Source organism: Nomascus leucogenys, chromosome 15 (genome assembly GCF_006542625.1).
Source record: "Nomascus leucogenys isolate Asia chromosome 15, Asia_NLE_v1, whole genome shotgun sequence".
NCBI classification, from domain to species: Eukaryota; Metazoa; Chordata; class Mammalia; order Primates; family Hylobatidae; genus Nomascus; species Nomascus leucogenys.
In genome coordinates, this window is record NC_044395.1 from 104,081,403 (window position 1) to 104,151,608 (window position 70,206).

At 53.2% G+C, this 70,206-nt stretch overlaps 1 protein-coding gene across 1 annotated transcript; it reads right to left on the bottom strand.

Annotated features, from left to right (window-relative positions):
* Positions 1–355: 355 nt before the first annotated feature.
* Positions 356–49,847, bottom strand: ALX4 (ALX homeobox 4). The gene is made up of 4 exons (XM_030794665.1): positions 49,317–49,847; positions 15,269–15,579; positions 7,420–7,548; positions 356–5,098 (listed from the first exon to the last, which is right to left on the bottom strand). Exons 1-4 carry the CDS (start codon positions 49,774–49,776, stop codon positions 4,769–4,771), a joined length of 1,230 nt encoding a protein of 409 aa, XP_030650525.1. The 5' UTR covers positions 49,777–49,847; the 3' UTR covers positions 356–4,768.
* Positions 49,848–70,206: the final 20,359 nt, after the last annotated feature.

Genomic DNA, 70,206 nt, shown 5'->3' on the forward strand with positions numbered 1-70,206 from the left:
CCAGATGCCGGGGAGGCAAAGAGTTGCTGCTGCGACCCTTTGGGCTGCCTGAGAAGTGGGCTCTGGTATCCCCTGCCCCCTTCTAGCTTCCCTGCAGTGCAGACAGGTCCTCTGGGACAAGGGGGCTGGGTATGTCCCAGACCCTTCGCAGGCCACGCACCCCTTCTTTGTGCAGGAGCATCAGCCGGCCACCTGTTGTTCATCTAGCCCGGGTAATCCCTTCTGTACTGTGTCAGCAGTTCAAAAGGGCACTGTTAGTATTTTTTGCCGACTTCAATTAACGTGAGATTTCAGAGGCCCCTCTGATCACATTTCATCTGTCACAAGTCAGGAACAAAACAGACAGATTCCAGTTGAGAGGAGGAAGGAGAAGGAGTTTATTGCAAATAACAACAACCAAACAGTTCGGGCTGGGCCAGCAAAGGGTGTCCTGGGAGTGCCCGGCTGCCTCTGCACTCCATTTTGCCCCATGCCTGGGCCCCTACGTCTCCTTCCCATCCGTGTTCCTCCTCTCCCAAAAAAGATGTAAGTGCAATAACTTACTTTAAAAGGCAAGAACGTTTCTTTTAATATTTTGCTATAATGTAGTTACATGGTGGTATACGCAGTAAAACTTTATGGAACCGACCTCGTTTTTTTTTTTTTACATTTTTCTGGATTTTTACTGTATTTTTAATATATATTTTTAATATTCCACCCCAGGCCATTAAGCTAAAGGAAAAGTTGCATTTATACAGGGTTAAAATATCTTACAATGAGAACAATAAGTATCGGTTGAGGTTCATGTTCCTTCTAGCACTCAGCTCTCTTTTTCCAACCACTGCACACCCAAACAGATGATTAGACATTGAAAACTGTCCTTCAAAATCAGTAGTATAAAGGCCTAGCTCTATGTGTGTGAGTGAAGAGGGCAGAAAGGAGAGGCCGAGGTTAGGTCATGGAAGCACCTTTCCTCCCTACAGCATCCTGAAAGAAGTGAAGTGGGGTTGATGGGTCTTTGTCACCTTCTTATTTTTTAACTGGATAGTCACAGGGTATTATCCTGGGGGCCAGTTTACCAACCGTCCTCCCCCAGCTAGGCCTATTTGCCTTTGCACCGGACAGTCAGGGCCATGAAACAGACCAGGAACCCCCGCGTGTCTTTCAGGTTCTCAAAGATGGCCCCCCCACTGTCTAGCCCAGGGAGGGAATGACTGCATAAGCAGGGTACATAGTTTTCATGGAAGCGTCCCTCTTGTCTGCCCAGCCGAAATGACAGATGGGGCACGGAGCTGGGTCCAGTGTGATCACAGCTGTGTGTGCTGGGGACCCACCCCACACTTGCTGCACCCACCCCATCGCAGTGTCTTTGAGCTAACCTGGCCACCGTGCTTCCCGAAGCTGGAGGCACGGTAGTGAGCGCTGAGAATCAAGTATAGTTAAAAGAATTCAAGGAAAGTTCTAAAAGCCCATGTCCTCCAAGTGCTATTTCAGCCTTGGAGACAAGCCTCTCTGTGTGCCCCCCAGAGCCCTCGCTCCCATGCCCCAGGAGTAGTGCTGGCATCTGGAGGGCAGTAGCAGCACCTTAGTGTCAAGCCTTGCCATGCTGAGACCTGTGCCCAGCAGGGACTGGAGGCTGTCAGTGTGGGGAGGCTGCCCGTCCATCTGCCGGCTACCCATGACTTCATTTTTAAGTTGCCATCTCTGTTGAGATCTTAGGCAGATATCCAAAGGAAATCCTCACCTCTCAGCTTATTCGCATAGCAATGAACCACGTGGCAGGTAGATGCTTCTCTCCACCTGCCTTCATGAGCTTTAGCTCCGGATGGCTTTGGGCAGCTGCCCTGACTTGCTCAGTCATCCTAGGAGCTGACACGGCAGTGGGCCCCTGCTCTGCAGTGCAGAAGGCTGGGCCTAGCCACCTGTCTGGGAAGGGACTGGGCCCCAAGGTTCTCTTCTGGAGAACTGAGCTGCTGAGTGAATGCCCATGAGGCACTGGAGAGGGGAGCTCCATGCAGCACCGGCCGCCCCCGGTGCCACCGAGGCCCGGGCCCTCACACCCTGGGTGGCACGTCCCAGGCTCCTCTCTCAGCTTAGTCTCAGGGCAAATACAAGTCAGGGCAGTCACGTCTCCACTCTGGGCCAGGGTCTTCTCTGTTGTAAAGTGACTGGACTAACTAGAGGGTTTCTAAGCCTCCTCCCAACTCGGTGATCCTATCATACTTAATGTGGTTAGGTGGCCCCCAAGGGCTGGGGCCAAGCCATGGAGGACAGGCCTGGGGTACATGGCTGCCTTTGACGAGATGAACAGGAATGTTTCACATTTGGCATGTTGAATCCTAGACACTTTCTGGGTGTGTTGGGACAGGCAGCCATAGCCACAGAGCCTTCTAATAGACGCCTTTTCTTCACAAGCTTTTGGGTTGAAATTTGTCTGACTTGGGTCTAGCCCAGCCAGAGAGCAGACGCATGGAGGAACTGAGTGCCGGGGGCCCCTGCGGAAGAGCCCCCTTAAAGCTCTCACTCTCCCTCCCTGCCTGCTCTGGAGCTACCTGTCTGTCCTCCTCTTTGTCCTGATTCCCTCGCCCTCCCTCCTGGCCCACTCTGGAGCTACCTGGCTCTCCTCCTCTTTGTCCTGATTCTCTCATGGGTGAGAAAGACCCAAGGTGCAAGTTCCTTCCTCCCCCATCCTTCCTCAACCATGAGCATTTCAGAAGGAAATGGGGGAGAAATGGGGAAACTGTTCCCAGCCTTAAGTTCTTCCTTTCCCTGGCTAGATTTTGGGGGAGTCTGGGTCATTTCAGCGAACCTCAGAACTAGAAAAAACTTCCCAAAAGTCACTCCAAATCCTCAAATATTTGAAACACTTAAAGCCAAGCCTCCAAGAACATTTAATTCAATGTCCAAGACCCCTTCACCTCTGCAAGATCAATTTTAGAGCTACGGTTCACAAAGAGGTCTGACTCTTATTAAGGCAGGCCACAGCCAGACCCTTCCCCAGCCTGGTTTCTAGAGTGGATGAGAGCACCAGGCAGACGGGAGACTGTCAACCCCGACCCCAGAGACCCTCATTCAACAACACCAAGTTTACCCTCAGCCCAACCCAGGAGGCCTTTCTGTGTCCGCTACCCTGAGCCTCGTGGGCCTGGCCCTACTCCATGACAGGAATCAAGGGAGAAGGTAGAAAAGGCGAGCCCTTCAGCGTGGAGTGCTGCCTGCCGGAGGGACCCCCCCGGGGTCTGACAGGCCTGCCTCTGGACGGTTACTGTGTACTCCCAGCTGAGGTGAGGGCTGGGGCTCAGGGCCAGACCCAAGCTGCAGGGGTCAGGCAGGCAGGCACGGAGCCCCACTTCCTGGAGGCAGGAAGCCTGGTTTCAGGAGGGCATCCTGACACCCCCTTTGCAATAGCAAAGCCACGCCGAGGAGCCCAGGCCAGGAGCCCTTCCGCAGGCTGGAGAAAAGGCAGAGAGTCCTGGTCCCCATGGAAGAAGTGTAAGGACGGAGTGTGGAAAGCTGTGTGGAGAAGAGCAACACCCTCCTAGTGCCTGGAGGGACACAGAGCCCTCATCTGCCGTGGAAGGCTCTGGGCAGCGATGACACTGTGACAGATACGGCAGGGAGGACAGTCAGTTTGAGGCCATGGCAGGGCCTGGAGGCCGAGCATGGCCACACGTCCTCTAGCAAAGCCTGCGCACAGCTCATGACCCTCTGCCGCCCGGCCCCCAAGCCCTAGCTTATGTGTTCCGAGTTGTGAGTCCTTCCATGCCGGGACACTGCTGAGCAGCCCCGGGGGGGTCCAGGGTAGGGCAGGGAAGGGACGAGCCCCTCCGAATCCTCCTGGAGGGACCCTCCTGGGCTCTGGATGGAGAACAAAGATGCCCAGACCTCCCCACTGTACCGGATGCCAGGCAGGCGGGAGAGTGGGAGGACTGCCCGGGCCCCTGCCCCACCCGGAGCCTCCCCCTCTCCCAGGACCTTTCCTTCTTCTAGCACCGTGGGAGCCCTTGCGGCATCCGTGTTCTCAGCCTCCCTCAGGTCTGGCTCCTCCCCTATACTGTCCAGTGAGGGGCTGGCCCATGTCTCCCCTGGGGACTGGCATTGCTAGATGGCAGCAGGGGTCCTTGGCTCCAGCTCCTGTCATCCTCTGCCCACTCTCTCCAGGTGTATCCAGCCCAGGGGACAGCCAGGATGCAGTCAGCCAGGCTCTGTCAGACTCGTCGCTGTTTGGAGGGAGGTGGAGGCCGGTGCCTCGGCCCCAGCAGGTCGGATTCCATGTGCTTTCAGGGAGAGAAAGATGGGAGGGCAGGAGGCTGGCTCTGCAGGGCAGCCTGTGCTTCAGACACACAGCCACCGGCCTGGTGACCAGGAGACCCCACTAGGAGCGGGAAGGATGGACAAGGCTGGGCTGGTGAGGCTGCTGGGTCTGCATGGAAATCTAGCTTTGACTCATGGTCAACTAGGCAGGCCAGAGGAGCGGGCGGGAGAGAGAAAGCGCTTTCAGCTTATCATGGATGCAAAGCTGAAAAACGTGGCCACCTGGCTTTCTCCACTGCCTGTGGCCGGGAGCAGGGGTCAGGGCCTCAGTGCCAGGGAGGGGCCAGGGGCCTGCTGCCCCCTCCCTCCCAGCAGTCCACGGGGCCTCAGACTTGGGGTGGCTGAAAGTGCTGAGGGTCAGGCCCCTGGCCCAGGCCAGGTTCCTAAGAGGAAAGTCGAGTGGGAGGCTGGGGGCCTGGAAAACATGGGCGTGGCCCACGGTGTCCCGAGGTGGGGACGGGGCGGGGGTGCCCTGTCATGTGGCCCAGGAGATGGCCGCACTGTGCTCTTTGGCCTTCATGCGGAGGGCCGCGATGCTCGAGGTCTTGCGGTCCGGCTCGCCGTTGAGCTCGTAGCCATTGAGGCCTGGGCTGAGGCTGGCTGCTCCAAACAGGCTGCCCATGTGCGTCTGGCCCACGTGACTGCCAGCCCCAGACACACTCAGGAAGTCGGTGACGCTGCTGGCCCCAGAGCCAGGGGGGTGGGCATGAGGGGACATGCAGGCAGGCACCGGGTCACAGGGGACCACGCAGGCCGGCACTGGTGAGGCAGCCCCGTTGTTGCCGAGCCAGGACGGGTTCTGAATCTGGGAGAGGAAGGGAGAGATGTCACGGGCTGGCGGGCAGGCACGGTGTGGCAGGGGCTCACCCCTTCCCCCAGGGCACCTCTCCCGTCACTGTCCATCCTTCCCGTGAAGCCCCTCTTGAGTGTTTAGCCTTGATGGACGTCCAGATACCCCTGTGGGGGTGGCTTTTACACCTTGGCATCTCTGTTCCCAGGGCCAGGCTAGCAGCAGAGGGAAATTCAGTTCTAAGGAGTGACCTCAGGCTTCATTAAGGGCCCAGTGGCCAGTGGAAGGGTGACACCCCAGCACCCCCCAGCTGGCTTCCTATTTTTAGACTCAACTGTAGACTTGGCTTCCATCTGCGGATGGCAGCTGTGTCTCATTCACCTCCAGCTCCTCCCCAGGCCCCTCACATCCATAGGCACCTGAGCAAGGTGAGCGGACCCCAACTCGGACAGCTTTGGCCTTGCAGGTTCCCTTGGGCCCCCACCAGTAGCCGGGAAGATGGAGGGGTTGGGTGAGGTGGGCAGCAGGGGCCTAAACCTCTCAGAAACCAAAGGTCAGTGGCTGAGGTTCCAGGGCCTGAACTAGGAGGCTTCAGAACTAACTCAGGATGGAAGGAGCTGCCTCAAGGGTGGACAGCCAGAGCTGAGACCGGACCTCCTCATGCCAAGGGGGCGAGGGCATGCACAGGCATGAGCTGGCCATCTTGTCTTCCATCGGTGCCACTGGGCTTCCCTTCCCTCCCCAACATTCACCTGGGGCTCCCATCTTCCTCTGCCTTCGAGGCACGTATAAGGAGGTAGAATTAGGGTGTGGGGAAGACCCGGGAAACTCTCAGCTTATGCACACGGGATTCCTGGTAACCTCATGTAGGCTTCTGCTGGCCTGCCTTCCTGCATGTGTCTGGAGCACACTCAAGGGAGGCATTTTAAAGCAGGGAGAAGGAGCTCAGCCCCAATCCCGGAGGGAACCGCATTTCTCTCCGCGGTGCAGGGGAAGGGGGACGGGTTGGCCCCCATCACCCCCTCTCAGAAGAGGTCTGAGCGCACACTTTGTGGTGCTGTAGGTGAGGTGGGGGTAGGAGGGGTGAACAGGGCCCTGTGTTGGTTTCTGCCTCCAGCTGTGTGCTCAGGCAGCAGAGCTCAAAGCCAAGGAGGGAGCTAGAGTTCCATCCTGGGAGGACAGAGGGAGGCTGAGTTTAGGGAGGGAGAGGGGAGAAAGAGAATGGAAGAACACAGTGCGAGCTGATGTCGATGGTGCCTGTGTGAGACATCCCATATTCTTCAGCCTCACCTCCAGGCCTGTGCCCTGCCCTCCTGCCCTCCTGCCCCATGAATCCCGGGCTGGGGGAGAGGGAACGGAGGGCTGGTCTGGGTGGAGAGCCCAGAGACCATTTGCTCGCACAGAACCAGGTCAGGGGGAAGGAAAGGAGACAGGGGTGCCCGTGCTACTGGCTGCTGGGCAGGGCCGGGCTGGGAGCTGAGGCAGGGGCCATGCCAGAATGAGGCCTGAGCAGGGAGGGAGCAGCCACTTCTGCTGGGCAGGCTGAGGGGGGTCAGGAGTGGACTTGGACTTGGCCAAAAACACATCTCTGCAAGCATCCCAGGTGCCTGATGTGACTCAATACTTCTCGTCCCTTGCATCTCACACTAGAACAGGGGACTGGCTGACAGACACTCAGGGAAAATGCTCTGGGGGGAGGGGAGGACATGGCCCCAGAGGCTGAGCGCAGGCACACAAGCTTTTTGAAACTGTACAATTCACAAAATACTTTTGCACCATTGAATTTAGACCTTACGACTGCCTGACAACAGAGCTGAGCAGATGCTTTTACCACGTCCAAGGTACAGGTGAAAAAACTGAGGCTCAGAGACTTGAGACTTGCCTGAAGTGAGAAAGACCTGGAGCTGGAAAGATAACCTAAGTCCCCGGACTCGGAATCCCAAGCTCATTCCAACTTGGCCACAAGTCCTGGAGATTTCAGAGCTCGCTTTCTGAAGAGACCCTCCGAGCGGTATCTGAGGGCCTGGTGGCCTTCTGCCTGCCTTGGTTCCGATGCCCACAGCAAAAGTGGCCAAAGCTAGTGGAGGAAAGAGCCGTTCTCACTGCCCCAACCTTCCCTTCCCTAAAGTTCAGCCAAGCCTGGTTCAATGATTAGCTGGATAGAATAACCCTGGGCCTCCCACATTCTGGTATAAACAGGCACACCCCTGGAATGAGACGGAAGGGCAGCCTGGAGCCATAAGTCATCTCGGGGTACCTGGGCTCTCCTCCAAGGGGCTCATTCTCAGAGCACCAGGGGCTGGGGATCGGTGGCGGCAGCTCAGGGCGGGACTTACCTGGGCGTAGTTCTCAGCTCGGGTGAGGAGGGGCAGCTCATACGCAGTGGAGAAGTGGGTTCGAACCTGCTGCATCTGCCCAAAACGTTCCCGCTTCCTCCACTTGGCCCTTCGGTTCTGGAACCAGACCTACAAGACAAGAAAGCCATTGTCACCAGGGTGAGACACCCGCCTGGAGGCCTCACTTTCAGGCAGTGCGAACTGTTCCCTTGAGCCCCCCATCAGTTGCAGTGCGTTTGGGAAGCAGTGCGGCCACACATAAATATCAACCTTGGTCTTTGTCCTCAAGAGCTGACAATCTAGAATCATCCACTCTGAGCTGGGAAGGTATCTTACCCCCACTAGCCATGGGCGTGATCCTGAGCCAGAACTTCATTTTTCTAAGCTTCAGAATCTAGAGCAGCCAAGTGTCACCACCTATGAAACAAGTCACTGGTCATCTTAGCAGTCATCTAACCAGATTCCTGTGTAGAAGCTGATAAAAGCTACAAATGCTCCTCCAGATGTGTTCTCCTAGACAATTACACACAGTTTTGCCAGTTTTCTCAAAGGTTCATGGCTCTCTAAGGCTTATTGGTCCAGATTCAGAATGCCTTCCTTCCTGCATCCTGTCTGCAGCCTTCTTGTTGGAGACAGTCTCCCAGCTCAGAACTCCCCTGTGTTAAAGGGAATGAGACCCTGTGGGAGAACAGGGGCTCTGCTGGGCAACAGAGGCAGTCAGGGAAGACTTCCTGGAGGAGGGACAGGAGCTGGGCCTTGAATGGTTGGCTGAAAGGAGGAAAGCCAATGCCTGGGTTTAGAAACAGCAAGGCATGCTCCAAAAACCTAAAGAGGTCAATCTGAAGGAAGTGGTGGGAGAGAAAGAAACAGAGTCAGATCGCAGGGGGCCTTGAATGCCAAGTGAAGGGTTTTTCCCTTGGTGCTGTCCGTAGAGGCAGTCACTACAAAATCTCGTGTAGAAGAGTAGCCTGATGGTGAGAGGAAGTGGAGGCCCACCTGTCACTGAACACAAGTGGATGGGATGTTGGCCTGATTGGGAGCCCAACGGGGGAGGGGAGGTCTCTGAGTCAGCTGTGGGCACTGGGGTTTTTGGTGATGGGGAGTGTTGGGTCATTTTCCTTTGCACGAGCATTTCTGGAAGGCGGGGAACTGTCCCAAGGTTCAAGAGCAAGAGCTGCCCTACCCCTGGCCCATGACTTAGGAGCTGGAGAAGGGGTGATGGGGACGGGGTGGGTGAGAGAGGGAGAGTGAGGAGGGATCAGCTTCCAGGCCAGGATGGCCTTAGGCTGATTCAGAGATGGACCGTGGTGCTCCTCAGAGGGAGGCCGCTGCCAGCTTGATGTGCACCTGTCTGCTGGCTTTGCAGACTCAGATGCAAGTGGGCACATCTCAGACAGCACGCTGCAGACCGGTAGAACAGAGCCGTGACAACAGCCTCAGCTGCAGAGCCATAAGGAGCCGTGCCAGGCTCTCCCAGGCCCAGGCATCGAGAAAGTCAACTTTCCTGAGGTCCAGTCCCTGCCCTCCAGGTGGAAACATTTCTCCATCCATCACGGCCAACGTGGCTGCTGAGCTAAATACAGGAGTCAGCTCTCAAAATTCCTCTGCCTCAGAGCCTTTGAGCTTCCTAGGAACCACTGCGAGGAGGGGAGAAGGAGGTGTGGACATGCTTCCTCACAGATGCTGCCTGGCCTCTTTGGGCATCCAGTGCAGCGGCCAACGGACAGGCTCATAGAAGCACTGGCATTGCCAAGGGCCTCAGTTTCTGCATGGCGAAAGGTGCCTCATAGTTGCAGCAGGGGAGCTAGATGGGAAATGCAGTCCAAGAATGTTTAGAGTACTTCCCATTTGTTTCTTTACAGTTCCTGACCTTTCTCACTGTCTTTTGCTAGAGGAAAGAGGTCAAGGAAGATGGGGATGTATCTCATGTTACTGTGAGGAGGGTGGGGGTGAGCAGGGGTGCAGGGGTGCACATTAGTATGTTTCTCCACTCCTGTACCAACTCACTTTCCCCTTCCTAATCCTAAGCATGTGTGTGTGTGTGCACGAGTGTACCCACTAGTGTGGCTGCATGCACGTGCATGTGTGCACACACATTGACTGGGGGAGGAGAAGCCTCTTCCCTAAAAACGGACCCTCTCCCCAGTTTGGGGTCTCAGCCCCTGCCCTGGCCTCCCAGGGCCCCTTTTCCTCCAGGGATTCCTAGGGTCCAGGCCCTGGCCGCCCACTGGGAGCCAAGGACAGATGGGGTCTCCTCCCTGTGCTGCTGAAATGGGATCCCTCTTTATCAGTGGCCTGGGATGGGAGACTGGGGCCAGGATGAGAGAATGAATCAGAGGAGCTTGTTTTCATTTCATGTTTAATTTCCTGCAGGCTTAGCTCTGTCTTTCCGCTCCTTCCTCAGCCTCCCAGGGTTTTCTGTGGGGGAAGCTGGGGGGAGGGGAGAAGCCACTGGAGGCATGGAGAGAGATGGCTTCTCTTTTTCTTTTTGTCACTGTGACTGTTGGGGTTCCCCTTGTGTCTCTGTGGGTTCCAGGTCCCCGTGGTGGGACGGTGGAAGTGGAAGATGTCCCTGCAGGCTCTGGAACAGAGGATCCAGGGATGGGCAGGGAGGGACCCCGAAGAGGGAAGGAGGTGGCCAGCGCCTGGCAAAGGGGTCTAGAGTGGAGGGAGGAGCCGTGTAGGGGAGTGGAATGTGGGGCGTGGGCTCGCTGGAGCTGAGTGTGAGGGAGGAGATGTGGGTTATCTGGGGAAGACAGATGACCAGGCGGGGGAGAGGCCAGCAGAGCTAGCACCGTCTTTGGAACAGAAGTGGAAGAAGGTCAGGCTGAGGGATTTATTTGAGAGCTGAAGATGGAAATGGTGAGAGGCGGGTGAGCGGCCGGCAGGAGCAGGGCAGCCCACCTCCTCCCTCCTTCTTCTCCTGTTCCTTTGTCCTGGGGCCTTACCCTGTGCACCCAGTTCTGGCTTTTCTGCCCAGATCCAGACATGAGCTAGGTGAGCCTGGCTGGTCCTCAATATCCTCCCCAGTAAATTGGAGGCAGCAAGGGTATCCCCAGGACCCCTTCTATGCTCACATCTGCAGGTCCTGAGGCTTGGAGTGTCCTTCTATTTCTGACCCCTGGTGCCCCAGGGACTCCGAGACTCCCTTCCAGATGCCACACCAACCCCCAGGCCCGCTCCTGTGCCTCCAAGCTCTGCACCGCAGGCCTGTCTCCACTGTGCAGCCCTAGGAGGACAGCCAACCACAAGGTCCCCACTGTTCTCCCAGGCTGAATGTCATACCTCAGGACCACCCCAGCCTGGGCCCACTCAGCACAGGCCTCTCCCGAGGACCGGGCTGTGCAAGGAACCAACTGTCTTGGCAGAGGCCTCGCTAACCGCAGCCCATCTGGGGCCAGGGCGGGGTGGCCCAGGGCGGGGAGGCCTCTGTCTTATTGTCTTCAGACACCAGCTGCAGAGATTGGAATCCCAGACAGCAGAGAGAGGCCCCTGCAGCACCCTGGAGCAGGGCCAAACCCCAGGCTTCTTCCCAGGAAAAGTCCATCTTGGGGCCCCCATTGCCCCGTCCCTGTCCCCACCACCACTCTACGCCAGGCACCTGGCTTGCCACCAGCTGAGTATGGGCCTGGAACAAACACAGCAGAGGCAAGCAGGGGGTTCCATCGCCACCACCTTACCCCCCCAGGGCACTGCCAGGCTTAGGGCTCAACCCAGAGGTCTGACGCACATGAAGATCCCACCCACTCCGCTGCCTTTATACAAAGAAAAGCCTCTGAACAATCTGGCATGTGTCCTTGTACAGCAAACTAAAGTCAAAGAAGCACTAGGCTGCGACTCAGGAGTCCCGGATTCCAGTCGCAGTGCCGCTACTGAGTGGCTGCTGTTAACTTCAGGTTATGACTCCCCACCTATGGGCCTCTTCTTCCTCGTCTATCAAATGGGAAGATGGGGTGATCATTTCCAGCACTACCGTTCTATAATTCTATGGTCCTCCCACTAGGTGACAAGATATGCAGCACATCAGAGTTTCCCTTTCTGCCTTGGCTGCCAGGAAGCTCCAAGTTGAAGTTTGTGCTCAGTGGCAACCATGAACCTTAGCCTAAATTTTTTTTACCACATTACCTCCGCATTTCATGCCATTGTTCTTGTTTTTAGATTGGACAAATAAATCTTTAATTGTAAGCTACCTCAACTCCATTTTGGAAGTAGGTATGAGCATGTGTGTGTGTGTGCGCGCGCATGTGTGTGTGCAGAGAACACTCTGTTTTAGTTGTATGGTGGTAACTGAAAAATGCTCTGTGTGCCTTTGTTTTCATGTTTTGTACTCAAAGCGTCATTCTTCTTTCGGTACTTAGTGAATTCTACTCCCGGGCACTGCCATATGTTTGTTAGGAAGCGTGCATGCAACCCACATATGCAAACACAAATGTACACACATACTGCACAGAAAATGAACAGGTTTATCCCACACCAACACAGCACCTACAGGGCTGTCCCATAACCAGCCATGCCCCTTTCTCTACCTGCGCCTGTGGGTCCTCCCCAATCCATTTGCTGGAGATCAGGGTAGATGCTAGGATTCCTGTCCAAACTCAGGCATGTAAGGTCATGTGAGTGGCTGGTTGTCCAAATTCAAATGAGATCTGGGTGTGTGAGGGCTTCTGGATTCACAGGAAAGACCCGGCTGCCCTGTCGTCCTTCCTCAAACATTCATTAGGCACTGGAGGGGAATAAAATGGCAGTCTTGCCAGGTGCAGTGGCTCATGCCTGTAATCCCAGCACTTTGGGAGGCTGAGGTGGGTGGATCACCTGAGGTCAGGAGTTCAAGACCAGCCAACCAACATGGTGAAACCCCATCTCTACTAAATATACAAAAATTAGCCAGCTGTGGTGGTGCACACCTGTAATCCCAGCTACTTGGGAAGCTGAGGCAGGAGAATCGCTTGAACCCGGGAGGCAGAGGTTGCAGTGAGCCAAGATTGCATCACTGCGCTCCAGCCTGGGCGACAGAACAAGACTCTGTCTTAAAAAAAAAGGCAGCCTGGGCTGGGCATGGTGGCTCATGCCTGTAATCCCAGCACTTCGGGAGACCAAAGCAGCTGCATCACTTGAGGTCATGAGTTCAAGACCAGCCTGGCCAACATGGTGAAACCTCCATCTCTACCAAAAAATACAAAAAATTAGCTGTGTGTAGTGATGCATGCCTGTAGTCACAGCTACTTGGGAGGCTGAGGCATGAGAATCAGTTGAACCCAGGAGGTGGAGGCTGCAGTGAGCCAAGATCACACCACTGCACTCCAACTTGGGTGACACAGTGAGATCCTGTCTCAAAAAATAAAAAATAAAAAATAAATGGCAGGCTGCCCTCAGGGAACTTACAGCAACTCAGCCATGCAACTCTTCAGCATCACTTCTGATAGCTGCAGTTTCTGAACAGCTACATATTTACTGATAACCACTAGTCCTTTTCCACATTAGCCATTTTGGAAAAAAAGTTTGTAGACTCTATTAGAGATGCCTCTGCCTTCTTAAACAGAACATGGTTGTAACTGATGAACCTTTTACTGACGCCTTAGAACAATGCTGCTGAAGATGCTTTCGTGAATTAATGCAAGAGTCCCTGGGGCCTGCTGAGGATTGCAGGGTTGGGGCATCTCTGTCCTAACATTGAAGGGCCCAGCCCACTGAGCTGCATGGCGCTTTGCTGATAAAAAAAAAAAAAGTAGAAGATTTCTCTTTGTTCTAAAGCTATTGATTTTTCTGGCCCACTGGAGAGGGAAAAACTGCTATATGGCAACACTTTATTTGCTATTTCCAACATGCTTTGGTTTGGAAAAGCAGACTGATTATGACATTTATTTTGTGTTAAATTGAAACTTAAACTTGAGTGTGTGAATTTTGTCACCTGGGTTTTGGCTACTCATGGGTCTTTTCTTTCTTTCTGATCCTTTCTTTGCTGTGAATTCATGCTGTTCGGGGCAGACACAGCTCTCTGGACAAGGGTTGATTGATCCATGGATACTTATTTTTTAGCCTTGATGCTCTGCGTTTGGCTTTCTCTAAGTGGTGGGAATACAGTGATGAACAATCAGTGCTTGATCTCAAGGAAATCACAGTTTAGTGGGAGGGGACAAACAAGTAAAATAAGCCAGTCAACAATCCTGTAAAGAAGAAAAAATAGGAGTTGGGCACAGTGTCTCATGCCTATAGTCCCAGCACTATGGGAGGCTGAGGTGAGGGATTACTTGAGGCCAGGAGTTTGAGACACATGGGCAACAAAGCAAGACCCTATCTCTACAAAAAATTAAAAAACTTATCCCAGGCATGGTGGTGTATGCCTGTGGTCCCAGCTACTTAGGAAACTGAGGCGGGAGGATCCATTGAGCCCACGAAGTTAAGGCTACAGTGAGCCATGATCACACCACTGTACTCCACGCTGGGTGACAGAGAGAGACCCAGTCTCTTTAAAAAAATAAACATAAATACCGAAAAGATAAAATGGGCCCAGGCATGGTGGCTCATGCCTATAATTCTAGCACTTTGGGAGGTCGAGGTGGGAGGATTACTTTAGCCTAGGAGTTTGAGGCTGCAGTGAGCTATAATCGTCTTATTGCACTCCAGCTTGGGTGACAGAATGAGACCCTGTCTCTAAAAAGAAAACAAAAAAAAAATTTTTTTAATTGTTAAGAAGATAAAATAGGACAGTGTAGCAAAAGGTGAGCTGGTTTGGTTCCGTTGTATTGGGTTGGGTTGAGTTCTATTGGGTTGTGTTGAGTGGGTTGAGTGTGTCAGGTTCCATTGTGTTGTGTTGTGTTAGGTTGAGTTCTGTTGGAATGTGTTATATTGGGTTGTGTTGTGTTGGAAGGGGTTGTGTTAGGCTTAGTACGTTGAGTTCCATTGTGTTGTGTTGGGTTGAGTTGAGTTCTATTGGGTTGTGTTGCGTTGGGTTGGGTTGAGTTCTATTCGGTTGCACTGAGTTGAATTGAGTGTGTCAGGTTCCACTGTGTTGTGTTGTGTTAGGTTGAGTTCCATTGGAATGTGTTATATTGGGTTGTGTTGTGTTGGAATGGGTTGAGTTGGGTTGAGTGTGTTGAGTTCCATTCTGTTGTGCTGGGTTGAGTTGAGTTCTATCAGGTTGTGTTGTGTTGGGTTGCACTGAGTTGGGTTGAGCGTGTTGAGTTCTATTGTGTTGTGTTGTGTTGAGTTGAGTTCTATTGGGTTGCAATGAGTTGGGTTGAGTGTGTTGGGTTCCACTGTATTGTACTGGGTTGGGTGTTTTGGCTGTTGGCTGATAATAGGGGGGCTACTGCTTTGGCCACAGTGGTCAGGAAGACTTCTCAGAGGAGGTATGAGTTGGGACTTGAAAAATGGAGGGGGATGCAGCCATCTAGGCAGAAGGAAGAGCTAAACTGTTCTCTGTTTCTGCCCATTGGGATGCTGTAGACATTGTCTTCATGTTTGTCCTGTTTCCTGTCTAAGAGATAGGCCTTCTAGAGCAGGGACCAGTAACCCTTCTGTGTGTGAAACAGCCAGGACTCTCACACTGTGTAAAGCCCAGAAACAGCCAGCAGCAGCCTTTCTGCCCCTCTGCTGGGGGCCCTCCTTCCTTTGCACCCCCCCGCCACAGCGCAGAAGCCCAATATTAAAGAGGATAAAAGCAGAGTTGCTCTAGTTGGGACAGGGGCATGAGGGGCAGGCTAGGAGCCCCCACTTTCAGGTTCTCAATGAACTGAGGAAAGAAAAGCCATGGTGTGGTTGGTGGGCAGTCAGGAGACCCCAGCTGCAGCCAAGAGCCCAGGGACTGGCTCTGCTTTACCAGCCTCACTCCCGGGTGGCCCTCACTGACCTGCACGCGGGCCTCGGTGAGGTCTGTCCTCATGGCCAGCTGTTCCCGTGCATACACGTCTGGGTAGTGGGTCTTCTGGAAGACCTTCTCCAGCTCCTCCAGCTGGTAGCTGGTGAAGGTGGTCCGGTTCCGCCGCTTCTTGCCCTTGTTGCTCTCCGAGTCGGCCTTCTCCAACGGGCTGGGGAGGTCTGAGCTGGCCCGGTCCTGGGGCCCCTTCACCCCAGCCTCCTTGACACTCAGGTAGCTGCTGTCCATCCCCACAGTGTCAGAGTCAGGGGGTAACTCTGGCTCACCCAGGGAGCTTTCTTTAGCTGAGGGAGGAGGAAACAAAGTCAGAAACCAATAGTTGAACCAAGCAAGAGAAGGGGGATGTCAGGGGGACAGTGGGGCACTCGGGTAGCCACCCCCTGCCTTTTTCCTCTTAGAGCTCATTGGATGCAAGGTCAGGAGACTTGGCTTCTAATTCTGGCTTGCCATTAACATGCTGTGTGACCTTGGGCAAATCTCTTCCCCTCTCTGAGCCTCTTTGCCATCATCTTAGACTAGGTCCCTTCCGGCAACAATGTTATGTGAACCTAAGTCAGCCAATCTGACCTCTGTGACCTTTAATCCCCACCTCACTGACCCTGAGCTCCTCTCTCTAGAGGGATTCCCTTCATCAGGACTTTTCTGGGCCCCGAGAATTCTGACCCCAGTGCCATGGCCTCCCTGGGTGGAAGGGAAACTCATTCAGCAGCCATGTCTGGCCCAGTGGGGCTTGGGGTGAGGAGGACCCAGCATTGAGGCAGACAGGAGTGCCCCTCCTTTCCTGGCCTAGTCCCACCAGGAGTTCAGCAGGAGCTGTGGAGACTCTGCCCCAAGAGTCCAGTGCTGAGGAGTCAACACCTCCTTCCCTGCCCCCCAACCCTGCACACTGGTCTCACCTATTGTTCAAGAGAAGGGTCTTTCTTCCTTGGGGGTGCATGGGATTGAGGCATGGGCCACATTTCCTGTTACAAGCAGCTCCTGCTGACTGTTTACTGAGGCTGCCCAGGCACCTTCATCCCCAGCACACTGACCCCGGGCCTGGGTGGGTGTACAGGAGCACAGCTCCCAGCCACTACGTCTGACAGATGGAACCCGCCTGGCACATTCCTAGGAGCTCAGGACTGCAAGGAAGAAGAGGTGGAGGCTGGGGTGGGAGAGTGTGGCGAGAAGCCACTTTACCACCACACAGCCTGGTGAGCTTCCGAGGCAGACACACTCACCTCCTGGCAGAGGGTTTGGGACAGCAATCCCTACCTTTTTGGCACCAGGGACTGGTTTTGTGGAAGATAATTTTTTCCATGGGTGGAGCAGGTGGTGGTGGGGAATGGTTTGGGGATGAAACTGTTCCACCACAAATCATCAGGCATCAGATCCTCGTAAGGAGCACGCAACCTAGATCCCTCCACATGCATGGTTCACAGTAGGATTCACGCTCCTGTGAGAATCTAACGGCACCGCTGATCTGACAGGAGCCAGAACTTGTGGTAATGCTCGCTCACCTGCCACTCACCTCCTGTGTGCGGCCCAGTTACTAACAGGCCATGGACCGGTACTGGTCCACAGCCTGGGGGCTAAGGACCCCTGGTTTAGGTCATGGACTCTTTAGCGCCGCCATGAATCCTATGGCCATGACTCCCCAGCTGCGTGCTCAGGAGAGCTTACCCACCCGCGATGTGCCTCAGTTTCCCCTCTATAAAATGGGGATGAAGATACTTATAGGATCTTCCTCATAGGGTAGCTGTGGGAACTAAAGAGGCTAGTGTGCTGGCTATGTAGTTTTGCCATTATTGATATTCACATTTCTAGGCTGGACTTGCAAAGCCACAGACCCTGGGACCATTAGAGGACTCCGACCCTGGAGAAGTCCTCCAAGGATGCAGGCCCTTGGGCACGGGAGCGTGTGCAGGGCATGCACAGATGCCTAGGGAAGGGCAGCCAACTGGGTGTCTGCAGATGTGGGTGTGAGCTCCTCGAGAACCACATTCCTTGTCTGTAACTTGGGGAAAAGGAACTTGTTGAGTGGAAGAACAAACACAATAAATAAGACGTGTGGGGAGCATTTGACACAACCTATCACGTGCGGGAGCTTTGATCATCACAACAAGCATGTGTAGTAAGTGTGAGCATCAACCACTCTGACCCTTGGTTTCTTCTTCTGGAAATAGGTCCAAGCAATGGGCATTAAGTGTCAGAATGATGCCTCTAGTCCAGGTCTTCTGACTCCCTCCAGATCCTGAGGGCTGAGGCTTCAGACTCGTCTCATCCCTGGCTTTCTGTGCACAATGGGGAAGCTGAGAGGGACATTTGGCCTGTGGCATTCTCACCTCCCTCTCCAAGGCATCAAGAAAAGATCATAGAGGTGAGTGCCCAGAGTAGGCCTGGAAGCAGCTTCAGGAGGCTGCTCCTGAGGGCCGCTGGCAGTGCAGACGCCATGGGGGTGCACGACCAGCCCAGCAGCATCACGCGTGACACCTATGTGAGCCCAGGCACATGCAGACAGCCACAGCTTCAGTGACAGCATTCTGCAAACTGCAGCTGGCAGCTGGGCCAAGAGTTTTCAGCAAAGATATTTATCTTCCTGGCAGACAAATACATTTTATGTTTTAGGTTTTTTTTTTTTTTTTTTTTAGAAACCCCACCCAGCCTCACCAAAAATAACCATCCCTGTTTTGCAACTTCCTGGAAGCCAGATGAGGGGCTGAGGGAGGTGAGCACTGAGCCCTGAGCCCTGAGCCCTGGTCCCCAGGCCCCATCTCACAGCCCCATAGACCCTTGCTGGGGATCGGGACCACCCTGCACAGCAATGGGAGCTCCACGTTACAGGAACTGAGAGTTGGTATGGACCAGCCTGAACTCGTAGTTTTAACTGGGGGGAAACTGAGGCCAGAGAGAGAAGGGAACATGCCCCAATTCCGGACAGAGCACAGCCTCTCAGCTCCTGGCCTGCCCTCTACTCCCTCCCCTGGGGTCTTAGGCCTTATTCCCAGGGAGAGAGGTAGGGGCAGAAGGAACCCAGGGGCCTCACATGACCAAGGCGTCCTGCTCTGTCCATCTTGTGGGGAGCAGGACCAGCCCCTGAAGATGAGGGATTGAGGATGCGGCCTGGGGGCAGCCTCTCAGCACTGAGCCAGCTCTTGGCCTCTCAGGGCAAGTGGCAGAAGGTCCAGTCTTCATGGTGACAAGTAAGGGTAGAGTTTTGTCCACCTCCAGCTGCCCACTGAGGCCAAGTGAGCATGCAGAGATAGAGGTGGCACAGGGTGTGCAAAGACCACCAGCCCAAGAGTTGGGAGCCCTGGGCCGAGGCCCCCGCTCTGCCCAGGACTTCAGATGACCCATTTCATCTCTGGAGTCTCACCTACAAATAGGGACAGCGGGGTAGTTGAGGGTCCCTCCTCCCTTGCTCACCAGCAGCCGGGACTGTCCCTGAGGACCTGGGGAGGGGAGGAGAGGGGGAGGGTGTGCCTGTGTCAGAGATGGAAGGAATTCAGGAGAGCGCTGCTCCTGACTCCTCAAGGAAGAAGGAAGCAAGCCTTCTAACCTGTCTTGAGTCAGCTTGCTTTAAATTCTGAGGCTGGGTTCCTCATTTAGACAACAAAGAAAAATTCCCGAAGTTCTGCAGCTCCACTCAACCGGTCAGAATGACAAGCATGGTCCTCTCAGAGTCTGAGCCCTAAGACCCCAAGCTCAGGCTGTCTTTGTCCACCTCCCGCCACCCTGCAGCATCACCTGGCGCTGGTTCCAGTGTAGGGTAGCAGGGAGCTCACTGCCCCCAGGACAGCGGGACTATTTGTCCTTAGACCCAGCCCATGTCTGTCTCCTGTAGGTCTGGCTCACTGGTTCCAGTTCTAAACCCCCAGCACCCTTCCCCATGACAGCCCTGTCCCTGCGGGCACTGAGAGGCTACTGCCACCCCTCTGAGTCTCCCTTACTTCTGCACTTCCCACTGCTGTGCCTCGGTGGCCCTGAGTTTCTCTGGCCTGTGTGAGACAGAGGGTGGCAGGGATGAGATGAGGAGTGGGGCTGGGCCCTGGGCAAAGCCCCCAGATTGCTCTCCAGGGAGATGACCCCGGGCTGGCTGGAGAGTCAGCGTGGTGGCTGAAGGCCTGGGTGCTGGTCAGATCTGGCTCCCCGCGAGGCGCCCTCCTCAACAAGACGGCCGCTGAAAATAGAAGTCCCACGGCTCAGGCTGATTGCTCCTGACCAAAGGAAACCACTCACCGTGGTCCCCCAAGTCCCCATCTCGGGCCCCTGCCTCCTTCCAGCTGACCTCCAAGATCCAGTGCTCCTCCAGGAAGCCCTCCCAGATTGTGACTGTTTTCTGTCCTCTGCTCACCCTCTCCACTGACTGCCTATGTTTACTGACTCATATCTCATATCTCCTCAAGCCCTGAATGTCCAGCTCCTCCTATAGAATGTCAGTTCCCCAAGGGCTGGGACCTCATGCCATTTGTCCCTTCTCAGCCTGAGGCTCAGCACAGGATAGGTCAGGTGCTCTTCAAACAATCGTAGGTCAGCAATTATTGGCATAGACTGCTTTTGATGAAGTGGGAAGCATGCAGCTCAAGGGTATATTCTCAATGGGGAGCCACTGAGCCCTTCAACCTCTGCTGGAACTCCCCCTGGGAGGACCCCCGTACCACTGGGAGCTGCCTATTCTAGTGCTGGGAACCCCTGGCTTTTGGATTTCAGCTGGAGAAATGCATGGAGTGGAAAGCCTTGCTTCATTCCCTTAACCTCTACCCATCTGTCCTGGTTCAACCCAATGGCATCACTCTAATCTAGTTTCACCTTTTTAAAACAGGAAAACCCTTGACAGATTTCCAAAGGTGACTGATTTTTCTTTTTTCTTTCTTTCTTTCTTTTTTTTGGCCGAGACTTAAAGAATGACCTTCTAGAGGCATTTTAGGGAGAGGGTGCTGGCAGCATCTGTGTGCACAGATGTACACCCAAGGGCATGTGGCACAAGTCTGCCGTTGCGAGTGGGTGTGGGGAACATATGTGTAGTTGCTTGTGGATAGGTTTGTGGAGTGTGCTTGCTTGTGTGGTCAAGTGCAGGCACACAAGTGGGATGTGCGTGCCCGTGGGCATGTGGGCGGTTGTGTGTGGGTGCAGATCCACGTGGGTGGGTGTGGACATGGGTGGTGTGGGCCTGTCGTGGAGCTGTGCACCGGTCCATGCATATGGCGCTAGGGGTCTCAGTCATTTTATCCTCCATGGTTTTGATTACATCTATTTGTCCTCCAAACATCTGCTTTGTGGGGGACACGCCGCTCACTCTGTTCTCGGGTGAGCTGGCCCCACACACCCTGTGGCAGAGTGCACACACCAATGTAATCTCTTTAAAAAAAAAACAGGCCAGCGTGAGGCCCTTTCATGCTATTGAAAGGGCACTGACTAAACCCACTGCTGTCCAAACAGTCCTGTGGGGGTGAGGGCGGAGGTTAAAGTTTAGCCATTGATCACGTCCCCACCCCACCTCATCTGCCACTGGGGTCTGTCCAGAGCTCAACTTGAATGTCCCTAATGTAGCTCCAGTCCCAATAAATAATGCCAAAGGGGTAGTAGTGACTGGGCTTAGACTTCAGCACACATGCACGGGGCACAGCTGTTTGCAGAGACAAACAGTGTCCCAGCCCTCAAGGGGCTGCCAATCTTCAGCAGACGGTGGGGTGGAAGTGGCAGTCCTCAGGCTAGCCAGTGGCACAGGCCATCCTGCTCACCCACAGCCACCAACCCAAGCCCTGAAATGCTCTCGAAATAAGGAAAGTCTGAGAAACTGCCCCAGACTGGAGGAGGCCAAGGAGGCATGAGGACTAAGTGTAATCAATGTGTTCTGAGGGGCATGCTGGAACAGTAAAAGGACATTGAGGGAAGCCAGTGAAATCTGAATAAAGTGTGGAGTGTAGTTAATAGTAATATTTAACAAAAAGTGGGTAAAATATTCTAGCAGACACTTCACCCAAGAAGATATACAGGGAGCAAGTAAGCATGAAAGATACTCAACCTCATTACCCACTATGGAAATGCAAATTAAAAGCACAATGAGATACCACTATGTGCCTATCACAGTGGGAATAATAAGACCTGATTATGCCAAGTTATGGCGACGTATGGAGCACCCAGAACTCCCATCCATCACGGTGCAAACACTTGGGCGGTGTCTTATCTAGTTAAACTAACACTGACCTCATGACCCGGCCATCCCACTCCTAGGTATTTACCCTACAGAAATAATGACTTATTTTAAGAGGAGAGGAACCCAAACCCATAGGCAAATGTCTGCAGCAGCTCTATTCAGAATAACCCCAAAACGGAAACACCCCCCAAGTGTCCTTTGACAGAGGAATGGAGACGCAAGCTGTGGTCCATCCAGGCCACGGATCGACTCCTCAGTGAAAAGAAAGAACTGTTGACGAACAATGACATGGATGAATCTCAAAGGTGGCCTTAGGGTCTGTAAACGAAGCCAGTCTCAAATTTACATGAAGTGCAACTTCACTCAGCTAGCACATGAATTCTGGGAAAGGCAAAACTACGGGGACTCTAGGCAACAGATCACTGGTTGCCAGGTGTAGCAGGAGGGGGAAGGTTTGTCTACAAAGGGCTTGCACTGGTGTGATGGAACTATTCTGTATCCTGACTGTGGCAGTGAATACATGAATCTATACACGAGTGTGTTAAAACTCATAAAAGTATATACCAAAAAGCTTTTTACAGCTGGGTGCGGTGGTTTGCGCCTATAATCCTAGCACTTTGAGAGGCAGAGGCAGGTGGTGGATCACCTGAGGTCAGGAGTTTGAGACCAGCCTGGCCAACACGGTGAAACCCCGTCTCTACTAAAAATACAAAAATTCGTCGGGCTTGGTGGCGGCCACCTATAATCCCAGCTACTTGGGAGGGTGAGGCAGGAGAATTGCTTGAAAACGGGAGATGCAGACTGCACTGAACTGAGATCATGCCATTGCACTTTAGCCTGGGCAACAAGAGCGAAACTCCGTCTCAAAAAAAAAAAAAAAATTTACAGCATGTTGTTTTCAAATTTTAAAAAATGTGACTAAAAAGAAAATACAAAATTGTGTTCAAATATATAAAACAAAAACTAAATTAAAAGTTTATATGCCTTCACCCAGAAATCTCACTTCTAGGAATTTACTCTAAATAAATAACGGTAAGAATTCACTAGAGAGAAAGTTCATCATGTCATAGTTTAATATGTAGGAAAACCGACAGTAATCAAAATATTCAACAATAGGGGACTGGTTAAATAAAGGATGATATTTCCATAAATGGAACATCCTTCCTGATAGTCTTTATTCTGCACACTGTTTCTTTTTTTGAGACAGAGTCTTGCTTTGCCACCCAGGCTGGAGTGCAGTGGTTTGATCTCGGCTCACTGCAACCTCACCTCCTAGATTCAAACGATTCTCGGGCCTCAGCCTCCTGAGTAGCCGGGACTACAGGCATGGGCCACCACACCCCGCTAACTTTTGTATTTTTAGTACAGACGTGATTTCCTCATGTTGCCCAGGCTGGTCTTGAACTCCTGGCCTCAAATGATCCACCCATCTAGGCCTCCCAAAGTGCTGGGATTACAGGCATGGACCGCCGCACCAATATTAGGTATTTCTTTGTTCTTCTGTTTTCCCTTTGTTTATTGTCTCTCTTTCTCCCTCCCATGGAGCAGGGAGTATATCTGAACATGTGTGCTTTGTTTATCCCGCTGTGTAACATCTAGTATCATAGCTGGCATGCAGTAGATGCTCAGTAAACATTTGATGAACAAATGAATGAAATGATGCTGAGAAAGGATAGCGTTTTAACACATGCAAAGATGTCCAATTTATATCAGATAAATCTCATTTTGACCAAAAAGAGGAAGGGAGTGGAGCATTTGTCCTCAGAAATCACTACAAGTTTCCAGAAGTGGCAATATGGGTCTGTGGGTTAATTTTGTTTCTTTTCTGTTTTTGTTGGGGGCCGGTGGGGGGGGCTGGTCTGAATTAATTTTCTATTTGTTCTCCCAGGAATAGGTTGAAATATTATCTGAAAACAGTGATGAGAATCCTGGATGGCGCATGCTCTGAGAGCAGGCTGGGCTCTGTGCTGTGGGATTGTGGGAAGCAAGAGACAAGCACCACTTGGAATGGGCTGGAGGAAGGTTAGGGAAACTTCCGAGAAAGGCCCTTTTCATGCCGTGGGGATTGGCCACTGTCCTCACAAACTGGGCCCCCGCAACTCAGACCTCTAGGATCTCGGTGACTCTCAAGGTGACGCTCAGTCCCGACCTCCTGAGGGGTTTCTCCACCTTCAGGCTCATGACCCTCAAATACAACCAGAGGGAGTGTCTAAAACATACACAGCTGGTCACGTCAGGGCTCTCTCTGTAGCCTTTCACTGGCTCCCAGATCCCTCCTTAGAATGGCCAGAAAAAATACAGGGGACTCAGTTAAACTGGAATTTTAGATAAACAGTTAATACTTTAAACAACATAAGTATATCCCAAATATGGCACAATAAATACTTATCCTACCAATTATTCATTATTTCAAATGCAGATTTGACTGAGCAACCTGGTTTTGTTGTTTGCTTGCTTGCTTCTTGCTAAATCTGCCAACCCTGTGTACATCAGGCTTATGTGGCATTCAGGGTCCCGAAGGCAGGACTGGTCCCCACCAGACTCACGGACTTACACCCCAGCCTTCCATCTAGCTTGAGGTTCATAGACCTGCTTCCGCTCCACAGCGCACTGCACGAGTAACTTCAGGCTTCTGCACTCCTGCGGGCACCCTTCCTTCTACCTAGCACGTCTCTCTGCCCCTCCTGTCTGTGGCTAACTACTACTTTCACCCGGATAGCTTTCTCTCTAACTTTTGTGACTTTTCTTTCCCATTACAAATAGTAATCTATGTTCTATATGGAAGATTAAAAAAAAATCAAGACAGACCAAAAGAAAATCACTCACACACACACATACACACACACACACACACACACACACACACACACACAGAAGACATTACTTTGTAAACTTTTGTGGTTTTTTTTTTGTTTGTTTTTGAGACGGAGTCTCACTCTGTCGCCCAGGTTGGAGTGCAGTGGCACGATCTCGGCTCACTGCAAGCTCTGCCTCCCGGGTTCACGCCATTCTCCTGCCTCAGCCTCTCCGAGTAGCTGGGACTACAGGCGCCCGCCACCACGTCTGGCTAATTTTTTGTGTTTTTAGTAGAGACAGGGTTTCACCGTGGTCTCGATCTCCTGACCTTGTGATCCGCCTGCCTCGGCCTCCCAAAGTGCTGGGATTACAAGCGTGAGCCACCGCGCCCGGCCTGTGTTTTTTTTTTGAGATGGAGTCTCGCTCTTGTCGCCCAGGCTGGAGTGCAGTGGTGCAACCTCGGCTCAGTGCAACCTCCGCCTCCCTGGTTCAAGCTATTCTCCTGCCTCAGCCTCCTGAGTAGCTGGGATTACAGGCACCCGCCACCACGCCTGGCTAATTTTTGTACTCTTAGTAGAGATGGGGTTTTGCCATGTTGGCCAGGCTGGTCTCGAACTCCTGACCTCAGGTGATCTGCCTTCCTGGGCCTCCTAAATGCTGGGATTACAGGCGTGAGCCACCGTGCCCAGCCTGTAAACGTTTTAGTAAAATCTAACCATATTTCGTACCTCTTTCCATGCTGTTCTATATTCTTCTACCGCACCATTCTTAATGGCTACGTAGCGAGAACAATCGCTATTTTATTTAATCCATCCTTTTCTGTTGGGCTCACAGGTTTCTACTTGTTTGAAATCATAGCAGGTCTGTGATTTAAATTTCTCAATACATGCATGGCGATCCCCTTAGGAGAAGCTCCAAGAACTAGAAATACGAAGTTCAATTATCCACATATCTGAGGATCTCTGAGAAACACGGCCAAGCTGTCTTCCAGAAACATGTAATGTCCTCAGCTACCACAGTGTCCCCTCCCACTTCAGAGCCAATAATGGTCATTATAGTGTTTTTAAAATCTTTGCCAGCTGATGGATGAAAGTGAGATCTTGTCTTTCCTTTTTTTTTTTTTTAACTATGGAACCTTTTTTTTATTTATTTCTTCTGCTGTGAATTCCCTCTCCTGGGCTTTCGAGGCTCAGCCAAGGGTCACCCTTCTTCCTCCCTGACCTCCTTTGCCTCTTAAACACTGAATCCCCTGCTTTACAGCACCGGCTCATGGGCCTGCTCCCTCCCTAGACTGTGAGCTGGTCAGAGTGGGCCTCCCAAATGTACTGCTGGGGCCTGGGCCTTGTGTAAGGGCTCAGGACATACCCCTGGAATTAATGCAAATGCCTGTGTGTGCCTGGGTTGGGGGAGACTCCTCTGGGCTCCTTCTCCCTCTAGTATGGCTGGGGCAGCTCTGCAGGCACAGCTGAGGGTGGCCAGTGTGTCTGCAGGAAAGGGCCCCAGGCCCTGGAGCTGGGCTCCAGACGCAGGAGGTCCTTGGTCCCCTGCACACACTGCTTGTGTCGGGAGGCTGCCGCATGGAGTTGGAAGAAGGGACCTTGCAGGATGAGGGGGGTTGAGGAAACCAGCCACAGCGCAGGGCAGGAAGGACCAAAGGTGACCCTGGCAGCTCCCTGGCCCTGGACAAACCTCTTGCCTTCTGTTTGCTCAGCTCAACAACATTGCATGAATTCCTGCCAGGGAGGGGTATGAGAAGAGGAGATGGAGGGGCACAGCCCTGTGGGAAGCCAAGACTGAAGAGGAGTCCCCGGCCCTGGCTGCTTACCCAGAAGGCTAAGCATTCAGGTTCCAGGGCCTAACTCCCAGCAGGCCAAGATCAAGTCTGCAGTTGCGCAAGCTGGCCACCAGGAGGCACTGCAGTTCCAATAGTCACTGGATGGAAGGTGATGATCCTGGGGCCCCAGTGCCTAACGAGGTTTCTAGACGTTTGTTTGAAGACCCAGGTCCTAGCTGGGAGGATTTGCCACTCAAGCAGTAATTCAGCCCTACCATGCGTCTGCCACCATTCCAGCACTACAAGGGACAAAGAGATGGATGGGGTGGGTGGCTGGCCTTCCTTGCAGGGGTCTTTCCTCCCCTACTGGGTATTTTCACGTTCCTGCCTCATTCCAGTTCCCTCAGAATTCCCACACGGTGGCCCCAGCATCCTCATTGGACAGATGGGCAAAGTGAGGCGCTGAGAGAAGGGACCCACCGGTGTCACTAGCGACTGAGTGACAGGCTGAGACCTGGGCTCTTTTTCATTCCTTAAGTGGCCTCCCTTTGGAGACCCATGGGGATTCCTTGGCCCTCCAGAGAGGATGGCGCACAGTGGGTGCTCAGGAAACTGACTAACTTGCAGAAGCCTTTGCCTTGCAAAAGCTCCCCAGGACACCCCTGTCGTTTGGCCCAGTGGCTTGCCATGTGGCTGGCAGATTTGTTACCAGCTTCCCTGTGGGTTCTTCCCAAGGCGGGCATCTGCCGAGTCAGGGTCTGCCACCCCCTCCTCCACCGCTCCGCCCTCACACAGAAGCTCTCTCAGTTCTTCCCGCGATGGCAGGGGTGGGTGGGGAGGACTGTCTTTCTCTTAGTCTAGAGATGGAGTGGGCTTCCCAGAGTCCAGGATGGAAAAGGGATTAATGCTGGGCTCTTGAAAAAACAAAAAACCAAACCCAACCCAACCAACCAAACAAACAAACAAAAAACCAAACCAGGAACTGGGCTTTGTACTTTACAAAGTACTAGGGCATCTATTATGCCACCAGGAGAGTTCCAGCCTCTTTACAACCGCCAGGTTTCCATTTTGTAGCCCCAGAAACTGAGGCCAGAGGGGTAAACGCCTTGCTAAGAATCAATAACTGTTAAGAAGGTCCAGGGGTGGTGGTTCATGCCTGTAATCCCAACATTTTGGGAGGCCAAGGTGGGAGGGTCACTTGACCGCAGAGTTCCATCTAGCCTGGGTGACAGAGGGGGAGACCTGTCTCAAAAAAGAAAAGAAAACAAAAAATTGGTAAGACGCAGAGCTGAGATTTGAACCCCAGGCATGGAGCATGCCCGCTGGGCCCTCCTGGGGTGGATGCTGTGGGTGGGACTGGGACAGGCAGACAGGAGACAGGGTCAAGGAGGAAGGGAGGAAGTCACAGGAGAATGGCTGCTTTCAGCTGCCTCTTGAGATTGGCCCCTTGCAACCACCTTCAAGGCTGCCCCTGATCGAACTGCTCTGGTGAAGATCAACTTCATTGACCATCTGGGACCTCAGATGTGGACCAGTGCCTTGTTTCAGGGCCTACACACACTGAAGTACTTAGAGGCAAAGAGGCATATGAGATATGTCTGCAACTTACTCTTTTTTTAAATTTTTTTAGACAAAGTCTTGCTCTGTTGCCCAGGCTGGAGTGCAGTGGCACAATCTTGGCTAACTGCAGCCTCCACCTCCCGGGTTCAAGTGATTCACTATGTTGGCCAGGCTGGTCTCGAACTCCTGACCTCAGGTGATCCACCTGCCTCGGCCTCCCAAAGTGCTGGGATTATAGGCATGAGCCACTGCACCCAGCCTGCAACTTACTGTTAAATGATACAGCTGTATATAGTATGCATATATATCAATACATACATAAACAGAGCATATACACAGAGAGAGACACAGAGAGAGACCCAGAGAGATTGAAAATAATGCAAATATGGCAAAACATCACCATTTGAGGAGTCAGCATAAAAGGCATCTGGGAATTCTTTGTAGTCCACTTGTAACTTTAAATGTAATATTATATCAAAATAAGAAGTTTTTTAAAAGGAAAGGTATGTGGACTAATGGCGAGAAGGCACCTTCCTTAGGAACCCCTCTTGTGAAGCTGGCATATGTAATCATTTGAACAGGACCTGGACGAGTTTACCTGGCAACCTCCCCACCTTCCCCTCATCACCACCACCATTCATAATTCTACAAGGGGCCTTGTATGTTGCAATAAAACTCACAAGACAAATGCCAACTCTGGGAGCACACCTTGCTCCCCAGCCCTCTGGAAGCCCTCACTCCCATGGAAGCCATTGTGACCCAATTAGAACGTGAGGCTCCTTTAAGCAGCTCTTCTGAGAGCTGTAGGAGGCCAAGGTCAAGCTACTGTTGAAATTTAGAAGTTTAAAAAATACTTTAATTTTTTAGTCTGCTGTAATTTCAACTGTCCTACAGGTAGTCCAAATGAGTAAAGTTTCCTTGTATAAAAAAAAATGGTGGAAAGAACCATCCTTAGGGCCTTTGTCCAGCCCTCAGCCCCCATGGCTCCTCTGCCAAGGCCAGGGTCCCCTCCACCCCCCAGCTTGTGTCTGGAATTTGTCTTTCCTGTTCTCTCCCCCACCCTGTGTCTTGCCTCACTGATTCATTCACTGGGCGCCTCATCAGAGCTTCCCTTAGGAATCATGGCCTAATGGAAGAGATGGATGAGGGACAAGCACAGTCAAGTGTTCCAGGGTCCCTAGGGCAAGAGTCTTGTTTCCCAGACACGGCAGGGCCCACAGAAAGGAGCGGTCAGTTTCCGTTGAGAAGGTCGGAGAAGGCTTCCGCAATGGAGTGGCTCTTGAATTGGGTATTGCCAGCCAAGGAGGGCTCCAGCAAGGCATGTTGCATTTTATGGTAAAACAAGATACCAAGATACCATCCCCCCACCCCAAATAGGGCAAATCCCAAATTACCAAGGGGGAACCCTTAGACAGGAGCCCTCCAACCGGGGCTGATTACAACCATGACAGCAATAATGTAATGCCTTGTATTCGTGTTGCCCTGACCCACCCACTATTTCCTCTGACCCTCCCCAGATCCCATGAGGTCAGTGTTGGTATCTCTGTTTCACAGATGAGGAAACTGAGGTCCAGTGAAGATGAATAACTTGCTCAAGATCACATAGCTAGGAGGGGCAGACTGGATGGTCCCATGCCAAGTCCACTGCCTCAAGGTAGTCCACGTGGTCCCTCCTCCAAGGTGGTGATGAGTCATCTTTCTAACGTGGAGGACTCCTGGAGGGGTCAGGCAGGCTTCATTTTGTCGTAAGGGGGCATTGCTGAGCCACTAGGGTCATTTGTATCTCAAAGGACTGGGGTAAACCAAGCTTCAGGGCCTCCATGAGAAGCCCACGTATGATCTAACACTTGGAGATCACTTCCTGATGCCTCCTGGGGTGGGACGGGTGTTCTGGCTTCAGTCTGGGCTCTAAGTGCCCCTGTCAGCTTCTCTCCTCAAGGAGGCTAGAAGTTTCCCGGCTCCTCGTCCCATCCCCAAGCTCCATCTCATGGCGTGGGTGGTTGGATGAGACCCTGTCCCCAGCAGGACCCACTGCCAGAGAAACAGAGTCCCCCATGCTCTCCCCTATCCCAGCAATACATCCCCAGGGTTCAGAGACCCCATGGGACCAGACCCTCCCTTCACAGCCGAGATGCAGAGGCCCAGAGTGAGGTCATACTGCCTGATAATGGAAAGGCCAGGACTCGAACCCTGCACCTCCTGCATCCAGCCCTGTGGTCTGTCTGCCCATTGTCCCTCTCAACTCCCCTAAACCATGTGGCCCGGGCGTGTCCCGAGGCATCTCTCACTTAATTCCCCCGAGCCTCTGTTTCCCTTCTGCAGCAGAAAGAATCCCGCAGCTCCACCACCTTCACCAAGACACTGTAATATCACTTTCATCCGGAGGCAGGTGAGACGGAGAGGCTTAGATCCTGCACGAGGCGAAATGAAATGAATGAGAAGTCTTTGGGGTAGGACAGGCCTGGGCTTGGCCGCTGGTTCTGCCACTTATTTGCTACACTGATTTATTCAACAGCATTCCTGGAGCACCAGCTATGCGCTGGGCAAAGTTCCAGGTGGTGAAAATATAAAGCCCAGTAAAACACAGTCCCTCCCTTGAAATGGCTCACCTCAGTGACAGGGGCCGTGGTTACAGTGCGGGATGGTGACCAGGGCAGGGGCACCTAGCCCAGCCTTGGGGCGACTCCAGATCTCTGTAGAGGAGGTGTTTTGAGGCAGCGATGTGTTTGGAGAGGTCTGTTGAAGCTGTGTTTAGCTAACGCTTCACATAAGACTAGGGAACGCCAGTTTTCCCCATGAAAGAAATGGGAGCCGACTAAAGGGGATTATTAAGGAGGCTCCCGAGCCACCCCGTGGTTCTGCCACAGAAGGGTATCCTTGGAAAAGTGACTTGACCTTTGTGTGCCTCAGTTTCCTCATCTGTAAGATGAGGCTGAGAACATCGACATCCCAGAATGGCTGTGAGGTCTGACTGAAGTAGAGTGCAAGACGGCACACCCCCTGACCCACACACGGCACCCACTCTATCAATGGGATGTCGCCATGATATATTAATAGAGTTATGATCTGGGGATGAATTTGGCTGTGGCAGCTGACAGCCAGGGCAACGTCACTCAGCCTGCAACTGTGTCATCCCCACCCGCTTCCTTCCCCAGGTGCATCCTCTCCAGTTCAGGTTTCCCAAGCGGCAGCTCCCAGAATGACATTTATGAACCATAAACCTCTGTCAAAAGTAGCTCCCAGGGTCCCTTTCAATGACGGGCCCGTTTCACATACATATAACAAAGACTATAAATGGGGTGAAACATTGGCAACTGCTGTAAAAATCAAATGTTAAATTTATTTGGTTATACAGACTTAAAAAACTTTTAAAGAGTGGATTCGTGGCAGCCTCTGCCTTTAGATTGTGCCCTCGCCAAGGGCAGGGGAGGGGTGTGACGAGGCAGCGTTATCCCTCGCCCTGCCTGTTATCAGTGTCTGGCACCCAAGACGCACGTACTGAATCGAACTAATCTTAAACAATTCAATTTCTTTCTTTCTTTTTTGTTTTTTGGAGACGGTGTCTTGGTCTGCTGCCCAGGCTGAAGTGCAGTGGTGCGATCTCGGCTCACTGCAACCTCCGCCCTCTGGGTTCAAGCGATTCTTCTGCCTCAGCCTTCCGAGTAGCTGAGGCTACAGGCACATCCGCCTCCGCTAATTTTTTGTATTTTAGTAGAGACAGGATTTCTCGTTTTTGTCCAGGCTGTCTCGACTCCTGAGCTCAGCATCCCCGCCTCGCCTCCCAATGCTAGATTACAGGCATACCATTCGCCTGCCAACATTGTTTCTTAGCCTGCAGAGCTTGATCCAGAAAGAATGTGCTGCTTTCACCAACGTCAAATCTTTTCTTTCTCAAATGTGCTCCTTCTTTTATTTTTATTTATGTATTTATTTACAGAGACGGAGTCTCGCTCTGTCACCCAGGCTGGAGTGCATTGATGCCATCTCGGCTAACTGCAACATCTGTCCCCCGGGCTCAAGCCATTCTTCTGCCTCAGCCTCCCGAGTAGCTGGGATTACTGGCACCAGTCACTGCACCTGGCTAATTTTTGTACTTTTAGTAGAGACAGGGTTTCACCATCTTGGCCAGGCTGGTCTTGAACTCCTGACCTCGAGATCCACCCTCCTCGGCCTCCCAAAGTGCTGGGATTACAGGTGTGAGCCACCTCACCCTGCCCAAATGGACTCATTCTAATCTAGAGAATCACTTACAAACTGAAAAAGCAACAAGGCTTTTCTCCCCTTGGATGAGAAAGGGAAAGTAATGGCTCAATTAATTATAAGATTGCTTTTTTTTTTTCCGTTGCCTAGGCTGGAGCACAGTGGTACAATCCCAGCTCACTGCAGCCTCAACCTCCTGGGCTCCAGCAATCCTCCCTCCTCAGCCTCCTGAGTAGCTGGTACTATGGGCACACAACATCACACCTGGCTAATTAAAATTTTTTTTTTTTTTTTGTAGGGACGAGGTGTCACTATGTTGCCCAGGCTGGTCTCAGACTCCTGGATTCAAGCAATTCTCCCACCTCAGCCTCCCAAAGTGCTGGAATACAGGCATGAACCACCATGCCCAGTCCTAGTTTGTATTTTAAGAAAGTCATCAACTTCCTTAAAGTTGATAAGAATGGAAAAGATTTTTCAACATTTGCTTTTTTAAAAATCCACATTTACAACTATAAAATAGTTAACAATTCAAAATATCTAAAGGATAATTATTTCTAAGTTTTGGTTGGTGTTTTTGTATACATGGCTGGGATTTGGAGTAGTTGGGTTCCAAGGATTTTGCCTATCACATATAGTAAGGATAAAATATAAATAATCAATGTTTCAGCATTCACAATTAACATGTTAGTTAAAAATGGTTCTTTTGGCCCCGCATGGTAGCTCATGCCTGTAATCCCAGCACTTTGGGAAGCCAAGGTGGGCAGACTGCTTGAGCTCAGGAGTTTGAGACCAGCCTGGGCAACACAGTAAGACCCCCATCTCAAAAAAAAAAATTTTTTTTAATTAGCTGGGCGTGGTGACACAAGCCTGTAGTCCCAGCTACTCAGGAGGCTGAGGCAGGAGAACTGCTTGAGCCCAGGAGGTTGTGGCTGCAGTGGGCCATGATTTAGCCATTGCATTCCAGCCTGGGTGATAGCGAGACCCTGTCTGAGGGAAGGAAGGAAGGAAGGAGGAGGGAAGGAAGGTAGGAAGGAAGGAAGGAGGGAAGGAAGGTAGGAAGGAAGGAAGGAAGGAAGGAAGGAGGAAGGGAGGGAGGGAGGGAGGAAGGAAGGAGGGAAGGAAGGAGGGAGGGAGGGAGGGAGGGAAAGAAGGAAGGAAGAAAATGGTTTTTTCATTGACTTCTGCTCATCTGAACAAAATAAAAAATTCAAATAAGGCCCTTCTTTAAAATGCATGGTGTGGCCAGGCACAGTGGCTCACACTTGTAATCCCAGCACTTTGGGAGGCTGAGGTAGGCGGATCACCTGAGGTCAGGAGTTCGAGACCAGCCTGGCCAAAATGGCAAAACTCCATCTTAAAAAAAGAAAAAATATATATATAATGCATGGTGTGTCCCTTTTACCAAGAAAACCTTAATCCACAGCGAAGGCGAGACAAATACATCTCTTTTCCACCTGTTACTACTTCTTGGGAGGATGGATCCCCTGCAACAGGATGGATCTCCTGAGAAGATACTTTGTGTAGCACAAAACTGGGCTCTGTGGAATCTTCTCTCATGGGGCTAAATCCTGGGGGATGGGTTAATACAGCAGGGGTTGGGCACATACATTCCCTGAGGACATCTGGCCTTCACTGTTCACCAGCCACATGGTACAAGTAATGTTTCCAAACTGGCCTCTTGTCCCTGGCTTCGCCAATACTGGGCAAGCGAGGAGGCTATTACTCATTCGGTTTAGAAGGGTTTGTATCCTTCTTCTTCACCCACAGGAGCTGCTGCCAGACATCACATAGGGGTCCTGGGCTGGGCTGGCCTGGTTCTCAGGATGGCTCTGGAGGGAGGAGGGAGTGGGGTCTGGGCGGTCAGGGGACGTGGTCATCATTTCAGTAGATGAGCGAAGATGGTGTAGCCCACGTACAGCGTGCGGTGTGCTGAAAACCCCTCCCAGTGCGCCCCCTCCACCATCTACAGAGCTCTCACATGCTGTTGAGTCTGATGGGCACATAGGCCTGAGGGCGTCCAGGCAGTGGGCATGAGCCCCCTGGGCAGGGGAGCGAAGAGGAAAAAGGTTCTTTGGCTCCAGGAGATCTGGGTTCAATTCACAGCGGGACAGCCTCACCTTCCTCGTCTTCAAATTGAGGATACTAATATCTCCCAATGGGTTTCCATGAAAAGTCTCAGTCCAGGTGTGGCCCAGGGCAGTGGCCATCGCGTGCTTTCTTAATTGCAGATGGGCAAGCTGGGGCCCAGGGAGGGTGCAGAGACTGCCTGACATTCCCGATTCTCTGTGCTTAGCCCTGTGCCGATCAGAGAGGAACACAACAGAACCCCTGCCCTGGGGACGGGCTAAGGTTCCGGGTCAAATAAACACAGAAAACACATTCAGCAGGGAGAGAGTTATTCCCCAGCTCAGGACACATGGGTACGAGGTGCAGCAGCCTATGGGGAGCAGGGGCCTGAGGGGCCTGGGTGGCCTTCATCCCTCCTTGAAGCCTGCCCCCACTGTGTTAGGAAGAGATGGCAGCCCCCACCCCTCCCATCACTCATCCATGTTTTAAAATACAATGTCAACCACAGGGTAATCGTAGATTCAGTGATAATTTGTTCCTTTTCCGACTCTATGCATCCCGGTCAACTTTAACTGCCTGTCAAGGTTTCTGGCCAGTCTGATAGAGTCAAGGCTCCAGCAAAATCTTATCAGTCGTAACAGCTAACATTGACTGAGCTCTTACTATGCTCCAGGAACTGTTCTAACATCCTTACCTATTTATTTATTTAGATACAGAGTTTCGCTCTTCTTGCCCAGGCTGGAGTGCAATGGCATGATCTCGGCTCACTGCAACTTCCGCCTCCTAGGTTCAAGTAATTCTCCTGCCTTAGCCTCCCTAGTAGCTGGGGTTACAGGCGCCCACCACTACACCCAGTTGATTTTTTGTATTTTTAGTAGAGACAGGGTTTCACTATGTTGGCCAGGCTGGTCTCGAACTCCTGACTTCAGGCAATCCACCTGCCTCAGCCTCCCAAAGTGCTGGGATTACAGGCGTGAGCAACCACACCCGGCTCGATCCTTACTTATTTTACCTTATTTAAGCCTCACCCTATCACTAACGGGTAGACATGATTCTTATCCCCACTTTACAGGTAAAGAAACTAAGGCAAAGAGGTCAACTAATTTGCCCAAGGTCACTCAGCTATGTGGGCTGAAATCCGTTTCCAGGTTCTGAGCTCCACGGGCTTCTCCAAACCAAAGGCATCTGAAGCATCAGGCAGCCTGTGTAGCCCAATTGTGGAATGAATATAGTTTCTATGGTTTTCCAAGAACTCTAGAAATTATGCCTTAGGGCACATGGCTGGAAGACCAGGCTCAAGCAGGCCTCTGTTTAGTCACCTAGGCTGGGGAAGTTCCTAGGAGGGGGAGCCGGGGACAGCTGCTTCTCTGCAGCTGTGCTCCCCTTGACCCTGCTGTCTAGTCCCTGGAGCCCCAGACCCTGGTTGTGCCGCTCACTGGATGGCCCAGGGTAGGGGACAGGGAGTTGCAAGTGCCGCTTTTGGGAATCCAACAGAAAATCTTCAAAATATGCATGGGGCCAACAGCATGGCGTCACTGGATGCTTCCCTCTTGGAGCTCCTCCGAGCTCCACTGGAAGGATTCTGGAATCATCTTAATAAAGGAAGTGGTCCCAGATTTGAGCATCTCAGGAGATGGGTGTATAGACCCTCAGAGCACATGAGAATTTCCCCAAAGGCCACGTCCTCATGGGATGGTCAACTGAAGGGGCAGAGGGGCCCCAAAATAGCCAGGGGCCCAGCCAGGGCCAAGACTGTGGCTCTAGAGTCCTCGCCTTTGGCTCTGCCCTCCACTCCTTCTCACCAGCTCCAGGTCCCGGAAAACAAATGTGTCCTTGAGCTGAAGTTCTGTGACCTGTTGGTCACTGGCCTGCAGGCAAGGAGATGAATGGATGGCCTACAAGGGTCCTTGTACATTCTGTGATCCTGGACTTCACATCAGAAGATCATTCAGGGGCCAGATAGACAAATGTAACAGAATAGAGACCAGATGTAAACTCTCAAATACATGCACAATTGATCTGCAACAAAGGTCTCAAGACCAGTCGATGAGAAAAGGGCTATCTTTTCTACAAATGGTGCTGGGAAAAGTGGATATCCCCATGAGGAAGAATGAAGTTGGAGCCTTATGTTATGTCATATTCAAAATTAAAGTGCATCAAAGACCTAAACCTAACAGCTAAACTATAAAGCTCTTAAAAGACATAGGGGAAAATCCTCCTGACCCTGGAGTTATTGATGATTTCTTGAATATGACACCAAAAGCAGAGAGAACAAAAGAAGAAATTGAAAAATTGTACTTCCTCATCAAAATGTAAAACTTTTGTGCATCACTCCAGGGAGTGAAAGGACAACCCATAGAATGAGAAGAAATATTCACAAGTCATGTATCTGAAAAGGAATTAATATCCAGAATTCCTATGACTCAAGAACAAGGAAACAACCCCATTCAAAAATGGGCAAAGTACTTGAATACACTTCTCCAAAGAAGATACACAAATGGCCAGACGCCAAAGGAGAAATACGGTATGATTCCACCTATAAGAGGTACCTAGGGTCAGGCGCGGTGGCTCACGCCTGTAATCCCAGCACTTTGGGAGGCTCAGGCGGGTGGATCACCTGAGGTCAGGAGTTCAAGACCAGTCTGGCCAACATGGCGAAACCCCGTCTCTACTAAACACGCAAAAATTAGCCAGGCGTGGTGGTGGGTGCCTGTAATCTCAGCTACTCGGGAGGCTGAGGCGGGAGAAGGGCTTGAACCTGGGAGGTGGAGATTGCAGTGAGCTGACATTGTGCCATTACATTCCAGCCTGGACAACAAGAGTGAAATTCTGTCTCAAAAAAAAAAAAGTACCTACAGTAGGAAAATCCATAGAGAGAGAGTAGAATAGAGGTCACTTGGGTGGGGGGTCAGGGGTGTGATGGCGGTTCCCGTTTAATGGGTATGGAGTTTCTGTTTGGGATGATGAAAAAGTTCTAGAAACAGTGGTGATGGTTACACAATATTGCAGGTGTACTTAATGCCACTGAAAGGTTCACTTACAGATGTTAAAATGGTAACATTTTATGCTATGTATATTTTACCAAAATAAAAAGTTCATTCTTAATTAAAATAAAGATTTTGAATGCAAAAAGCAAAGGCCATACTGAACCACGCAAAGAACACTCAGCCTGGCGTCTCACTGCTTTGCTCAGAGTCCTCCAGTGGCTTTCCCAAAGTCTGAACCCCTTGGTAGAAAATAAATGGCCCAGGGGCCAGGCATGGTGGCTCATGCTTGTAATCCCAGCAATTTGGGAGGCTGAGGCGGGAGGATCACTTGAGTCTAGGAGTTCAAGACAAGCCTGGGCAACATGGAGAAACCCTGCCCCTACTAAAAATACTAAAGTTAACTGGGCGTGGTGATGAGCCTGTAGTCCCAGCTACTTGGGAGGCTGAGGTGGGAGGATCACTTAAGCCTGGGAGGCAGAGGTTGCAGTGAGCCGAGATTGCACCACTGCACTCCAGCCTGGGTGACTGAGTGAGACCCTGTCTCAAAAAATAATAAAATAAAATAAGATAAGATAAGATAAGCTAAGCTAAGATAAAATAAAATAAAATAAAATAAAAAGTTCTCTTTGGCTGTGCCCCTGCCATTCCTCAGCCCACCTCACTGGCATCCCTCATGCCCCTGCACTCCACACACCTGCTTCATGTTCTTCCCTTACCCAAAGACTTAGTTCATGCTGTTTCCTGCGTCTAGAGGGCCTCTTTCAGCTCCTTCAGCTGGTGAGCTCCTGTTCAACTTTCAAGGTCCACTTCAAATGTCCATGCTCAGGAAGCCCCAGGCCATTCACCTTCCCCGGGGAGTCCCATGGCATGTAGCACATTCTAACCAGGCTATGGGTTCTCTGAGGGCAGGAGCCAGTTCGTTCACTGCCAAACACTCTGGTCCCTGCCTGACACAGAAGTGCCAGGCTGAAGGATCTGTTGGATGTGAGGAGCTTTTGCCAGGCGCACACTCCTCCGTGCGTTCCTTCTGAGCTGCTCCCCCTCTTTGAGCTTTGGCTTCCGTCTGTAAAATGAGATTCAATTCCTCCACCTAGGCCTCTGATGAGACTCAGGGGATCGTGGATGTTCAAGTGCCCTCAGATCGCATATGCCGGGGTGGAGCGGGTGGAAGGAATCATGGGTGTGCTGGGAACAGCCCAGGCCTTGGAGCCGGATGCCCTGCTGGGAACCTGGGTGAGGTCAGATGGCATCCTGGCCAGAACAGAGGGCTGCATCCCTTGCAGGTGAGTCTCAGAATCCCAGGGTGGAGGATGAGTGAATGGGGACTAAGGGAGGAACCTCAGCAGCTCTCAGGCAGCCCCCTGGGCAGATGGCAGGAATGGGGGTGCCAGCGGGAAGGACATGGAACTCACTGTAGGGAATGGGGGAGACCTGAGGAGGAGAGTTGGGGACGAAGGGAGAAAACCATTTGACTAGAGCTGACCCCGGGGGGTGTGGCAGTCAGATGGCAGGCCTGTGGCCTGTGGGGTGAGACCCGAAAGAGGAGCAGTGAGGAAAAGGGGTACTCCTCCGACTGCTGGAGTCAGAGAAGACCAAGGCTTGTGCTAAATAGAGCTACCCAGAGCCTCCCTGCTCCTACACCCCACAGGAAACCCTGAAAAAAAAAAAAAGCAATCGTTTTCTACCAGAATGCAAGAGAACGACAAAGCAGGCTCTCACCCCAGGCCTCAATTCAAAGGAAGGATGAACGAAGAGAGAGTGGAAAGACGTACAGAGTTCCTAGCATGTTCCCCTCCCATAAGATCCTTTCATTCATTCACTCAGCAACAGACATTTATTGAGCATCTACTATATAGACTAGCTCCAGGCTCTGGGGGAAAGTTTGAAACAAAACAGACAAAGCCTCCTGCGGTCTCTCATGTTTCCTAGAGGGCAGGTGTTATTTCCCCACTGTTCCCACAGATGCTCCTCAGCTCCACCCTACCTTGATCAGAGGTTCTCTCATGTTCCTGAAACCTCTGGAAACTCATGCAGTCATTCCTCATACCAGCTAGAGGCCCTACGCCATGCCTGGGACCCTGTTTTCACCTGGCACAGGTGAGGAAGCTGTGCCCAAGGTCACAGAGTCAGGTATACAACTTCAACCTGGCAGGTGCCGAAACTTACTCTTGACACTACTTGTCTTCTGCATTCCCGATGTGAAGCTGAGAAGAAAGCTTTGGGGGCCATGGTTTTTTTTTTTTTTTTTGAGACAGAGTCTTGCTCTGTTGCCTAGGCTGGAGTGCAGTGGCACGATCTGGGCTCACTGCAAGCTCTGCCTCCGGGGTTCACACCATTCTCCTGCCTCAGTCTCCCAAGTAGCTGGGACTACAGGCGCCCGCCACCACGCCCGGCTAATTTTTTGTATTTTTAGTTGAGATGGGGTTTCACCGTGTTAGCCAGGATGGTCTCGATCTCCTGACCTCGTGATCCGCCCGCCTAGGCCTCCCAAAGTGCTGGGATTACAGGCGTGAGCCACCGCGCCCTGCCCTGGGGGCCATGTTTGTGAGACCCTGTCTTTCGTCTCCACATCATCTGGGACGGAATTAGGGTTATCTCAAGTCTAATCAGGATCATTCTAGAACAGAATGCCTTTTAGGTTTCTTGGATCCCTCGGCCAGCAAGGCTCGACTCTTCCTTCCTGGCTGTCTCACTGTGGACGAGTTACTTATCTTCCATGAACCTCAGTTTTCATCCATGAAATGGGGATGATAATAGTACCGATCTCATAGGATTGTGATGGTGATTAAGTGAAATAATGCATAAGCAGCTCTGGTGTACTGCCTGGCACACAGGTAGGGACGCTCAGTCGTTCTGGGCTGTCACATGGTTCTGCAGCAGCAGCCAACTCTAAGCCTTCTTTGCCTCAAAACCCATTATTGTCTTTGTCCTGCAGATGGGAAAACTCAGGCCAGGAGCCAGGCCTGGCATCCCAGACTCTTAACCTTTGGCAGACTGGACCAGCCTTCCCCCTTTCCTGGTACGATGAATGGGGAAGAGTGTGGGGTCCCGAGGCATCTCGAGGATTCTGGAGGGCCCATCCACCTCTCTTGGTGAATATCATAGAACCCGAAGGCCTCTGAAACCACTGAGTCCCATGAAGAAGGTTCAGAGATGGGGAGGCTAGAAGTTTAGCTTTTTTCTGGATAGACTCCCCCATTTGAAAGTGAGCTCCCTCCTTGAAGTCAGAGGCCATGGAGCTGGAGTTGTCCCAGCTCCATGCTGGGATGTGAACCAGGTGTGAATGAATCCTTGTAGCCACGTAGAGACATCGGGGAGGCTCATATATCCAGGAGGACCCCAAACTCTACATACCTACTCTGAAACCTGATCAGAACCCCACCATTATCATTTGCAATATCCTAGCACCCTCAAAGGGTATAGTGTGAGGGGTGGAGCAGAGAACCTGGTGGTGCAGGATGTACGGGGCAGACACACTACCTCTCTCCGTGATCACATCCTCCTCACACTCCCCTCCCAGGTAGGACAGGGCCAAAGTGCCATTCAACACAGGGAGAAATGGAGTGGCACTAGAGAAGTAAGGGGGCTGTTATACATGACTATTTCCATAGAAAAACCAAGACCTATTGATCTACAGAGAAAGCATGGAGGGAGAAAAGGAGAAAGTCAAGAGAGAAGAAGCCTCAGGATTTCCAGCCACTAGAGAAAACTCATTGGCCTGGACAAATCCCAACTTCCCCCAACTTTCCTGAGCCCTCGCCTTAAGTGGCTTCCTGTAAGCTACCAAACCCTGGTGGCACCTGCACACCCCAGGGCAAGCCAGCCTGACCTTCTCCTCAGAGCCTGAGTCAGGGCTTTCCCCATCTCAGGGCCCATCCCACTGAACTGGAATTTCAAGGTCACTCGTCTGTCTCTGCCTCTGAACCTGAAGGCAGGGGCTGCATCCAGAGCTTCCCAGAATCCCCCACAAGGCTTGGCATAGCGACAGGCAAAGTTTGGTGAGCCTCGCGTAAATGGAATCAAGCCTCTCAGTCCCCTTGTCTGTGAAATAAGACATGTGGGCCAGGAGATGACTGCCATCTCTTCCAACCTTGAGTGAGACCCCCACCATGTCACCATGACCCATTGCGTGTGTGCTGCAGGGTCAGGGGAGCTACCAGGTTCCTTGATGTAACTAACCAAAGGCTCTCAGGCCTGGTGGACGGTCCTACACAGTGGGAGGAGTTGGTCATCTGGCCTCAGCTGACCCTGGCTTGTGGTTTTCAAGAATTTAGGAAAAGAAAACCCAGCTTGGGGAGCTGGGCAGAGAGCAGGAGTCCCAGCCTGGTGGAGCTGCATTAGAGTCAGGTCCCTGCAGTCCCACCAGGGATTCCACGGGTGCTCTCCTGCTGTCCTCTAATGCCCAGGGCTCATGGCGGGGTCTGCTTTACTTCTAAGGAAACTGAGGCAGAACTGTGAGCATCTGCCCTATTTGATGCACAGAGAGAGTGCAACTTACTGGACTTACTGCAGGAGTCGCATCCAACAAGAGAGCGGGTGAGTGGATTGGATTCCCCAACACTTTCTGCCTTTCCACCCATCGTAGCGGAAGGAGGAGAACTCGGTGGGTTCCTGCCCTCCTACTAACCTGGCTGTGGGGGTCCATTTCCCCTTGGGCCTCAGTTTGCTCATGTGCTAAATGGGGTCAGCAGTGGGCATAGACAGTGCCAAGGACACGTCTCTTTCGCAGTGAGCCACATGGAACAGGGACAGAGGGTACATTCCAGAGCTGGTGGCTTGTCAGAAGGCCTTGTCGCAGTGTGGGTGGGCTGGATGCGCCATGTTCGAGGGCCCCAGGATGACGCTGGGGGTGGTTGGGCCCCACCAGGGACTTGCCACAGGGAGATTCTGCCTGCCACTCGGTGAGTCAGCTGCTCCTGGGAGCCACGACCAGGGGCAGGAAGGCCACAGGCCACGATGCAAGGGCGCTTAGTCACTCTCCCTGGGGGCACCTCTGGAGGCAGAGGCTTTGCCACCCACAGACCCAGAGAAGCTCCAGAGCCGTGCACATGGGTAGTCACCCTTGCACACCTGAGGTTTGCACACTGGGGGACACAGACACAAGTGCCAGAGGACAGACATGCCTTTCACCAGACTACACGCAAATCCTCAGCCTCACCCTGAAACACTCAGACAGCAGGACGCGGACCCAGAGAGAATGGGCACAGCACACACCACTCACATTCATGCTGTGCACATGTTCACACAAACACCTAAGCCGGCTCCTGGGGGCACTTAACCATGCGGGGGCAACACTGCAGGAGACACCACTTCTTCATTCATTCTTCCGGCCAGCCAACATTTGTTAAGCCCAACTGTACAAAACACTTGGAAGGACATAAGCTGTAACACAGGAGGCAGGGTCTTGGCACGTTCTATCTCCTAGGAGAAGGTCCGCCCAGGGAAGATGCTCCATAAATACTGGGATAGGGAAGATGAGTGGACACAGGGGCCATGAGCCCGGGGCCTCAGCTTGAGCCTGGTCACAAAGACACTTGCTTACCCCCTCCCTATTTGCATCCCAGTCCTGAGCCCAGAACCTGCATTCCACCATGGCCCTGCAGGAGCTCCAGCCGGCTTTGTGTCCTGGGATGGCTCCCCACTCAGGACCTGTGTTAGCCTCCAGGGAAGCCTCTTCCACCCACCTTACCCCAATTTCTCCTGGACAAAAATGCGTGTGGGGGTGAGGAAGGAAGACAAAGGGGGTGAAGGTGGGCCCAGACTGCTACCAGCACAGAAACTCCAAGAGGGTCTTTGGAAATTGCCAACACTCCTGCGTTTCATACAGCTAAAATTCAGACCCCGGAGCAGAACGGACTTCTCCAAGGCCATGCAGGAGTAGAGAATGCAAAGGTGGAGGCTGGGGTGATCTACGCCCCAACTGTGGGCCCCAGTGCCCACGTGTGACACGCTGGACATCAGTGTTGTGGTCCAAACCTCCCACAGCTTCCCAGCCTTCTTGGTTGTGGCCTTCAGAGCCCTGGAGAGCCAGTTGTTCTGCCCTGACCTGGGTCACCAGGTCCTGTCCCTCTACGAGGTGCGTGGGGCCAACATCCATGCTGGGCCTCCAGTTCAGAATGAAAATCCACTCTTAAAGAATCTGCTTTAAGAATCCGATGAAGCAAGCACTGGCTCCCTCTCTGCCCCCAAGTGCAGCGGCGCCAGTGCCCAGCAGCCTTGACCGAGCGGTCCCGAGTACAAGCGGCGCCTCCACCGGGAAAGTCAGGTACTTGGCAGCTAGTGGCGCCTCTTACCCCGCCCGTATCTCCCAGTGACCCCCTCCTCACCAAAAGGGCACCCTGGGAGCCGCTGAGCCCCACGGTGACCCTTCCAGCTGCCTCTGGAGTCCAAATCCGAACCGGCCCGCAGCCCTGCGTACCACCCTACACACCCAGCCTTGGCTCCTCAGAGCCTTGCCTCTGCGCGGCTCTTCCTCGCCCCTGAGCCACAACTCCCTTCCATTCCTCCCTTTCCTCGGCGCTGGCTGGTGCGGGTTGGGGTCAGATGGAGAAGCGGGTCTTTGTTAAAGTGACAGAATGTGTTGGGGGTGGGGGCCGGGGCCTGTGCAACCAGGTGTCCGCTGCCCTTTCCTGGACGCAGTGGAAGCTTCTGCCGCATCACCAAATTTTTGTCATCCTTTCTGAGGGACCTGCTTCCAGGCAGCACGCAAGTTGTTGTCCCGGGTTTACTCCGCACCCCTCTACTGAGTGAGGAAGGAGCATCTTGAATAGAGATGGGGGTGTCGCCAGTTTATACATCTGCAGGGGAGAGGTGTGCCAGGCTGCACCTCTGGAGGCAGGGTCCCTGGAGGCCGCGGGTAACTGATATTAGAGAAGACCCCGGTTGCAGCTGGGAGGGCTCACTGGCTGGAAAGAGGTGCCTCCTCCTTCCAGCAAAGGGCCCCGTTTGGAAGGGCTGCTTCTCACTTGTCTAGAGGCACGCAGGACGGTCGGCTTCCACTCGAATTCCCCCGGACGGTATCATCACATAGCCGGGTACTCGCAGTGTTGGTTTCCCAATCCGATGACTGTCACCTCGGTGAGGGCCTGTGCGGATGGCTGGAGAACCCTGCGCTGCGGGCGCACATGGCCAGGTGGCGCCTGGCAGGCGACGTCCGGGTGCAGGACGGCGCTCTTACCGCCCCACCCCAAACCGTTGCCTGGGCCTAGGTCCTTCGGCTTCCTGAACAGGGGTTTGGGGGGCTAAGGACGCTGAGGCTCCGGGGGCAGGAAGTTCTCTCTGGTCAAGCGTTCTCTCTTCTCTCCGACATACACTCCCCTACCCACCCACCTCGCCTACCCTCGGGGCGAGAGGCTTCACCAAGGCAGCGCACCCCCCATGAGTCATCCCAAGGCCTGGGAGCCGCGGGGGCTCCGGGCAACTATCCCCCTCCTCTCCTGGCCTCAGGCACCCCAGTCCAGGGGTCTGCAGAGAAGCCCGAAGCCCGGACAAACACGCCGGACGTCAACCACCTCTCATCCCTGGCAGCAGCAAAGGCCAATATATTTCCATTTCTTATTTCAGTTTGCCACCAAAACAAAGCTGCGCGCGGCTGCGGGCAGGAAGGCGCTGAGACCGAGAAGAAGGGACGTCCCGGAGAAAGCGCGCCCAGCTGATCTTAGAAACCAGAGTCCTCCGGGACTTCGCCGAGATTTTCTGTAGGGCGTTTTAATCTGTTTTCCTACTGCGGGCCGGCATCGCAGCGCGTGCGGCTCGGGGCTTGGTGACTCCGGCTTAGCCCGGCGGTCGCGGCGAGGTTCCTGGCACAGCCGCTTGGAACTTTGCATTAGAATCGGGACGGCGCAAATGCCCTGGCTAAAGTGTCACCCTACTCAAGAAACACTGCTGTCAGGAACAAAATGGGGTCCCCGGTGCTCCGAAGTATCTTCTGAAATTTTCTTAAAACAACTTACAAAAAATGTTTTTGCTTTAACGTTTTACAACGTTTAAGGAAACATGTAAATGGTCTGTTTCTTTATCCAGATGGTCGTCCTAACTAACAGTGTACACATACATAACAATTCTTCCAACTTTCCTCCTCAGAGCTATGCACTTCACTATATGTAAATTATAATAAAGAAAAGATTGTGCAAGATCGTGCAAGTCGATTGACTTAAAATATTGAGTTTTAATCCAGGCCCTCTGTTTTTCTATTTAACAACGTATGTGTTTGGACCAGACTGGTGAAGCAGGCTATAGAAATTAACAAAGTAAAAAATTAAAAGCATCTTCCTTCGCCATCCCTCCCTCCAAAATTAAACAACAGTCGCCCCTTCCCGGGTAGGCTTCAGTCCCAGGCTCGAGTTTTCCTGCGATCACCCCACAGTCACCCACTGGCTGTTGCTGCTTCTGTCGGGTTTTCGTTTCTGCCTTCTTCGGGTCGTCTCTTGTATACAAAACACACCCCAGTTCTCTAACTAAATTCAAATACGACCCCGGCAGAATTTACATATTTCGTGGTGCATGGATTGTGTCGGTGCAGGGGAAATAAATACCCTCTGGTATTTAACCACTGCGTCTAATTCGAAAAATCGGGACTGGGCCCCTAGGCGGCACCCCAGGGGCTCCAGCCTGGCCCGCGCCTCCCCAGACCTTGGCGCTGAGACCGCTGCTTTTGGGGGTGGGTGGATGGAGAGGTAGCAATCTGCTTTCAACAAAAACCTGTCGCCACCGAATCGAAAGAGAAAGGGAAGGGGGAAGAGGGGCAGCTTCCCGCAGCGGCCCCGCGTCTCGGGACTGGTAGACTAGGACCAGCACGCGGCGGCTGCGACTCCCGGGGTCGGATCCGGAGTTTGGGGGCGAGGCGCCGGAGTCCCTGCCCTGAGTACAGGGAGGCTCTTTGCGTCGCTGAGAAACGTCGGGTCTCCAACCTGACTTGTCTCCTGGGGCCCAGGCGGCCCGCTCAGGGCTCAGGCAAGGAATTCAGGCGGCCAAAGAGCGGACCCAGAGTCTGGAGGGGAGAATGGTGAAGTCTTGGGTTGCAACAGAAGAGGGCTCGGTGGGGGCTCTTTCGTAAAAACGCGGTCTCCGCACCCAAAGGACACTGCGGAGCCGCCTTAATCATCGTTCTTTTAGCACATTTGGGGAAAGGAAGGCCCAAGTTGGGGTAGGGACGCTTGCAGCCCGGGAGGGTTTCTCTCACCAACTCTTTCCGCAACCCAGTCCAGACCCGGCCAGCAGAGACTGGAGGCGGCTTCCCCGCCCCGCACTCCCTCGGCTTGGCCCTGGCGCAGCTGCCCGGGGCACCTTCCTTGCCGAGAGGCGATTGGACTCTGCCGGGAATGGGCCCAGAAGTTGAGGCCCAGGAAGAGGCCTCCGAGCTTCCCCCTTTTGTTAGGTGTAGTTACACACGTGAAAGAACAGCTTTCGCCCCGACCTCCAGGGCTGGGAATGGTTGCCGGGTCTCAGCTGCCCGCCTGAAGAGGGAGATCAGCCAGCGCCAGTACTGGCACCAAGGCTGCCCCTGCCTCCGACTTTCCCCATGCTCCTGGGAGCGTCTAAGGATTTTTCCTTGAACTCCATTTCTCCCCTTTTGAGTGTATACACTCTCACAACTTTGGGAAGGAATTGTTGTCAATGCATGCCTCAGTTTTCCTGCTTGCTGGCAGAGGAGGGATCGCACTCCTCCTGGCTACCTCTGTAAAGGGCAGAGCCTCAACTTTTGTATCCTCAGTTTCTCCATCTTAGACCTAAAACGCCTAATCCCTTTCCTAGAAGGACCAGACATCTCCTGGCTGGGGAGACGCAGCTGCTGAGAGAGGGAAAGAACAAACAGTGACTCGCTGTTTATTGTTTGTAGCTTTGCCCCGAGCAGTGCCTCCATCTTAGGTAGCATGGAGTGGGGGCCTGCCGGTAGTTACAGGCTGCCTTTGGTCCCAGCCTGCAGTTTATGACCCACAGCAGTGGCAGGGGCTTGCCCTGTCCTCAGAATTGGGTGCTCTTGAGTTCCCAGCGGCACGGAGATAGACAGGGATGGAAATGTGGGCGGGGGTTGGGAGGGGCAGGGGTAGCGGGGCCTCTTGCTCTTGCCTCTTGCTGTCTCTGCAGAGGCACATTTATGACCCAGTAAGGCCTTTCTGTTATCACCCCAGGATGCAGATGAGGAGACCGGGGTTTGGGAAGGTGTTTGCTGTCAGGTCACACTGCCACGGGTTAGGGGCAGTAGCGGGTCAAGTGGTTGGCCCTTTCCCTCAGCTCCAAAGGCTACTGCAAGTAGAAGAAGGGCCAGGCTGGCTGTGGGGGCCCAGCAGGGCACAGAGAGAGGGCTCAGGGGAGGCCAGCCCTCTCCGCCTTCCCTCCGGACCTGAAAGCATTTAACCAAGAGGTGGGGAGCTCCTTAGGCTCTCTTCTTGCCTAATGTATCAGCCTCTTCAGAGGTCTCACTGGTAATTTTCGTTAAAATATGAAAATCCAATGCAGTGGAGAGAGAGCACGAGCCTGCTGGCTATGCAGCATGAACCTCCATGGGTCCCCTAGTCTGCGACCTGCCCTCACCTAATAGTCCTGAATGACAGGGACGAGCTGGGGCCTGCGTCCCTGGGCTGAGAAGGACAGCCGGTATGGACAGGGCTGAGAGTCTCTGCTGGCCTAGCACGGAAGGAGCGCCTGTATGAGAGCTGTGTGTGTCCATGTGTGGAGCTGTGTGTGTCCGTGTGTGGAGCTGTGTGTGTCCGTGTGTGTGTGTGTCCGTGTGTGGAGCTGTGTGTGTCCGTGTGGGGAGCTGTGTGTGTCCACGTGTGGAGCTGTGTGTGTCCGTGTGTGGAGCTGTGTGTGTCCATGTGTGGGTGTCCGTGTGTGGAGCTGTGGGTGTCTCTGTGTGTAGCTGTGGGTGTCTGTGTGTGGAACTGTGTGTGTCTGCGTGTGCAGCTGTGGGTGTCTGTGTGTGGAGCTATGGGGGTCTGTGATCTGAATGCCTGATCTCATTCCAACTGGAGGTGAAGAGGAAGGTGGAGGAAGTGGGGAAGGGCCACTGAATCTTTCTAAATCTTCTCTCAGTTCTGTCCTATGGGTTTGGGAGTATGTGGCTCATTCGAGGCCACATGGGCATGTGTTCTTGGGGTAGGACCACATCGGCTCCTAAAGAAGATGCTCTCTGCGTGTGTGTGTGTGTAGAGTGCAATTGTAGACAAGCCTATGACTGTGAATGTTTGTCAGCAGCCATCTATGAACTAGTTCTGCGCCTGTGAAAGAAGGAACCTGAATACGAGAAAACATCTGCCATCGGCTGTTTTCCCAGGGTTATGCTAGCCACCAAGGCCTCCGCCGTGTCCCAGCCTCTGTCCCCAGGCCTAGTGCCGCTCCATCAGCCTGGATCAGGGCAAATCCCCTGCCCCCAACTCTTCTCACCAGGGCCGAGCCTGAAGGCCAAGGCCTCCGGGAGAGTATGTGCTCAGGGCTCCTGGCCCAGAGAAGGTTTTTCCCTTTCTGCGTCTCTGCTCCCCCTTCCGCTTTGGGGTTCAGGAACCCCGATTCTCTGGAAGAAGAGAAGGCCTAGGCTACCGAGCTGCTCTGGCTAGAGACGTCCTTGAGTGTCTCTCTCTCCTAGGCAATGGTGGCTGTGCTCTGGGGGGCCCAGGCCTGCCTCCTGTGGCTGCGTTCAAGGCGGCTTGGAGGTCATTTAGGCCAGCTCCCTCGGGTTCCCCGTGGGCTCAAATCAGGACCCAGACCCTTCTCTCTTGCCACAGCCCTGGGCCACCTGGGACTCGGGACTTCCTGTCTCCCCTCCTACTCCGTCCTAAACCATTGTTCAGAGGCCTGCCGCCTCCAAGAATCGCCGAGGGAGAAGCTCCCGGGGAACTGGCCTGCCCGCATCCCCACTGCCAGTAGCGCTCAGGGTCCCAGGACTCGGGTCTTGCCAGACCCCAGGGTCTCTGGCTCCGCACTGTGTCGCGCCAGTGCGCCTGGATTTCCCGTGAGCTTTTGGCCAACCACGCTCCGGGCTTCCAGCCTGGCTCCGCACCTGCGGCGCTCTCACCTGCGGCGGTGCCTCCCGAGGAGCCTCGCAGCCGGCGAGGAGCGAGGCCTCTGCAGTCCCGCAGCCCCGCAGCCCCGCAGTCCCGCAGTGCCGCAGCCCCGCAGCCCAGCGCCAGAGCGCTGCCCGGAGACTCCTTGCGGCCGCACGCGCTGGGCCGGTAAGAAGCATCCGCTTCAAATCCCGCCCAGCGGGCAGCGCAAAGCGAGCGGTTTGGGGAAATGCCGAAGGGACCGGGAAAAACAAACTCCAAGTCGAGTTTAACAGCCGAAACGCTCCGTGCCTACGCCGGCGGACGTGAAGGAGACAAAACAGATCCCTTGGCTCCTTCGCAGCGATCGATCCCGTTTACCGACCAGACTCACCAACCACTGCCCCCACCCCGCCCCCAGCCCGCCAACTCATACCTCCCGCAAGCCACTAGTTTCAAAGGATGCGGAAGCCAAACACCCCGTGGTCCCCAGCCCCAGGTGACCCGCACGTGCACTCACCGTAGCAGGGAACCTGCAAGGCCGCGTTGTGGCCGCTGCTGCCTTCCTGGAGTTTGAGGCTGCCGTCCGGGGGCGTCTTGCAGGCGCCTCGCTGCAAGTAAAGATGCGGTTGCGCGGGCGGCTGGGGCTGCGGCTGCTGCTGCTGGGGCTGCGGCGGCGGCTGGGGCTGCGGGGTCGACGGCTGGGGCTGGAACTTGTTAAAGGAGCCCCGCGCCCCGGCTCCACTCTCCAGGGGTGTCGCCAGGTCCTGCTGCCCAGCGCCGTAACGGGCCCGGCTCTTGGCGTCCCCAAATCCCTGTGCTTTGGCGGCGGCCGACAGGAAAGTTGTGCCGAACTTGTCGCCTCCGGGAAATGCCCTAAAAGGCGACGAGCCCTCCCGACTCTGCGACACTGGGCTGTAGTAGGCGTCCATGGCAGCGGCCGGCGACTCGCAGTAAGAGACGCAAGTCTCAGCATTCATGCCTGGCTTGCGCGGGCGGCGGGCGGGGGCGCGAGCGAGGGCGCGAGGACGCCACCGCGCGCCTTGGCTGGGAGTTTGGGTAGGCGAGGAGGCTGTGGCTGTGCACTCACTGCCCGGCCTGCTCGCTCTCCCTCCTCCCCTCCACGCCTGCCTCTCTCTCTCCCCCTCTTCTTTCTCTCTCTTTCTCCTCTCTCCCTCCTCTCTCTCTCTTCCCCTCCCTCCCCCCCTTCCTCTGTCTCTCTCCCTCTCTCTCTTTCCTCCCTCCCCACAGCTAGCCGAGGGAAAGAACGGAGGGCAGTAAAAAGATTCAGATGTTTCGGAAAGTTGACCAGATCTCCCAAACCCTCTAAAGGTTTTGCAGCGGAAAAAAAAAATAAGTAAATTTTTCCCCCGCCTTGCTTCTTCCTTTCCCCCTGTCTCGTCCCCTCCTCCTCTCTCCTTCCACTGGCCCCTGCCCCCTCCTCTCCACTCTCAAGGAGATGCTACTAACTCGCTAGCGGGGATTCAACCCGGAGGCGCCCGAGGGCTTTTCCGATTCTAGGCGGGGCTGGGGAGGTGCCAGGATCCCCAGGGCTCCCGAGGCTAGGCTGCGAATTGGCGGGGTGTCGGAGCTTTGGCCTAGGGCAAAGGGAAATGCAAATTTTAATGACAGGTTAAAAAAAGCCCCCCAAAATAAACCTAACAGGTTTTGACATTCGAAGCCAGGGAGACCACGGGCCTGCGGTTGCAAGCGAGTCCTTCGGCCTCCTGCGCGCGAGCTCGGGGGCGCCGTTGCGGGCCTTCCCGCTGGCACCTTTTCCTAGGTTTCCAACCTTCCTCCCCATTCTCATTCCTTCGGGAGATTAACACACACACAAGCCTTCGTCGTCCAGTGCATGGTCCACTTGCACGTCTTGTTAACTATTTCCCTCTGCTGTAAGGGCGCTGGCTAGGATGTAGCGGAATCTGTGCTCCCTCAAGTCCTGGGGAAGCCCTGGGCTGGGCCCGGCTTCAGAAGCTTTAGAGCGCTGCCCTCTGCGCTCTCTTCCAGAGGCCGCACCGCGCACGCCCCACGTCTGCGCCCAGGCGAGGGGATTTCCTGCCAGGCGAAGTACAGAAGCGGAGTCTGGAGACCCCCTGACCTTGCCCGATAGTCGCGCTGTCACCTGTTCACTCCTTGGGGTCAGGGGTTGGGGAAAGGGGTGAGACCGTCTCTTCTCTTTCTGGCTTCACTGCCCCCAAATGTAAAAGGAACTGCTTGGTTTTGATAGGTTGTGGTTTCACCACCAATGCGAGCCTCAAGGCCCCTGGCACCGCCACAGCAAGGGAAAAATCTTTGCGCATGCAGCCCCTCGATTTCGCTTCATGACAACCGTGCTAGAGATTGGGGCCCCCAATTTTCTGATGAGCTAACGGAGGCTCAGAGAGGGGCGGCCACCTGGTCCAGGTCACACAGCTGGGAAATAGCCCTCTGCTCAGGCTAGTCCCTCCACAGACCTGGAAGGCCGTGCGGACAGCGAGGGCGCAGAGGGGAAACTGGCCCCCGGCTGTGGAATGGTTCAAGTTGAAGGAGACCAGCGAGAGCAGCCCTCCTTAAACCGCTGAGAAAATCATTAAGCGAGAACGTACCTCGAGGGAGTCTGGGAGTAGGGTGAGGGTAAAAGTGCAAGGTAAAATTAAAGAGGGCCTGAGCACCGTGAACCCAGGACTGTGGGTCAGATGTCAACTTTCTGCATCTAAGGTCTCCCAAAGAAAAAAAAATATCTGGGGGGTCGCGCTTCTGCTCCCAACCTCATCTGGGCTAATTCTTACCCCCACCCTACCCCTTTAGTATCTCTGGTGCTTGCTCCGCCGCCGACCGCGCGATCCCACATCTGGTTTCCATCGCCAGCTTACCTTGAAGTGCTCGTTAATAAAGATATTCCGCAAACCAAGCCAGGAGCGCGCAGGCTCCAGCCGCCCCCCACTCCATGCCCAATGGGAACCGCGCCTCACTGGCCGGCAGACCTTAGCCACTTGAAAGTCCTTTATTTATTGAGCTCCTGTTGTGCCAACAATCTGGCAATACAAGGCTTATCATACCCATTTTGCATATGGGTAGACTGAGACTCAACCAAAGTCATTTCCCAAAGTTAGATGGCAAAAAGCGGAGTGCTCCTGCCATCATCCTAAATGATCCTGTCCAGCAGTTTCTTCAAGTTCCTAGAAACTGCCAAAGTCTCTAGCCTGTGCACTGTAGCATAGATGATTTCCCCTACCTGGAATTCCCTAACCTCATTCCTGCACTTTTGTCTGGCTAATGATTCAGAGTTCAGCCTAGAGCATCTTCCTCTAGGAAGACTTCCCATCTCTCCTAGTTTAAGTTGACGCTTTCGTTTGCCTCATCTCCGGCGCAGATCTCGTGGTTGTCTGGCTGCCTGGCTATGTGTGTATCTCAACCCCACTAGTTGCCCCAGGGCAGCCTCCTACGTGCCTGGCACCCCACAAATATTTGTGGACTAAAAGATTAAACCTGGACCAGATTACAGCGGTGGCTCACACCTGTAATCCCAGCACTTTGGGAGGCCAAGGAGGATGGATCACGAGGTCAGGAGATAGAGACCATCCTGGCTAACACGGTGAAACCCCGTATCTAATAAAAATACAAAAATTAGCCAGACGTGGTGGCAGGCTCATGTAGTCCCAGCTACTCGGGAGGCTGAGGCAGGAGAATGGCGTGAACCAGGGAGGTGGAGCTTGCAGTGAGCCGAGTTTGTGCCACTGCACTCCAGCATGGGCGACAGGGCGACAGGGCAAGACTCCGTCTCAAAAAATAAATAAATAAATAAAAATAAAATAAAATAAAGATTAAACCTGGGGCTGCAGGACTCTATCACCTCAGTTTATTCCAACTGCTCAGTGCAGAGAGTTCTGAGACTCTTTCTTTGGTTTCCCTTAGTGAAGGAGAGCTGGTCACCCACCCACCCCCTCTTCAAGAATCAAGTAGCAGAATTAACAGCGTGCTGGCCCTTCCTGCGCCTGTGCCTTGAGAGCAATGAGTTTTCTCACAGCAGAGGCCAGGTCTGTCTTGTTCACCGTAGGGCTTGGCACTCATAAAATGCTTGTTGAGTGAATGAATGAAAGTGTCCTGTGGTTCCCAGGGGCTTAGAGATGCATTTTTTTTTTTTTTTAATCAAGGAGTTCCAAGCCAGCAGGCTACTCCAGTCTCCTGTGCCCAGCAGCTGCCTGCAGGCACCCAGAAGGTGGTGGCAATACCCCCACTTCTTTTTCCACCCCCATTCCTGCCTAAAAAATGAGGGAAGGACTATGAGAGGCAAATTGTGGTGAAGAAGGTTGGGGTGGGGATGACAACCCCAAGACAGGAACAATTGCAATTGTACACTCTTCCTAGAACCTCTGAACCAGGCGCACCCAATACAAAAAATTGCCGTGTTTCATGCAGCATTTTTTGAGCATCACCTCGCCTCTTACCACCTAAACACTCTGAGCTTGTATTACCTGTTTAATTACTGCCTCGCTATTCAACCTTTCCCTGATCACCTGGATATTCAAACCCAAGGATTTCATGTCCTAAGCCAGAATCCTTCCTGTCTCGCCTGAGACCCTGTGTCCTTGGAACGAGCGCCTTTAGTCCCCTGCATTTTATCGTATAGATGGATCCAGGAAGAATGAGCGCGTGCCAACGAGTGAGAAAGTACCTTGGGGACAACGTTCCGGGCAAGTCGTTTGAGTGTGTGACCTGAAGCCCTCATGCAAACCTCCACCGACTCCCTCTCCTAGGTCCCTTCCAAAACGTTCCAGGGACCGTGCTAATAAGAGGAGCTGGTTATTTCTGTTTGTGTTCAATCGTTTGTTCCTCTATTGGTCCTTGCGTAGTTGAAAGTGGAACCACTCTGCTCTGGTTCTTGGGCAAGGATGTAGGGCATCCTTCCAGCTTTCTGGCCACAGGGAGAGTGCTGGAGGCCTGAGTCTGGGCCTGAATGCTGCTCTCCAGGTGTGTTCTTTCTCCCGCAGCTGAGGCTCTCCCTGGCTTGCTGCCTGATTCCCGTCAGGTTCCTTCACACGCCAGGCAGTTTCTGCATGCCCGGTTACCTCACTGTGTACTGGGAGACCCAGGGGACTACACCCACCTCAGTGAGTCATGTGCACAACTCGGCTGGAAGTTGCCAGCTCTGCAAATGGTGGAAGGCTACGATAACTGCTTCAAGTCCTGCACTCCCACCGCTGGCAAATGCACCGCTGGCTGCCCCTTTCTCCCTCCCTTTTGCTTCTCCCAGTCAGCCCTCCAGGAAGCAGCTTCCACATTCTGTGGCCTCAGGCTCCAGGCTCCGCACTTGGGAAGGGTGTGGGGACATGGTGAAGAAAAGCCTTTCTTCCTCAACCCTAGTGCTGGGTACCACCTCCTCACTGAGGCCTTCCTTCACCACCCTAGCTACCCCGTCACATCTTCCTTTTCCTCCATAGCATCTACCGCAATCTGACATTATCTCCTACATTTGTTAATGTACTTAGTTTATTGTCTGTGTTCTTCCTAGAATGCAAGTCCCTGGCCACTGTCTCCCCAGTGCTGAGTGCAGTACTTGGCACGTAGTGCTGCTCAGAAAATATGTTGAATGAATGATTGAATTAATAGCCCAGAGGACTGCCCCTGGCTGGGGGGTAGCTGCCCAGTCCTGGTGGCTCCGGTAGAGCCCAAGGGTGGGGGATTGAGTTGGTTAGAGGGTGCCCAGTGGGGAGAGAACACAGCAGAATTTCTTTTTCTCTTTCTTTCTTTCTTTCTTTCTTTCTTTCTTTCTTTCTTTCTCTTTCTTTTTCCCTCCTTCCTTCCCTCTCTCACCTTCCTTCCTTCCTTCTCTCTCTCTTTTCCTTCCTTCCTTTCCTTCCCTCCCTCCCTCCATCCTTTTTTTCCCTTCCTTCCTTCTCTCCCTTCCTTCCTTTCCTTCCTTCCTTCTTTCCTTCCTTCCCTCCCTCCCTCCTTTTTTCTTCCTTCCTTCCTTCTCTCTCTCTTCCTTCCTTTCCTTCCTTCCTTCTTTCCTTCCTTCCCTCCCTCCCTCCTTTTTTCCCTTCCTTCCTTCCTCTCTTTCTTTCTTTCTTTCTTTCTTTCTTTCTTTCTTTCTTTCTTTGCCTTCCTTCCTTCCTTCCTTTCTCTCTCTCTTTCTTTCTTTTCTTTCTTTTCTTCTTTCTCTTGAGATGGAGTCTCACTCTGTCGCCCAGGTTGGAGTGCAGTGGCACGATCTTAGCTCACTGCCACCTCCGCCTCCCATGTTCAAGCGATTCTCCTGCCTCAGACTCCCGAGTAGCTAGAATTATAGGTGTGTGCCACCATGCCTGGCTAATTTTTTTGTATTTTTCTAGAGATGGGGTTTCACCATGTTAGCCAGGATGGGCTCAATCTCCTGGCCTCGTGATCCGCCCACCTTGGCCTCTCAAAGTGCTGGGATTACACGTGTGAGTCACTGCACCCGGCAGAGCCACCACCTTCAGTCTGAGCTGCCCTCTACTCCCCAATTATCTACTGCACCACCACCCTGGCTGAGCACTGTGGACCTGTGAGGAGGGGCACCCCCGCTCCACAGCCTGGCACCTACCTTCTATGTAACCTTGCCTGACTGACCCAAGCCTTGACTTCCATGTGAGTCAAATGGGGACTACGCCCACATCAGCGAGTCCTGTGCAGCACTTGGCTGGAGGTTGCCAGCTCTGCAAGTGGCAGAAGGCTACAATAACTGCTCGAAGCGTGTGGTGGCTGAAAGGACGTTTTGGACACTGGCAGAAAAGAGGGGAAGAGCCAAGATATGAAGCCCAGAAGCTTCTAAGTCTCGCATTGGAACCCTCCTGTCCTAGGGAACCCTGCGCACACACCTCACACTCTAGAAGTAACGTAATAGCCACAGCCTATCGGCAACTGTTAATTACAAGTCAGCCCTTGCACACTGAGATCTTTGCAATCCCAACAATAGCCTTATGGTGGAACTATTATTCTCATTCTATAATGGTTACGAAATCGAAACACAGACAAGTGAAGTAATAGCTCGGGGCCACACAGCAAAGCAGAGGACTTGGGATTCGAACTCAGGCGATCCAACGTCAGAACCTACGGTCTTAACCACCGCGCGCGTTATCAGAAATCCCTGGAGCCCAACACTACGGGGACCGGCGGACCGAAAGGTTCCTAACCCCTTTGGACCTCCAGGGCTCGCAGAAAAGCTGCCACTTCTCCAGAGCCGCCGGGGCGGGCGCGACAGCAGCGAGTCCTCGCGGGTCCTCGGCGCGCTCGCCACGTCCTCCGCCGGGAGGAGGTCAGCATCGGCCCTGGGCACCGGCCCCCAGCCGCCGCAGCCCCTGCCCCAATCTCCCCGGAATGCGGACGCCGCCGCGCCAACCCGAGCCTCCAGTCGGATAGAGGCAGGGAGGGAGGCACTACCCACGACGAGTGATCTCCAGGCGCTGCAAAGAGCAGGGGTCGCTTAGGGGCTTTGAGACCGCGGGCGGACCTCGGGGGAGCAGGCGTGGGACCCGATCTGTGCCGGCTCAGCAGGGCCCCAGCAGCGCCCCAGGGTCGCCCGCCCTTCCTCCTCGCCCACCTCACGCTGGGACTTGCACCCCGAGTTTAGGGGCTTAGCCATTTCCGGAACTCGGGCTAGCGGACGCTGGGGAATCAGGCGCTGGGAGAGGCCTTCGCAGCTGCGTCTCTCCTGCCCAGCATATTGTGTTGAATGAGGCAGGGGACTGAGGGGGTCGTAAAGGAAGCCCGCATTCAGGGGCACACCTTCATTTACCTGGGAACAGCGCGGATCCCAGAGGTGCGGGATAAACGAGGCGTTCCAGCCGCTCGCACGCTGTTTGGTACCCCGCGCCTACGAAGCGCAAAGCAGGAGCGGATTGGAGTTTTTACAAACTGACCAACCCCGCCGCCCGGGCCCGCTGGAGGGAGACCCACACCTTTGCCCTCCATATTCGCTCCCAGGCTCTGCATCCCTGCTCTGGCGGAGCCGGCCGCCCGCTTTTCCGCGCGGGGGCTGGGGTTCCCGCCTGAAGGCGAAGTCCAGGTGCGCGATGGAGCCTGGTGCCCCGCCCTCTCTGGCAAGGGCAAGGCCAAGAGCGCAGGGCGGGGAGGAGAGCTCCGGGGACCCGCGGGAAACCTGGCTCGAAAGCCCTGGAGGCGAGCTCTCCACCCTACTCGGTGGCCACCTTAATTCTCGTTGAACCGAGAGGAAGTTGTTGGAACCGGAAGTCGGCCTCTGGGATCTGAGCCCGTCCACCCTTTGCAGATCGGTTACAGCCGAGGAAAGCACAGATATTTTAAGTCCACACATAATTCCCACGTCATTAGCCAAACCCCAGTCCAGGTGTTTGGAGAGAAGCCCCGTGTGCCTACTTGTCTTCTCCCCGTCCCTTCTCTCCTGGAAGCTGGTCCTTTAAGGTTTCAAAATGTGGCTGCAAAAGATTGGTGGTGGAAGAGGTAGGCCAAACGCAGCGCACATCCAGCGTCCTATCCAGGGTCCTCAGGCACCTCCTGGGCAGACGCGAGGCCTGTTTCTTGAGGTGCTTGGCAGGAGGAGTGGATCTGCCTTTATTCAGCCTTAGTTCCAGGAAAGCCAGTAGGAATGTTCTACCCATTTCTCAGCTGGGGAGGTGGCGGCAAAGGAGTGTGATGGCCAGGGGGATCTGAAGACCCTTCAAACTGTGTCTGCTTGTGCCTGGCTGTGGAGAGTGGGGGAGGGCTCAATGCTTTCAGTAGAATCTCCAAGGAGTTCCTGGTCCCCAGAAGGTTAAGCTCCACTGTCCTGGGCAGAGCTGGCCCTTGGGACAAAGCATCCCTCTCCCCAGAGCTCTCTCGGTTCCCTGAGACCTGGACCTCACTCCCTTCCCCCTCCTGCCTTTCATTCTGCAATGCAAAGGTCTACATGCCCAGCCTGGCACTGCCCAACTGACAGCCTGTGGGTTTGGGGAAGAGGGCTCTTCTGGGGTGGACAGCACCTCTGTCTGGTAAGGAAGGGATGCTCCTTCCATCCCACCATTCAGAAAACCGAGCTGAAGCTGGAGAGAGTCAAAGGGGCAGGCTTCCATGGGGACGGGAGAGGGCTGGCTTCCTGATTCTCTCTGGCTGACACTCGAGCTTGGCTCTGGGTCCACACCTCCTTCCCTCCTTTCCCCACTCCTACTCTCCTCCATTCCCCAGAGCCCATTGTTCAACCTTGTGCCATGGCTTCACTCACAGGAGGGAGCATGGCCAATGGGGAGACACTTCCCTTATCTCCTCCCCACAACTATGGCCCTGGGCCTCCAAGCGTCCTTCTTCTCTAAGGTTGCATTTGTCTGTCCACCTGCCCCATCCCCCAACCCCAAGAGTTGGTGGGCGGTCAGTGGCAGCTGTGTTGACTCCAATTCCAACCCTCCCTCCACCGTCAGTATGGTCTCTGGATTGGGAGGGGGCTTCTGGATTCTCTTCAGGACAGAGCTGGAGTGAGGCCTCTGTGACAGCGGGGAGGCCTGTGGGGTGGTAAAAGTGGGAAGGAAAGAGGCAGCAAAATGCTAGGACAGCGGCCGCATTAGTGGTGAGGAGCCTGGCTTTGAATCCCAGCTGTGCTGCTTACTGGCTGTGTAATGCCTGTAAGTGGCTGCCTTCACGGAACTCAGTTTCTTCTTCTGTGAAATGGGGATAATAACAGTACGGTACCTACTTCATAGGATGGCTGCTTGGATTAAATGAGATTATGCTGACTTCAGATTTTCCCACCCTTTCCATATTGGACACTGCTGTTTTAGACACCCTAGCCCAGGCTGAAAAGCCCCTGAAGTGATCATTTGGGGTTCCTGACCTTCAACAACTGGGAAAATGGGTTATATTTACCCACCTCTTCTACCCACAGCTCGCCCTGGGTCAGGGGCCTTTCAAAGCACCAGGAGTGAAAAAGCCAAAGGAATTAATAACTCTCACGGTCTGGCCCTTCCTGTGGAGGGCCCCGCAGGGAGGTGGGGGGCGCGTGTTGAGTGGGAGAAGGTCTTAGGGGTAGGGTCTCTGCTGCTCTCCATCTCCCTGCTCTGACCCACCTGGCACTTTAAGTAGCACCTTCTTCACCTTCCTTGATTCGCTTCGTGAGCTTACTACTGCCTTGTGGAGTAGGGTCTATGTCCCTGTTTTACTGTTAGGGAAAGGGGAGCCCAGACAGTCATTGCCCTTTTCCCGAAGTCACCGGGCCAGTAAGAGGTCAGGTTGACCCTCCAGCCCAGGGCTCCCAGCTCCCAGGCCTGCTGTCTTTATCCCGGCAGCCACAGCGCACCGGGGCCTCACAGATGGGGGCGGGCATGTGGCCTTAGCACCCCCTGTCTGCAACCTCCCCCACCCTGCCCCCCTGCGGCCTGCCTCCAGAGGGAGGGGTCCCTGCCCTAGCACCTGTCCTAGGAGACAGCCGGAGCGCACATTCTGATCGCATAATCCCGAGGCTTGTGACTGGCAGGGAGGGGGGCTGAGAGGAGCGAGGCGGACATAGGGGAGGGCAGAGCCGAGGGGAATGCACAGGGGAAGCACTAGGGTAACCTTGGCCACAGAAAGAGACAGAAGGAGGGGGACAAACATGGGGCTGCTTGGCACAGTGCGCGGCACATGGTAGGTGCTTAGTAAGTGGTGGTGGTGATTATATTTCGATTGCCTCCTGCTACTTATTAGCTGCGGTCCAGCCTGTGCAACTCCCCCGATCCGGCCGGTAGTATCTGAGGACTCCAGTGGCCAGACCTCGACCCTCTCTCCCACCCCGCCTGAGGTCCTTCCTTCCCTAGGACCTGTGGGCGCACAGCTGGCCTCTCCATACTCCCCCCACACGCCCAGAGCAGGCCCAGAGCGCGCAACTGCGGGCGAACTGACACCTCTCCTGGCGTCGACCCCTCGGTCCAGAGCTAGTCCAAGGGCCTTGATTGCCGACCTGTGGGCGGAAGCGCAGCTCAGCGGCTTTGTCTCTCCATCCCCGGCCCTTGGGGAAACAGGGCGGCGCGCTCTCCCAGGTCGACTAAGACCGGAGCGAACCGACTTGCAAAACCACAAGGGCAACTGATGGGATAAAAAGAAACACCTAAAGCCATAACCTCGTGTTCCTCTCGGGCCACTCCCGGGGCAAAGAGGCGAGGCCCGGAGGAAGCAGGCTCCGGAGGTCGCTGGGAGGTGGCTTCTTCGTTGAACTTCTCGAGCGCCACTGCTCCCCGCCAACCGCCCCCAGCCCCGCGCATCTCAGCCGATCCGCGCAATGCGCTCTCTCTCGGTCCTCACTCAAGGTCTTGGGGCCTGAAGGAGGCTGGGCCGCGCCCCGAGGAGGAGCCGCCCGCCAGAAACACCCAGGAAAATACTCGTCCTCAGGGGCTGGCTGTGGAAAGAGCTTTGGCTGGAGAGTCTGGTCCCATGTCCTGGCTGTGTCTGCGCAGTGACGTGTTTCAGGGCCTGGACACCAAGCTTCCTCTCTCTCAAACTGTTTCCCTCAGGTGCTCTGCCATGCTCAGGAGCGCGGAAACTCCTCGAATTCGTTTACAGTTCCCGGTCGACTTTTTCAAAGGGTGGTGGAGAACGCGCGCGCGAGCTCTAGTAAAGCCAGGCAGAGCTGGTTGCTGATCCGTGGTCTGTGGTTGTGCCATCTTGGGCAAGTCACTTCTCTCTGTGCCTCCGTTTCTTCACCTGTGAAATGGACGTGATTATTTCTATCTCCTAGGAAAGTTGTGAGGATCAGAGATCGCGTGGGTAGGTGCTTCCTTAACTTCAGTTCTTATTTCCACTTGGGATGGTTGCAGGTTTTGCAGAGCTTGGAGGAAGATGCAATTCTAGAAGCCACCCTGACCTGCTGTTCAGTCGAATTCAAATTAAGTAGTGGCTAGATTTCCCCAGATCCTCTTCCAATGGGGGCCTGGGGCCACATGACCTGCCCTTTGATGGTCCCTCAGCTCCCAAGTGTGGCCAATACAGTCCTTTCAGGATTTGCCTCTAAAATAAATCACTGGTCTTGCCCTTTCTCTTGCCAAGTTAACTAGCACTGTTTCAATTTCTTAGAGACGAGGAGCGGGGTGCAAAATGAGCTTTGCTAATTATTGCACCTAGGGAAGCAATTGATGCTGATTTCCCTTCCCCTCCACTCCTCATTTTTTAAAGGTGAAATTCACATAACATAAAATTAACCTTTAAAAGTGAACAATTCTGTGACGTTTAGCATATTCTTAGTGTGGTGCAACAACCTTCGGTCTAGAGAGGTTCCAAAACATTTGCATCATCACCAAAGGGCCTATCTTCCTTTTTTAAGGATTGCTTGCCCTTGGAGCTGAGATGCTACGCAGGTAGACAAGGTAGACACCAGGGCTTTTCAATGCTTTTAGAAAGAGCTGCTTCCCAGATGATTGCAAAGTTGATCTCAAAAGACTTGGGAGCTGAGGAAGTGGAGTCGGGTGCTTACCCAGAACCTACAGAATCAGTGTGGGAGAGAGTAAGGAAGGGAGTGAGAAGGACTATGGGACAGAGACCTCCATCTCCAGGCCCAGGTTGAGGGTGTTTGCTGATCTCGCCTTCCAAATTATAGGTACAGTTTCCATCTTGCAGGAGCAGTGACTCTAGAAATACATGCAATTCACGCAAATATTTTACATCCGTGCCTCTTCAGCTTTCTAGGGGAGACGTTTCTTTGATGATCTGATGAAAGTTGAGGACCCTCTTTCTGGAAAGATGCAGATAGATGCTGTATTAGTTTCTGAGAGCTTCCTTAACAAATTGAGGCAAACGTGGTGGACCAAAAGTTCTTCCCTCCCAGCTCTGGAAGTGGGAAGTGGAAGATCAAAGTTCCCGCAGGGTCGTGTTCCTTCAAAGGCTCTAAGAAAGAATCTTCCTTTCCTTTTCCCGGCTTCTGGGTCCCCAGGCTTTCCTTGTGCCTTCATTACTCCAATCCTTGCCTCTGTCTTCCCAAGGCCTTCTTCTCTGGGTCTCCTTCTCTTCCGTCTCTGATAAGGATACTTGTCATTGGATGTAGGGCCCACCCGGATAATCTGGAATGATCTCATTTTGACAGCCTTAATTTAATTAAGATGCAAATACGCTTTTTCCAAATAAGGTCACATCACATTCTAAAGTAGTGGGGGTTAGGACTTGGACATATCTTTTGGGAGTTACCATTCAACCCATTACAGTTGCATACTCCCAATTTCACATACAATTTAGGGGGTCTTCAAGCCCCTGTCCAATCTAGGAGTCGCTGTTTTAATGCCACTAAGGAATCCTTTGATATCACTATTTGAAAGATGGAGAGAAAAACAACCAAACTTGTTCTGTAAATCCAAATTCCTATAGTTCTCTTCTTTTAAGGGAGGGCACACCTACATACGGTTAAAAGGAGAAAAGAAAACCGCCATTCGGCCCCAGTGGTATCATCTACCATTTTGAGGAAGGACATTCCAGAGCAGAAGGCTAGGGACAGACAGTGGTTGCCTTTTTATAAAGAAGCCCTTGGAAAATGCAGCATCAGCCAGAATCTAAATTTGTGAAAATGGACCAACAGGAAATTTCACCCCACGTCAGACAAACTTCATAAGGGCGCTGTGGGGGACTCTACTGCTCAGAGAGGCTTTTTAAGAAAATTGCAACTTTTCGCCAGACCCCGAGGGTATTGGGAAGTTGTACAAAGATCGTCACACCCTTTCGTGGCTTCTCCTCTCTTGGTGGTAAGGGAGGAGTAAGCTTTTTCTCAAAGAAGGGGAGATGGTATGGAGGAGGAGAGGCTGTGGAGAGGCTACTTCCAGAGCCAAGGATGAGGACGGCTCCAAAGATAGAAGTGACAGCTTCCTCAGCTGAGTCCCTGGGTCGCCACCTGTGTCCTTCCTGCAGATCGGATTTATAGAGTGTAACATTTTAATAAAAAACACACACACCTTCCCATTTTGGTGCATTAAGAGATTTTTAACAAAACACTGTAATGTTGCTATAAATTTTTCTCCCAGCACCCTCACAAGTAATAACTCAGCTCTGGCATTTTGCATTTAATGTTTATTTTGATGGCTACATTCCAGCCAGAGTGGGGGCTCAGGGTGGGGAGGGGTGGGGAGAGAGAAGCAAAAATGCCTCCTCTTTCCTAACCATTAACTGTGTGTTTTTAATAAAGTCCCTACAAACTGGGGAGCCAACACTTGGAAAGGAAGGAAGGAAATCATGACACCTTATCAGGAAGGGCTAGTGGCCTCAGCTCTAGGAAGTAGCTGGGGTTAGGCCCCAGCTGGGTCCTGCCAAGATGGGTCCCCAGAGGGTTTCTGGAATGTTCTGCCTAAAATGCCCTTTTCCCTTCTCCCCAGCAGCTTTGGAGGCATAGCTCAAGCATCATCTTCTGGAAGTTTCCTCTTAATCTTCTCTACTGGAGTGATGTACCCCTCCCCTGAACAGTGTTCATTCTTTCCACCCATCACCTGTAATGTAGATGTTGGCTAGAACAGACTCAGAGCAAGGAATGTTGAATGAATGAAGGAAGGAAGGAAGGAACAAATGAATTAAGTAGAACTGGTTGGAGAATTCCCTTTTGTTATATCTGAGTTACTGCCATGAAGGCAGCTATTATGGGAATGGTTCACTATTTTCCCCTTTAAAACAGGATCTGAATGGTTTAAAATCAGATGGAAATCAGTTCACAAGCCCCATCTCGTTCACAGGTTCCATATTCCAGATTTCCTATACCAAGGACACAGGCCAGAGGAGAGGTTGTTTAGGTCATGTAGTCCGTTCCTTTGGCACCAGGTCAAAAGGAAAGGTGAGGGCTGCCAAAGATGTAAGGGCTGCTTCCTGGAAGGTTGAGACTAAGGGTCTCAAAGCCTCATGGCTGCTTACGGCCAAGCTTCCTGTCCCTTGGCTGTGGAGCCTCCCCAGTGTCCTCCCGCCATCAACCCTTCCTTCTTACCAACTCCCAGCCCTTCCTGCTTGCCTTTCTATGGGGCCACTGATGACAGCCCGAGCTCTGGGTGATGCCCTCTTCTTTGCCCAAGGCTTGCTCAAATCATAAGTGGAGATAATGAATGGAAAAAACATTATTAGCTTGTAAACCGCAAAGTGCCTCAGATGTGGAGGGTGATACTTAACAGAATGGTTGTGAGTCACATGGGTAGTGAGCGGGTCAGACACTGGAATCAGAATGATTTGGGCTCTGCCGCTTATTGGCACAGGGCCTCAGTGTTCTCATCGGTACTCTGCGGACATTAGTAACTGGGTCAGGGGTGGGGTTATTTGAGAAAGGTCATGGGAAACGCTTGGCTCAGGTTAGCGCTCCACTGTCATATTCCAGGATAGGAGGGTACCTGGCTGTACACCTGCCACTCTTTGATCGCTGGATATAGTCAGCTGGCTGGGCAGGGGTGTCCTTCCTCCACTTACCTCCACCCCTTGCCCTTCCTTCACTTTCTCTGTGGAGGAAAATTGTTTCTCCATCAAGGGTTTGAATTCTCCCCCTGCCACTTCTGCCACTTATTAGCGGTGCAACCTCAGGTGAGTTACTTAAGCTCTCTGGGCTTCTGTTTTATTTGATAAATGAGGATGATAATGGTTGTCTTGATGCATTATTGTGACGATTGAAGGAGATGATGAGAAAGCCTGGCACACAGTAGGCACGTCTAAATGTTTTTCCTTATCCTTCTTTCCCCGGGTATCCAACAAGCAGATACTGTATCCGATGCTGCAGTGCCTCTTAGGGTCTACACACAGATGGTGCCTAATAGCTGCTCTAGATGGATGGACTGGCAGAAAGCTGCATTGCCTGTACTGGGGAGCTCTCAGGGAGACCACCTCACTCCTCCTCCGTGAGGACAATCTGCATTTTCCCTTTTTACAAGCTCTCAGCCTGGCCCATGGCATTTTAAAGCTGAGATAAACAGTTCCAGGGCAAAGCCAGGGATCAGGGCCGATCTTGGCTCTTTCTAAAGAAGCGTTTCTGAGCCTTTTAGGCAGGATTTCGGCCCCCACCCTGCTGCCCCTCTAGCTTTAATGGGTGCTGAGCACTTTACACCCCGTGAAACCCGCGGCAAAGGGTTCTGGTCTCTGATGTTCAGTCCAGGCTGGCAGCAGGGGCTGGCGCTCAGCCTCCGCCTGAGGAAATGAAAGCCCGATGGAGGCTGGAGGAGGAGGAGGCACGGGAACGTCCAGAAACAGCATGGCAGCTGAAGCAAGCCAGGCCTTTACCCTGGCGGCGCCATCCCTCAGACATCTCTCCCTTCTCAAACTGAGGGCAGCAAGAGCTGTGGCCGTCAGGCAAACTCCTGCTTACTCCCAGAAGCCCTTGCAGATCAAGCTGCATATCTGACCATTAGTCATAATCAACAGTCAGTAGTATTTACTTAGTACCCATTAGGAGCCAGACCCAATTCTGGGCTTGTTCCGTAGAGTCCCTCTTCTGGGCCACCCAATCCAAGTTAGCTCCCTCCCCACCTGCTTTAATTCTTCAGCGCACTCGGCACCAGCTGCAGTTACCTGGTTTATATATTTGTTTACTCATCTGTTCTTGTAATGTGAGGAATCATGTGTTTGCTCTGCTCTGTCTCCAGGGCCTGGAGAAGAGCTTAGCACAGAACAAGTGTTCAGTGAATATGAACTTTTTTGCCTGAATGAATGGAAATCTTCAGAGCTGTCTTATAGGAGGGTACTACGATCATCGCAGTCTTGCAGAAAAGGCAACTAAGGCTGAGAAGAGGCCAGGAGCCTTGACGAAAGGCACACAGGAAGAGCAGAGCTGGGACTCTAACCCTGAACGTTTGAGTGAAATCTGTGATGTTCTTCTGCTCCACAACCACCTCGTCTCACTCATCTGACTTCCCTTGTGCTGAATATCCTGTTGGAAAGAGAGGCCTCTTCAACAGTGAAAACTTGCTGCCATTCTTGTGTTTGAAGAAACGTCTCCCGAATATTTGTATTCATGATCCTACAATATCTTATTTTCTGTAATTTTTACAGCAACCAGTCAGGTCATTGTCATTATGTACCATTTTATAATGAAGAAATCAAAGCTCAGAGAGGTTGAGCACTTGCCTAAAGACACACAGCAAAAACACAGCAGAGCTGGCATTCAAGTCTGGATCTGGCTGGAAAGCCCATGCATGTCTGGCCTTGCAGACACGTGGCTTTCCAGGGTGTCTGAGGGACCGCTCTGGACTCACATGGCTAGGAAATGGTAAAGCAGAAACTGGGCCAGGACTTAGGATGCCACATCCCATTTTCCTCCCCGCAATGCAGCATGGCAGCCTGGAAGCCTGGTGGGCAGAAGGAAGGGATGAGGGCTCGGACTGAACACAGGATGTGATTGCCTTGAGAGCCAGGGATTGGCAAGCTGGGAGGGATCCTCTAAGACTGTGTGTGTGTGTGTGTGTGTGTGTGTGTGTGTGTAAAATACTAAGGCCTGAGCATTGATGTCCTCTCTCTCCACCTCCACCCCACCCTGCCGTGGATCAGAGTAATTGTGATGGGAGGGCAAGGGGCAGAGAAGCTGGAAAAACTGCCTCATTTAACATGGGAAAGGCTGCAGAGCTCATGGGAAGCAGGAAAAAGTACAGCAAGGGGAAGGTGCAGGCTGGGGTTGGGGGAGTGAAGAGGAGACTTGGGAGGGCACCTGCCATCCTCGGTGCCTGGGGGGAGGGAGGAGAGTCTCTAAGGTGTTTCTCCATGTTATTTGTGAATATATAAACTATAATATATAACGAATAGATGAATATAATAGTCCTTTTCGTGTGAATCTGCAGTGAACATTTGAATGAAATTTCAAGAGACTTCTGGATGTTGTTTTTTGGTTTGTGGCTCATGTCTGGAGGGGCTATGCACTGGCTTGACTTTCAAGGATTAACTTGTGTGCATGTGTGTTCTCTACCTGTGTGCACATGTCTGCATGTGTGTGTTCATGTGCATGTGGGAGGTTGTGTTCATGAAGGCGTGTGTGTGTGTGTGTCTGTGTGTGTGTATGTGGGAATACTCACAGCCCAGCCCAAGACGGTGGGCATGGCTCCTCCCTCAGGAGGTGAGGGGGATGGTCTCAGGGGAACCAGAAGCTGTGAATCAGGAAAAGCTTCCCCAGCCTCCACTTTTGGGGAATGGGTGTTTGTATGGGCAAAACAGGATGTGGGGCGACACTCCCAGGGGCAGAAAACGCAAAGGGGTGAGGGAGAGACACAGAGAACAGAGCAGGAAGGAGCCAGGCCAGGGGGTGCTAGTTCTTGGCTAGTTCTTGGGGTGAGGGTGGGAGCACCCTAGAAGTGTGCCCAGTGGGGCTGTCCCTGCCCCTCCCCAACTCCCTGGAATGTGTGTTGCCGAGGACCTCTGGGAAAATACAGCAATGCACATGGGGAAGGCCCTGAGCCTGGGGCTGAGAAACCGGCGTCACCTCCTGGCTCTGCACACACTCACTGGCTGTGCAACCTTGGGCAAGTTGCTCGGCCCCTCTGAGCCTAGGTTCCTCATGGTGACACTGCCCTTCGGGAAGCCAGGAGGACAGGGAGGGCTGGTGGGTGGGAAAGTGCTGAGTGTGTGGGGGCCTGGGTTTCTTGCTGTAACCATCATCCCTATGATGCTGCCCTGGGATCTCAGGGAATTCTGGGTCTGGCGTTCAGGACAATGGGGTGGCTGGTTATGTGTGAATATATGTGTGAATACATACCTGTAAGATCATCTAAAAACTCCTCGCGACATTCCTTGTATTTAAGCTTTCTGATTTTGACAAAGTCAGCTTAACTCTTTTAGGAGGCCAGTCTGGGTGCCAGCCCAAACGTCCAGCCTGGATGTGTGTCCAGACACACTGTGACGGCTCCTCCAGAGCCCCGGAGTGACTGAAGGCTATGCCAGCTTCTAGTTGCTCTTTTTGATGTCAACTTTAAAAGCCTGGCCTTGGTGTCCAGGGAAGTGCGATAACAGAGTCGGGAGAGAGCGGCATAGAAAAAAAGAGATAGGAAGGAGCAAGGAAGGCAGTAGCAGTAACGTCAGACCCAACTCTCTTGCATCTCGTCCTCTTCAGGCCAGACACCATGGCCAGTGTCCTCACCCGTGGAATCTCACTGAATGCACAAAACCACTCCTGAAGGCAGGCATCCATCGCCACCTACAGATGAGGGCGCTGAGCAGTAATGGTGCCGCCAGGTGGCTGGACTCAATGCCTTCTGTCTCCCGTACGGTCCCGGCCCCAGATAATAATTCTATGTTGATGAGGAAATTATTGGTCACTTGTCTCATTCTTTGCAAACATAAGTCGTGCCGCAGTTCACATCTGGTGACGCTGATGGATGCAAACCCTTTTGACCCTATGAGGGTCACAGACAAGACAAGCCCCTGGGCCTCCGAGTGGACGATTCCCATCACCGCCTCCTTGCAGCGGTGTGGAGGATGTTACTGCTATTGCCTGCCTTGCTCCCTCCTGTCTTTTTTCCTACACCGTTCCCTCCCCGCTCTCTTACTGCACTTCTCTGGACCCTCCCTCTCCCCCACTTTCCCTCCCTGCCCCTTCACCCTGGCCTGGCCCCTTCCCCTCCTCTCCCCCAGGCCCAGAGCCAGAGCCTGGGCCAGGATGAAAGCCGCTGGACAGGCCCATAAATCAGCCGGCCGGTGCTCCTTAACCTTCCCTATTAACCTCTCACACTGGCAGGCATTAGGTGTTATACTTGGCTGCCATAAATTACTCGCCAATGAATTTATGAGCACTTACTCCTCAGGGGCGTGCTTTTGCATCCTCCTCTCACTCTCCTTCTGGGCTTGCAGAGATCAAGCCCATGCTCTTGGCAGTGCCTGGTTCCAGCCAGAGACTCCCCATTTGGCCCTCTGTGTGGGACCCCCTGTTATAGACACTAACTAGAAGGCAGAGGGGCTTTAGGGGAGGGGCAGGGTCAGAGTTAAGTCACCTCTTAACTCAGCTAGCCAATATTCCCCTCTCCAGAGGCCATTACCTGGAGCTTCTGTGCATTTACCTCCACAGGTAAACTGATCCTGAAAAGCAATATCAAAATAACTAATGGACACTAGGCTTAATACCTGGGTGGCCACATAATCTGTACAACAAACCCCCATGACACAAGTTTACCTGTATAACAAACCTGCACATGTACCCCTGAACTGAAAATAAAAGTTAAATAAATCATTTAAAAACCCAGTAATATCCGACACCATTTATTGTGCCAGGCACACAGATGCTCACTGCCTCGAATTATTCCAAAAGCTCTGGATGGGAGTCATCATCCATCTCATAGACGCGGAAATGGAGGCCCAGGTGAGTGATCAGACATAGCTAAGGCTCCTGGGCAGATGATGATAATAACTACCTTCTCCTTTCTTCCTGGCCACAATCTGGGAAGAAAGGGAGGGACCACTACACAGATGAGAAAACGGAAGCCCAAGTCACACGGCTCCTAAGAGCCAGAGCTGGGAACCTCTGATGTGGAGAGTTAGTGGCTTAATTGTATCCTAACTTAAAAAATCAAATTCTGCAAAAACAATCCCACATACGGCAACCACGGTAACTCTGTGAACCAGAATATGTGTCTCATTCCCCAGGCAGGTTGCAAGTCAGTTCACCGTAATAACTGTTGTAAGATAGTGATGGTGATGATGATGAAGGCTCACACATGAGGGATGTTACCACGTACCCGTTAGGTGCCAGGCATTATACGTGCAGAAACTTGCCAAATTCTTACCACCATGTGAGGCCGGTACTGTTGTGCCCATTTAACAAAAGAGGCAACTGAGGCTAAGAGAAGTCAAAGTCACCCAAGCTAGTAAGTGCCAGGCTCAGGAAGCAGGTGCTAGCAGTCAGCTCCGGACGCCCACCCTTCATTGCTGGGGTAGTGACACTGATAACAAATTCGACCAGACCATGGGTAATTAGAGCAACAGGAGTGGAACAGTAACCTCCAGGGGCCAAGGGCTGTGTGGCACCTGTGGGGGACCCCCCAGGAAAGTCCTTTGTGGGCTACCCAGGGGATGAAGCCCGCCTGGCTTTCCCTCCTTGACTTTTCCTAGGCAGCGGCAGTGGCCAGAGCTGTAAGCTTTCCCTAGGTGAGCCCAAGCCCACTTGGGGCGTCAGGCCAAGCCCCAGCTGTGACTCCACCTCCTAGATCTGTGAGGTCTTCCCTGCAGCTTCCTGGGTGTGGCCCTAGGGAGAGGGGAGCAGGTGTGTGTGAAGAGGGAGCTGGCTTCAGGGGACCTGCAGGGACCACAGGCCGAGGCTGGTGCAGGGGCAGAAGTCTCAGAGGATGCCTCCAGGTCAGCTACCACCAAGGGTCCTATGCCTCCTCTCTGCCCCGCTGTCAGAGCTTTGGTGTGTGTAAGTATCCCCCTGAGCAGCAGGGACACAACTCCAAGGAAGGGTAGCCTGTGGCTTGTGCTCCTCTTGACTGTGCATAACTCTGACCTAGAGGGAGGGACAGGTAGAGGGCACCGCTGCTGCCCCTGACCTTGAAACGGAGGACTTGCACCCAGGACCCACTGGGAAG

Excerpts from the sequence above, each read along its gene's own strand:
- ALX4 (XM_030794665.1), bottom strand. The coding sequence starts at position 49,776 with ATGAATGCTGAGACTTGCGTCTCTTACTGCGAGTCGCCGGCCGCTGCC. Across the intron at positions 7,549-15,268 it reads TCACCGAGGCCCGCGTGCAG|GTCTGGTTCCAGAACCGAAG; the intron begins GTCAGTGAGGGC and ends CTTGTCTTGTAG. Across the intron at positions 5,099-7,419 it reads GAGCTGAGAACTACGCCCAG|ATTCAGAACCCGTCCTGGCT; the intron begins GTAAGTCCCGCC and ends TTCCTCTCCCAG.